Genomic DNA, 72,089 nt, shown 5'->3' with positions numbered 1-72,089 from the left:
AAGCAAGAGAAAGAAGCTAAAGACATATCGGCTAAGGAGATGCATATGTTATAGTGTAGGCAGATGACAAGCACCTTATCATTGAAAGGGGTATGTAGAGAAAATGTACAGCAATATTATGAAATGTTGATCACCAAAGCCGAATCCTATTATTGCTGGCTGTACTACTTAGCTAGGATCAGGTTTTAAAATCTCTCAAGATGATATCCAAGTATGATTTAGCACAGCAGCATCTGGAGATTCTACATAAATAAGGAGGAAGAACATTTTCATGGCAGTTGCAAGCCTAACTGGTAAGCAATTTCTCTACTGCAGCTTCCGGTGGCTCATTCAAACTCTATTGATAATTCCAATAGGGATCAGCAAAGACTAAATAGCATTAAAACCCTGGGCGGTTGTTGATGTTTGACAGACCTAGGAAGTGTGGGATGATGGAGAAATGTATTCCAGATTGCTTCCAAATAATGGGTATTTATTCAAACTTTATCATATCTCTCTCCATGGTCACTTCTGCAGTCTTTTGTGAAAGTCACTTCCTGCTGCACACTTCACAATCAATAATAGAAAGCAATGTGTATAAACTGACATACACAATCGATCTGCAGGTATAGAACAATCTCAGTCTTATATTTATATATTCATTAATTTTATTTATCTTTCCTTCTCCTTCCTCCCTCCCTCCCTTCCTTCTTTCCTTCCTTCCTTGCTCCCTCCCTCCCTTCCCTTCCTCTCTCTCTTCCATCCCTCTTTCCTTCCCTCTCTTTTCTTCGAATTGCAGATATCCAGAGTGTATTCCTTATTCTTACAGCTCACACTTTGCTTTGTGTAACTGTTCAAGAAAATATATGCCACCTCTTGCAGAGAATGTCTTTTAAATCCTGAACCTCTTTGTTGTTAATTAGGAAATACAAAAGTACGTTACAACAAATAAATGTACTTATTTCCTGATTCATCTTTCCTCAGCAGCTTGTTCCAAGGAAGTTCCTTCCAGAATGTTTGTCCGTAACTGGAATTTTGGAAAAAAAAGTTAGTAAGAGATAGGATTACTTCCTCAAAACATATTAGACCCTTAAAGCTGGGTGGCCAAGATCGAAGATCAATCAGGTTCTAGGGAAATCTAGACGAGTCATAACCAGGCAAGTAGACTAGAAAACCTAAGACATGCTAAAGTTCACCTGGAGCTGACAGCCAAAACAAAGGATCCACTTTGTTGGAGGCAGGAAGTCATCTTGCCAAGCACGGTTGAGGTTCCTTACTAAGACGGCATTGCAATATCATTCTGACCTAAGCTTCACCAAATCACGAAACAGACTCCTTGTCCCCCCAAAAAACCCTTTTTTATTTGGCTAATGTGAATTCCTCTCATTCACACCCAGCAAAGTCCCGGTGAACAGTCTTTCAAGGGTGAATTGCAAACACAGACCTTATCAGTCCTTGGATAGTTGCCAGGCCGATAGCTTCCAGACACAATGCTGTACAAGGAAATATGTGGCAAGGGGTCTCTCAGACAAGCTAATCTTCACACTAATAAATGAACTAATTGCCTCTTGCAAACACCACTCTCCTTTTGCTCCTATTTATTCCCTACGGGAGGGGCCATTCAGCGTCCCCATGTGCCTTTACTCCTGAGTCAACCCCTGTTCCTTAATTGTTCCCTTCTCCTGGCAGCTCTGCACATACGCACATCAGGAACAGGCTCCAGCTGTTCTTCAGCCTCACTTATCTCTGACTCCAAAGGCAGCTTATAACTGTTGGATGGCCCTGGCCCCATCTCTGCCTCCGATGCAGAGCCCTCATCAGAGCCTTCCCCAGACTCCAGGACTGGCCCAGGTTCCTCCCCAACCTCCTCACTGTCTTACTCTGCCACCAGCTCCACTGGCCGCTGGCCGCTGGCAGGTCACAACAGAAGTGTACATTGACATAGGATGAAGATCAACACTCCATTACATAAATTATTCCTCACTTTAAAATTAGGATGAGTCAGTAAAAGGAAGCCACTCTCTCTTCAGATAATAGTCCACTTCAATGACAGAATCAATAACAGGTAGAATTTACACATTTCATCAGCAAGATGCCTAGTTGCTTGAAAATTAAGAAAGGTGTTTTGAAGTTCCCAGTATGTCTCCTCCTAATGTAACAAGCGGACATATTTTAAAATGCTCCAGAAGAAAATGAACATTAAGACCCAACATTACCAGAGTAAATCCAATTTTCTAAATCCCATTTAGTCAACTAGGCGCAGCTTTCTGCCAACTTCAGCTGCTTGGCTTTCAGTCCATAATGAGATTACCAAATCAGATAAAAGTGGTGACTAGTTCTATTAAGATGCATGGAGCATTAGAATGGCTGCGGATATCTTGCATAACTAAAATGGGACCTTGTTAGATTGAGATTTTAATCCTCGAGCAGAAAAAAAAGGATTGAGATAGGCAATATTGGGGGGAGTTTGGAATAACTGAAGTATGTCTTTGTTTCTTCTTAAAAGTTAACAGAATAGCAGAGTTGGAGGGGACTTTGGAGGTCTTCTAGTCCAACCCCCTTCTCAGGCAGGAAGCCCTATACCGTTTCACACAAAGGGTTGTGCATTTTCTTCTTAAAATATTCCAGTGTTGGAGCATCCACAACAGCTAGAGGGAAGTCATTCCACTGATAAATTGTTCTAACGGTAAGGGGATTTCTCCTTAGTTCTAGGGCAGGGGTGTTAAACCCAAGGCCTGGAGGCTGGATCTGGACCATGGGGCTGCCCTGGAAACAGCGGTGCCTCTGCCCATGTAAATGGAGCTTGCGAAGGCCATGCACAGTCCTCCTGAGCTCTGTTTTCACGGGCAGAGGATTGCAGGAGGCCATCCCAGCCATAAATGGAGCTCGGGAGCCCGTTTCCCCTGGCAGAGCACTTGGGCCACCCCAGGCACCCCTCCCCCCAGCATCATGCTGACCACACCCACCCCAGCCATGCCCACCTCAGCACCTTGAGGTCAAACTGATGCAGCCCTCAATGAAATCGAGTTTGACACCCCTGTTCTAGGGATAAATTTCATCTATCATTGATCTGTATCATTGTCCCACAGAGCATAAAACAGTTTAGGAAGGAGGTTGTCGGACATTAGGGGGAGACCTTTTCCTGGCAACATCTGGAAATTACTTTTTCCATCAGAGTAAACAACTTGGACTACATTGATCACAGGGGGAAAAAAGTTGAGCCGACTTTTGAACGAAATCAAATGCGCTTTACATCTTCTCACAGAGTAAGTATGGTGAACAATTCCTCCATGGAAAGCTGTTCTGGTGGTCACAGATTCTCTTTTGGAATCATAGAATCACAGAGTTGGAAGGGACCTCGGAGGTCATCTAGTCCAACACCCTGCTGAAGGTAGAGACCATTACAGAATCACAGAAGGACAGAGTTGGAGGGACCTCGGAGGTGATCTACTCCAACCCCCTGCTCAAGGAAGAGACTGTTACAGAATCATGGAAACACAGAGTTGGAGGGGACTTTGGAGGTCCAGTGATGAAACTACCACGGCATCTGGTAGCAAGCAGTTCCACCGGCTAACCGTTCTCACTGTCAGGAAGTTTCTCCTTAATCCCAAATTGTTTCTCCCCTTGATGAATTTCCATCCATTCTTGGAAACCAACCAAGAAGAGAAGCAACCTAGAACCAAGGGGAACTGTAAGTTCTCCTCTCTCCAAACAGACAAGGAAACAGAACTTGGATTCACAGTTAGTCTTTCATAAGCACAAATCAAGCCTGCAGTGACATTGGCAGTATTAGGTGCTTTTCACTTATATCAATAATTCCAAATGCGATTGTCCAAATAATTTCTGTGCAAAACAAACACCCTAACGTGATGGAACAGCCACAAGATAGTAATATATTGCATCTGGAAGGAAAGATGGAAATTGAGGGGCTTGAATATATCATATTTATGCATTTGAAAGTTGACATGGAGCATGATGGATTTGATGTTCTGGAAATGATAACAGATGTAAAAGGCAGCATAGTGTTCAAACTGTAAATATCACCCAATAGAGTCAATACTCATTTTCTGCCATTATTTAAACAGACCTTAGAACGTGACAAGACAGGGAAGATATAATTAATCCCCCTCCCCCCCATCACGCAAAGAGGTAAGTTTTGAGTTATATCAGAAATGCATTTGAAAATGTAACTGTGAAGATCGTTGCCATTTTCCGAGCAAGACGCAATGCTGTCTCGTTGCTCTGAGATGCCCTGTTTTACACACAACAAGAGTTTTAGTAGTTTATAAATTAAGATATACATCTTATTCACTCTGTGTAGAATGATGTAAATAGCAGTCATTTGAATGCATTGTTTGAAAGCTTTTAGCATGCCATTTTGTTGTTGTTAGTTGCAAAGTTGTGTCTGCGACCCCATGGACAATGTTCCTCCAGGCCTTCCTGTCCTTTACCATCCCCCGAAATCCATTTAAGCTTATGCCAACTGCTCCGGTGACTCCATCCAGCCACCTCATTCTCTGTCGTCCCCTTCATCTCTTGCCTTCAATCTTTCCCAGCATTAGGCTCTTCTCCAGTGAATCCTTCCTTCTCATTAGGTGACCAAAGTATTTGAGTTTCATCTTCAGGGTCCAGCCTTCTAAAGAGCAGTCAGGGTTGATCTCCTCTAGGACTGACCATTTGGATCACCTTGCAATCCAAGGGACTTGCAGGAGTCTTCTCCAGCACCAGAGTTCAAAGGCCTCGATTCTTCGATGCTCAGCCTTCCTTATGGTCCAACTTTCACAGCCACACATTGCAACTGGGAAAACCATAGCCTTGACCATATGCACTTTTGTTGGCAGGTTGATGTATGACATTGCAAGGATGCAAACAGACAATCCAACTGGACTACATGTCCCTTTTCTAAAGCCAGTTGAGAAAATGAGCAACTCTCCCCCCCCCAAACCCCAAAAGAATAGAAGACCCCAACAGCTACACATTTCTGAATGTGCAATGGTTTGCAACCAATTTCTCCAACAAGCTGACAAGAGAAGTCAATTTTTTTCCAGCTAACCAAACAGAAACAGATGAAGAGAAAGCCAAACTCATCCCTAATCAAAACCACGAGTATTTTCTATCAAGTTCTCCCCTGCAGAAGCTGATATTTGCATATTGTCTATATGCACAATTGGGTTTTCGGAGAGTTGAAAGGGAATTTTTAATACTTGATATTGGCTGTTAATGACCATTTCTAAGTGTGTCGGGCACTCAGTGCATCCAAATTAAGAAAATCCTTCACGCTTCACTTTTTAAATGTGTACTGCAAGCCAGCAGTTATTCTCTGTAGATTTCCTGCAATGACTTCTTAATGAAGGGAGAACCTACATGTATCCTCAAGTAGAATATTGATAGAGAGCTGAAGAATATACTCTAAGAACTACTTCTGGTGCCTCTGGGCCTTAAGAACTACCTCTGGGCCTCGCTGGTGGTCTGTAGATTACTATGGATCCCTGTATACTCTAAGAACTACTTCTGGTGCCTCTGGGCCTTAAGAACTACCTCTGGGCCTCACTGGTGGTCTGTAGATTACTATGGATCCCTGTATACTCTAAGAACTACCTCTGGTGCCTCTGGGCCTTAAGAACTACCTCTGGGCCTCGCTGGTGGTCTGTAGATTACTATGGATCCCTGTATACTCTAAGAACTACTTCTGGTGCCTCTGGGCCTTAAGAACTACCTCTAGGCCTCGCTGGTGGTCTGTAGATTACTATGGATCCCTGTATACTCTAAGAACTACTTCTGGTGCCTCTGGGCCTTAAGAACTACCTCTGGGCCTCGCTGGTGGTCTGTAGATTACTATGGATCCCTGTATACTCTAAGAACTACTTCTGGTGCCTCTGGGCCTTAAGAACTACCTCTGGGCCTCACTGGTGGTCTGTAGATTACTATGGATTGCGAGGTCTGCTTCCTCTTCCATCTTATCTGCCTGTCAAATACTCATTGCTCTATTTTACATCTAGTTACATCTTGGACCTGCTGCAAAGAAAAACCCTGCCACAGCCATAGTCATGGATTGATTAACATTTTTATCTATTCAAGGTCTGACATTCTTCGACTGCGAGGGTCCCCCCTCTCGCAGGCATGCCCCCTTGCCTTGAAGAGGGCCCACCTCGATGAGGGGTTTATTAACCCAGAGAGGTGGAGGAAGCGGGGGATTAGGGGTTTTTTAATAAAATGTTTTTTAAAGGTTTTAAGGGGTTCCAGGGAGGGGGGGAGGGCTACTTTGCCTTGGGATATGGACATTGCCAGGTCAACAGGTGGGGTCAGGACGGAAGGGAGCGGAGTGAGGGGGGTGGGAGGAAACACCATTCCTACAAGGGGAATTCCAATTGCGACGGTCGTAGGGAGGGGTGGCCACGAGGACACTAGAAGAACATATAATCGGTTGGGAGACCGGGGCCGCTGGATACGCCCGGTCGCTTGTACCAACCCCCGCAGGCTAGGTGGACAGGATCGGCAGAACCTGGGCCTTAGGCTGATGTTATGTAATGCGAGGTCCGTGATTAATAAGGCCCCCCTCATCAGTGACTTGATCACAGAGGGGGAGCCGGACCTCGCAGGAATAACGGAAACCTGGCTGGGCCCAGAGGGGGGGTTGCCCCTCAGGGAAATGTGCCCTCCAGGTTACCGTGTATTCCACCAGCCACGGGCCCAAGGTAGGGGTGGTGGGGTAGCGATAATCATCCGGGAAGATTTGGCACCGAGGGAATTCACTGTGTCGCAGATTTCTGGTTGTGAGTCTCTGGGTGTGAAATGGGGCCCAGGGAGTCAGCTGGGCCTGTTGATAGTATACCTGGCTCCCCGCCATACATCAGCGGCCCTGCCCGGGCTCCTCGAGCGGATCACGGAGATGGCGGTTGAAACCCCCAAGCTATTAGTGATGGGGGACTTTAACCTGCCATCGACGGGAGAGGCATCCGGGGCAGCCCGGGAATTCATGGCCTCCATGACAGCCATGGATCTGACTCAAGTAGTTCAGGACCCCACACACGAGAGAGGCCATATACTTGATCTTGTGTTTGTCTCCGACCAGTGGACGAGTGATCTGGGAAGAGGGAATTTAGTCATCACGCCCCTGTCATGGTCAGATCACTCACTTCTCCAGCTGGACTTCCCTGGCGCTGCTCCCCACCGCGGGGAGGCGGAACCAGACTATCCCAGATGGTTCCGCCCCAGGCGTCTGATGGAGCCAGATAGGTTCCAGGCAGAGCTTGGGCCACCTCCTGCAGACCTGCCCCACCCCCGGGCAGAGGACCTGGTAGCCGCTTGGAATAATGCGGCCGCCGGTGCCTTAGACCGGGTGGCGCCTTTGCGGCCTCTTCGACGGCCACGATCTACCCGGGCCCCCTGGTTTAACGGGGAGCTAAGGGCAATGAAACGCCTTAGGAGACGCCTAGAGAGCAAGTGGAGGTCCTCCCGCTCCGAATCCGACCGAGCACAAGTAAGAGCCTACGTAAGGACTTACCTTGTGGCAATAAGAGTGGCCAAACGTCAGTATTGTGCCACCCTTATAGCGTCCGCGGAGAACCGCCCTGCCGCCCTGTTTCGGGTGACCCGCTCCCTTTTGTCACGGGGGCAGCGGGACCCCCCATTACTGGGCCGGGCAGAGGAATTTGGAGAGTTCCTGCAGGATAAAATCGATCGGATCCGAAGGGGATGGACCCACCTCAGTGCTCCAGTGGGGACGTCTGAAGCTAGTCTTGAGAGACCATGCTGGGAGGAGTTTGACCCTGTTGTCACCGAAGATTTAGACAGGTTGCGCGGGCGACTGCGAGCCACTACATGTTTATTGGACCCGTGTCCCTCCTGGTTGGTACTGGCCTCCTGGGAGGGCTCACGAGGCTGGCTACTGGAGCTGGTGAACGCTTCGCTGGGTGAGGGCCTTTTACCAGCCGCCTTGAAAGAGGCGGTGGTGAGGCCCCTGCTCAAGAAGCCTTCTCTGGACTCAACGGAGCTAGCAAATTACCGTCCTGTCTCCAACCTTCCTTTCTTAGCGAAGGTTGTTGAGAGTGTGGTGGCTCAGCAGTTTCCGCGTCACCTAGAAGAAGCTGATTATCTAGACCCGCGCCAGTCCGGCTTCCGGCCCGGTCACAGCACGGAGACAGCCTTGGTCGCGTTGGTGGATGATCTCTGGAGGGCAAAGGATGGGGGTTGTTCCTCCATCCTTGTCCTATTAGACCTCTCGGCGGCCTTCGATACCATCGACCATGGTATCCTATTGCGCCGTCTGGAGGGGTTGGGGGTCGGGGGCACCGTATTACGATGGTTCCGCTCCTACCTCTCTGGCCGGACGCAATGTGTGTTGGCAGGAGAGGAGAGGTCGACCGCGAGGCCCCTTATCTGTGGGGTCCCACAGGGCTCGATCCTCTCGCCTCTCCTGTTCAACATATATATGAAGCCGCTGGGTGAGATCATCCGTGGTTTTTGGGGTGGGATACCATCTGTATGCTGATGACACTCAGCTGTACATTTCCACCCCAAACCACCCCAACGAGGCTGTTGAAGTGATGTCCCGATGTCTGGAAGCCGTACGGGTCTGGATGGATGACAACAGGCTCAGGCTCAACCCCTCCAAGACAGAGTGGCTGTGGCTTCCGGCTTCCCGGTTCAACCAGCATATGCCATCGCTGACCATCGGAGATGATCAATTAGCCCCGGTGGAAGGGGCACGCAATTTGGGCGTCCTCCTTGATGCCCGGCTGTCTATGGAAGATCATGTGACAGCCGTGGCGAGAGGGGCGTTCCACCAGGTTCGCCTGGTGCGCCAGTTGCGGCCCCTTTTGGACCGGGAGGCCTTGCGTACAGTCACTCACGCGCTGGTGACGTCTCGCCTGGACTACTGTAATGCTCTCTACATGGGGCTCCCCTTGAGGTGCACCCGGAGACTGCAGTTGGTCCAGAATGCAGCCGCGCGGGTAATTATGGGGAGATCGAGGTTCTCCCATATAACACCTATCCTGCGCGAGCTGCACTGGCTTCCTGTGGTCTACCGGGTGCGCTTCAAGGTACTGGTTACCACCTTCAAAGCGCTCCATGGCACAGGGCCTAGTTACCTGCGGGATCGCGTTCTGCCCCATACATCCCTGCGACCCGTCCACTCACACAGAGAGGGACTACTCCGGGTGCCGTCCTCCAGAGAGTGCCAGAGGGCAGCGCCCAGAAGTAGGGCCTTCTCTGTAGTGGGCCCCACCCTTTGGAATGACCTCCCCCCAGACATCAGAACTACAACCGACCTTCGCTCCTTCCGTATGAAGCTGAAAACCTACCTGTTTCGACTAGCTGACCTGGCATAACTCTACAACCTCCCCAGCCCAGGGCATTTTTAATTGTAATTTTAGTTTTTAAGGGTTAATTTCACTGGGGTTTTAACTTTTTAAGTATTGTAACTTATTTATTTATTCTTACCTTCTCTATACGCTATATAATACCTTTGTACGTCGCCCCGAGTCCCTGTGGGGAGAGGGGGCGACTAATAAGTTCAAGTAATAAATAAATAAATAAATAAAAAGGGAAAGGAGGCTTCCTATAAGCCCAAATAAGGCAACATTTCTTTTTTATTATTATTATTCATCCGTTTACCACTTTTCAGGATCTGGGGGGGTGGGGGCTGGAAACAAGTAGGATCATCTTAGTTCTCCCTTCAATGCCCATGTGGTTGCTTTTTGAATACACAAAGTGGCTCATCTGATATCATATCAAATGATCTCTCTCAGTGATTCCCAATCTTTTCAGCACCGAGTGGCCAAACCAGAATTTGTGTGCATGTGTGCACACCGGAGTGCTGGAAATCCAAAGACCAGCTGGCTGGTGCGCAAGTGTGCATTGTCCAGCTGGTATTTGGGTTTCCGGCATGTGCACATGGGCCATCCAGGTGATCTTCACACACGCTGGAGCACCAAAACCCCAAAAACCAGCTGGCCAGTGCAAGCATGCCTGTTTTTTTGGCTGTTTCTGGGCCATTCTCAGGCCTCTTTTTGGGGGCTGTTTTCAGGCTAAAAAACAGCCCGGAAAATGGCCCCAAAATTGCCTGGTTTGGGGGAGTTTTCCAGCACCGGTGATGAGCAGATGGTGCTGGCGTGTGTGCCACCTGTGCCACCTGTGCCATAGATTCTCCCTCACAAATCTATCTTCTTGGAAAGTAGTTGAGGATTGTGAGAATGAGAGAATTACAGATCCTGGAAAAAGCCGCATCTAATCGCCACCTTTTGTCCTTGCGGGAATCTGAAATGAATGGAGCAATTAGGAAAGACAGACCCTCCTATGCATTTGCAGAAAAAGGTATAATTTGACTAAAGTCACGTGGTTGCAGCATAAGCAAAGCCAGATCTGAATATTGCTGTGTAAAGCCAGTGATTTTTCCTTCTTCCAGGTCTTGCTCATCTTGTTAATGACCATTTGTATTCAAAGTAGTTGTTTGGGTAACAGTTCTAAAATTTGGCCACCTCTTTGGTGGGTGTTTGCATTCCTTTCCCATACCTGTGCCCTTGGATCTCCCAACCGTGGTCTCTGATTGGCATTTCTGGTTCCTGTTTAATGAAAAGAAGGACTAGGGGAGACATGATAGCAGTGTCCCAATATCTTAGGGGCTGCCACAAAGAAGAAGGAGTCAAACTATTCTCCAAAGCACCTGCGGGTAGGACAAGAAACAACGGGTGGAAACTAATCAAGGAGAGAAGCAACTTAGAACCGAGGACAAATTTCCTTACAGTTAGAACAATTCATCAGTGGAACAGCTTGCTTCCAGAAGTTGTGAATGCCCCAACACTGGAAGTATTTAAGAAGAGATTGGATAACCATTTGTCTGAAGTGGTTTAGGGTTTCCTACTAAGCAGGGGGTTGTACTAGAAGACCTCCAAGGTCCCTTCCAACACTGTTATTCTATTCTATTCTATTGTGTCATCCCCCCTTCCTAAATTCCCCCCATCCCACCCTTTTTTAATGGCAGGATACCTTCAAAGCAAAGCAAGGATGAAGTGATGTGATGACAGATTTGACAGATGGCTATCTATCCTCCATTTCAATACTTCCAGCAATGGGGAGCCCAGCAAGACTCTGAAAACTGGTTCCATTGCTCTAAAGGTCTTTCATTTAAAAAATACATCTTTTGGAACTGATATTCCATAACTGAGTTCACATTTCATATTGGGTCAAGATTGGCTTAACCATAGTTTATTAACTGAATTATAATATTTAAAAGGAAGGACATCTATGGAAAGTTTGTTCCTCCCTTTTGAGTCTTCCATTTCTAGGAAATGCCTGTTATGAAAGCTAACGCAGCAACTAGAAAATGACACTGAATCCTTAGATTATCTTCTTTTTCCCCCCGTACGACAGATGGATATCCATTTGGAAGGGTTACTAAGGGGCAGGAAAGAACGGATGATACAAATGTAGTCTGGCCTCTTGTTCTATTGTTCCACTTATATAAAATGTGCTGTCTAGATAAAAGTTTCAGGCACTTGCTACTAGAAATGCTTATTTCTTATTATCGTATTATATGAACCTAATGTGTTCATTTGAACACAGCCAAATGGGTTTGATGTTTGTGCTCCTCAGAATCCATTCTGACTTGGTACACGTTCCCATTTCCAGCTTCCGCCTGTTCCTGATTTCGATAGCGGTGCTGGTGAGATACATTAGGATAATCAAAAACAGCTCTCACCCAAGGCTGCCTCTTATTTTCAAGTTATCCGGATGCTAATCTATTAAGAACATATTTGGCAGCTCTCCAACATCTATCTAACAAAGTTAAAATTAGATGGTATCTTCAAAACCAAGAACGCTAACCTAATCTGCGGCGAATAAGACAACCTTGTAAAAATGGAGGCATATTTAGACAAACTGTAAATAATGTTTGCATCCTTTGCTCCTTGATCGTTCTAATTATTTTTCCCCTCCTGATTTGTTTCCCTTCCTTAACACTTTTTGTGTATTGTGGTAGTGGGCTGATCGGAACCAGATGGAATCTGTTCAAACGTTCATGACTCGCCTTCATGGTGAACATATGTTCTATGAATAAATGGGCTAGATTCTTGGTAAACAGCAACTTAAAAACAAACAAAACTGGAATGACGAGAAGTCTTTGATCACAAGAGAGATAAGAGCTCTTTATCATACGAGCGAGATCAGCCCGTAAGAAGAAGAGCTGAATGTGGAGAATTTGTATACCTGGGCCCACAGTAGGATATGATAAATAAGTAGCACTCTACATATCACCCAACTGGAGAAGAAGAAGAAAATCAGCAAAAATGGGTTATGATTCATCCCAGCGGGTTTGGAAAACGTGCCCCATAGCAATTAATTTCCCACAAATCCTACTTAACAATACCTTATGATAGTTTCTTTGCCATGTTCAGAGAGAGAGAGAGAGAGAGAGAGAGAGAGAGAGAGAGAGAGAGAGAGAGAGAGAGAGAGAGAGAGAGAGAGAGAGAGAGAGAGAGAGAGAGAGAGGTAAAGCAATAAACCTGTTTCATACAAGAACTTTCAGCACTCATTATTTTTGCACTGACATAAGGTGTAAGAAATGTTCAGAGAATGAGAAGTTCATATTGCATAGAATGTTCTGCTAAGTTCAGTGCACTCTATTGTGTAGCCCTAATAATAGCATTATAGCTGTCAAGAAGACAATGACTTGCAATGCCCCGGGAAATCTCCACACAAGCTTTTAACATAGCCTCAACAAAATGAAAAGCGTTAGAAAATGTCATCTGTGCTTAAGGTTGTTTGTTTCCACGTGCTTTTGACGACATGGCTATTTTTATCATCGCAAAACAGGTGGGTGTGTATTACCCCCATATGCTGCGTTCTAATTCAAGCAGCGCATCATTAGTTTTTTTCCCCACATTTTATTTCGTTCCATCATTATTGTTGACATTTATGCTCATCTGCAACTTTGGCTTATGTAAACCGTGACATCTTCTGATGCAGCGTTCTTGAGTTCCAAATATACCCCCCCCCCCTTTAAAAAATGCATCTTTCCAAAGCTTGACTTTTGGGGGCATTTTAGGAGGATGGTTGATCATCTTTGAATGAGAAGGAAAAAGAAGGGATGCTGACTATACCAGATTTCACTCTGTTCTCTGCATTGTACAGATTGCTAGTACCACCTCTCTATTTTATGTTCAAGTAGCATTGGTCTCACTTTCTGGAGGAAATCCAAATACAATCGGCCCCTCCAAATATAGAATAGATAGAATTCTTTATTGGCCAAGTGTGTTTGGACACCCAAGGAATTTGTCTTTGGTTCATATGCTCTCAGTGTACACAAAGAAAAATAAAATAGGACACATTCATCAAGAATCATAAGGTACAATACTTAGTGATAGTCATAGGTTACTAATAAGCAATCAAATTATACTAGGAAACAAATAAACAATATAAATTGTAAAGATACAAGCAACATGGTTATAGTCATAAGTGGAAAGTGGGATGAGAAAAATAATAGTAATACAGTCTTAGTAAATATTGGAATGAATTTATCAACTCTGGCTGATACATCATGGAAGTGGTTGAGGAAGAAAAATAGTGAATGATGATGTAGGCAGAATGAAAAATAACAGAACAACGCAGTTGGAAGGGACCTTGGAGGTCTTCTAGTCCAACCATCTGCTCAAGTAGGAAACCCTAAACCATTTTAGACAGATGGCTTGGTGTCGAATCTCTTCTTAGAAACCATTAGTGATGGAGCATCCACAACTTCTGAAGCTGGCAAATGGAATTTGTTATTGTTAGTTGCGAAGTCATGTCCGGCCCATTATGAACCCATGGACAATGTTCCTTCAGGCTCTTCCTGTCCTCTACCATCCTCTGGAGTTCATTTAAGCTCACACCTACACAATTCCATTCTGGAGTTTTGACTGCTTGCTCTTGACAACAATAAGGAAGTAAGGTATGTTTGCATTGTTTTGATTTTGCAAGATAATTTGGAACAGAAAAGTGAAGATAATGCATATGCTACTACATGCACTATGATGCTTTCCATTCCCCAAATCTATGGAAATAATATGCTCGAAAGGCTGCCAATATGTTCTACCTGATTGTGAGACACAGACTGGGTAAAGGACATTTCACAGATTCTAGCATAGCAGCTATTTCCTGTTTGGTGTTTGTCTGCTTGCAAATAATCAAAGATCAACTATATAATGAAACAGCTCACTACCACAATTGGAATAGAAATTTTGGATAAGGCACTTACAGCTCCTCCATGAAAGGATTCGTTTCCAGGTAAACATTGGCTGATCGTTTTTAACCAGATTGATTATCAGGTTAAAAAGGTCTAGCAGGATAATTCTGCTTAACACAGCCTAAAGGTCTTGCTTTTTCTTATGTACATTTTATGAAAGCCTGGAGGAGATAAATGAACAGAATAGCTTGGAAAATGTAGCCTTTTAAACGGTTTGTTGTTATTGTTTAACCATTTAGTTGTGTCTGACTCTTGGTGACTTTACAGGCAAAACTTCCCCTGTCCAGCACACCTTCTTTCAGCTGTTGGGTGTTCAGATTTGTATCAGCTTTGATAGCATCAAGCCAGCGCGTCCCTTGCTTTCCCTTCCTTCTTGTTCCACTAACCATTCCTAGCATCATTGACTTCTCCAATGCAATTTGCCCACATAACATGGCCAAAGTAAATCAGACATAGTGTTATGATTTTGGCTTCCAGTGATGTGTTTGGTTTTAGGCAATTTAACACCTCAATGTTAGCTATTCTGGCTGTCCGTGGAACACACAATAATTTATGACAGCACCACAGTTCAAAGGCACCAATTTTTCCTTGAGCAGCCATTCTTAGTGTCCAACTTTCACGCCCATGCATCATTATTTAATGCATAATGTTGTGTGTATAGTATTTAGTGAAGAGTAGTAATATATTTAAATGCTTTAGGTTGATTCGTAGTAGGTTTCCAAAATGCTGTTACCATATTAATGGTCTGGCTTCTCTAATACGTTACTATCACTGAGAAGCTGTGTTTCTTCTCCAACTTAGATTTCAGTTCAACCCATTTTATGAGAATAGTAGAGAATTGAAATCAATAAAGGAAGAGCAAAGAAATAGGTCTGGATAAAACATGGAGATTCCAAGGCTATTGCAGCTGTTAGTCATTTGTAGATTTATTTATTACACTTCTATAGCCAATATAATGAACCCTGTGTCATTCTATCATGCATAGGTATATGACATCATGACACACATTTTTATTGTCCTTTGTCTCATTCCTAGTTGTCTTGTCAATATTTCAAAGCAAGTTCAAAGCAATTTGATTTTTCAGTAATCAGAGTTTGTCATCCTTTGTTACTTTAGAACAGTGGTGTCAAACTCAATTTTATTGAGGGCCACATCAGGGTTGTGGTTTGATCTGGGAGGGCCAGGATGGGAATAGCAGCTCAACGTCACTCATGTCGGGGGTGCAGATGGCAGCTCGAGTGCTCTGCTAACAAAAATGGACTCCCAAGCTCCATTTTCGGCTGTGATGGCTTCCTGCAATCCTCTGCCAGCATAAACGGAGCTCGAGAGGGCTGCCCACAGCCCCCGTGAGCTCCGTTTTCAGCTTCAAAGGCATCTTGCAACCCTCTGCCAGTGAAAATGGAGCTTGGGAGAGTTGCATGCAGCCCTTGCAAGTTCCGTTTTCACCAGCAGAGGCACTGTGGGCCTTGAGTTTGACACTCCTGCTTTTGAAGTCATTAAAAAATGCCTGATTTTCTTTCCCCTACTATTCTATCTTATGTCACTGTTGGCTTTTAATTTCTAGAACCAGTGACTCTTTTATCTTCTCTTTCCCACCCTTCACTTCATCCTGCCAGATGGGGAAAAATTAGTAACTGGCATCAAGGACTCCTCTATAATTTATAATGACAACAGCAACAACAAGCTTAGATGGCTGGAGTGAGCTTGCCATGCTAAATATTTGCACCTTATGCTGATTTGGTGTTTATTTCTTCAACATCTATTGGAAGGAAAAACACAAAGGTTCCATAAGGCAGAGCATGTTAGAAGATCCAAATTAGAAAGGTTAAAAACTCTTTTTCAACAGCCCCAGAAGAAGAAGAAAATAGATGTCATCTACAACATACAGCATAAGGACTATAATAACCAATATGTAGAAGAAACAGGGAAAAGACTAGTAGCTCACATCCATGAACACCAACTAGAGGTCCGAAGACATGATGACAATTCCTTAACTTTACAAAACATGGGCAAATATAGTTTCAACTGGGAAACAGTGACCATCCTAGATCAAGCCAAGTCCCAAAATGCCAGAGAATTCCTGGAGGCCTGGCATTCAGACAAATTGGCCATCAGCAGGCACATAGAGATAAACAAGGCTACATATCAAGACTCAATCAAAGACTCCATGTCAATATTCAGGGACTTGAAGGAGGCTTTCAATGTATCTTTGTATCACTATTCCACCATCAGATATAATACCTCCTGGAAGAGCTTATGTGGCTATAACAACTTCGTGCCACTCAACCACTGATGTTGTATTTGTCACCACAACACCATTTTGAAGAAGAAACTTTCAAGGTGCTGAGATTTCTTTTAACAGGGAGAAAGAACGCTGAAGTCATTTGATGAGCTGGACAGTAGCTTCAAATATATATGGTCATGGATAGGACCTATATCTCCTATATGTCTATGAAGACTCTCAGTCATCCAGGTCATGCTTGTCCCAAAGGTGCTTTTCCGAGGGGCAACTGGACTTTCTGGTTTTACTTTGAAGACGTTTCGTTTCTCACCCAAGAAGAATGAAGAAGTTTTCGGATGAGAAGTGGAACGTCTTCAGAGAAAAAGAAAAAAGTGCATTAACCATTTGGCGACTACAGACTGATGAAGATATTTGTCCTTGATACAGCTAGAACTGCTGTCTTTGAGTAAGGCTATAGAATGATACTCAATATACAGAGATGCAAGTCAGAGCTTGTAGGTAAGTCTGGGTTTTTATGTCATTGATTTATTTTCTCTTAATGTTGTGGATGCTAATGAAGAAAGAAAATGAGCTATTTAATTATATTATTTATTTCCCAGAATAAAATAAGGATTGATTTTTAATATTTGGTTCCATTACATTTCACAGCCAATGAGTTTAAAGAGATATATGTCACTTAATTTCAGGTGTCCAACTGAATGATTTAGTTTCTTGTAACTCTAATGATCAATTTAATAAATCAATAATGCTGTAAAGTATAAAGATAAATTATTACAAATGAGGGCAATAAAGAAGAGATTCCTCTTTAATAGAAACAAAAATAAGAGTGAAGATGAATTGGTCAATTCGCCGCTTCCAGGAGAAAGAGCAGAGAAGTCAGGTAACATTTAGAAAGCAATTTTTTTTTCACTTTTCACAACTCCTTTTGTTTTCCACTTTTTAGATCTTCTTGATTAAGTTGGAAAGTTAAGATCTTGGTGGAAATATAAATGCAAACGAGATTTGGTAACAGGAAGTCCAGATTTAAGCATGTAAGCATAATAATGTGCTTCATTAATCCTACAATCGTACTCATGTTTATTTAATTTATCTAGAACATTTATATGGCTGCCCATCTTACATAGTGATCTTAGCAGCTCATGATAAAATAGAGCAATTTCTGTTTCTTCCCAGAAGTCACCAAACCAACCATACTATTGACCAGTTGTAGAAAAAAATCACATTGAATGAGACATATTCCTAGGTAAATATCTAAGTGAGGACAACCTAACTATAGCAAATTGGTAACCAGTATTTCTTTGAGAGTGGGAGCTAGTTAATATTAAAGACAATATAGGAAGGAAAGCTATGAAAAGCCATCAAAATAATATGCTCATTGACAACAGATATTTCAAACCCAGCTGGAAAGAACAATAGAATAGAATAGAATAGAATAGAATAGAATAGAATAGAATAGAATAGAATAGAATAGAATAGAATAGAATAGAATAGAATAGAATAGAATAGAATAGAATAGAATAGAATAGAATAGTCAGAAGGAACTTTGGAGGTCTTCTAGTCCAACCACCTGCTTAGGCAGGAAACCCTATACCACTACAGACAAATGGTTATCCAACATTTTCTTTTAAAAAAATCCAGTTTTGGAGCATTCACAACTTCTGGAGTCAAGTTGTTCCAAGTTGTTCACAACCTTGAGCCTTGTGAGATTCAAACTGCCAAATTGCAGGCAGCCGGCAGTCAGCAGAAGCAGCCTGCAGTACTGCACTCTAACCACTGCGCCACCGTGGCTCATGCTTATATGAACGACCAACAAGCATTCTCAATGCATGTTACATTTTACAATGTTTAAGTTTATTTTCATAGGCACTGTATTTTATTTTTAATGCTTTAGACTTTAATACTAGATCATAATTATTCTTGTTAGGTGGGGGAGCCTGGTTTATAATCCAAGTTATAATCCTGCAATATGTTTTCACTAGCTGACATATATTCCTGTCTTTAAATATGTGAAAAAAGGTTGTTTTATGCAATCTCAAGACTAGAAGACACCCTACTGGCCTCCCATTTTACTAAAAATCAGAATTATTCTTAAGATTGGTATGGTATGTTAAGAATTTGCAAATGCTACAAAGTTACTAAGGACAAAAGTTTTATTTCTAGGATTAATAAAAAATATATCAGAAAGAGCTGTTTGATTTTGCTTGTAAAATCTAGTCATAATGATAGAAGAAATTCACAAAGCTATCTAGCATTTCTCACTCCATTAATTTATAATAATTTCCAACAAAGCATTAATTAAAAATCAAAATTCTATTTTACATAAAAGTCAGGAGCAACTAAAAGCTTCAGTAAAGGTCAAAAATTACTCCTTCTGAAACTTTACTAAAACATTTTCTTTCTAGGCAAAATAATATATAGTTAGAAACCTGAATTATTTAGCTTTCTATAATTCAAATATTTTTTAAAGAAGCATATTTGCTTTGAGTGTATAGGTATACACCCAAAATTATAGAGGTATAATTTTTAACAAATCCAGAGGTAAGATAATAACATTGTACCTTATAATATTCTAGAAGGAAGAGTGTTATTAAGGATGACAAACAGGTCAATGATAAATGTAAGGAGGGAGAGTGAAATAATTTAGTTAGGATATCATTTATCCTTCATTTGTTTTGTCATTACTTTATTACGGCAGCTCTGACAGCTGAACTAATTACAGAAAAGGTCATTTCGGTGGGAAACATTGAGTCCTCTTTGAAAATATGGCTTCTGCATATAAACAGGATAGAGTCGTGGTTTAAAAGCTCTGCCTTTCAAATCGGACCATGAAAATATATTTTCCTGCCTAAATGGAAGACTAATGCATTTTGAAGAAGCCAATGAAAGCAATATCTGCAAGTCAAGATTGAACTGTGGAGCCCTTGATGCTTTCCTTGTTTGCTTGTTATCAATTAGGGTTGTGTACTAATTTATAGATCTTTTAATTTTGATATCCCCCAATACATGAAGAAGAGACACGGTGGCTCAGAGGCTAACATGTGGAGCTTGTCAATCAGAAAGTTGGCAGTTCAGAAGTGCAAATCCCTAGCGCCGTGTAATGGGGTGAGCTCTCGTTACTTGTCCCAGCTTCTGCCAACCTAGCAGTTCGAAAGCACATAAAAAATGCAAGTAGAAAAATAGGGATCACTTTGGTGGGAAGGTAACAGTGCTCTTAGTCATGCTGGCCACATGACCACGGAGACGTCTCCGGACAACGCTGGCTCTTCGGCTTTGAAATGAAGATGAGCACTGACCCTAGAGTTGGAAATGACTAGCAAACATGTGCAGGGGAACCTTTCCCTTTCCCTTTAATATATGAAAATCACACAAAACAAGAAGTTAAAAAAATCAGATGAAGACTCTAAGAGCATTTGTAAATTTACAAGTAGCCCTCAACTTACAACAGTTCTGTTTAGTGACCATTCAAAGTTACGAAGGCACTGAGAAAAGTGACTTCTTATCACTTTTCACAGTTACAGTACAACCTTTGCAGCATTCCCATGATCACGTGAACAAAATTCAGGCGCTTGGCAACTGGTTCCTATTTATGACGATTGCTGTATCCCAAGGTCATGTGATCATCTTTTGCGACCTTCCGACAAGCAAAGTGGATGGGGAAGACCAATTCATTTAACAACCGGGTTACTGAGCTCGTCAACTGCAGTGATCCACTTAACAACTGAGGCAAGAAAGATCATAAAATGAAGCAAAACTCACTTAACAAATGTCTCACTTAATGAAAGAAATGTGGAACTCTATTGTGGTCAGAACTCAAGGACTAGTTATATTTATATGAAGGACGGTTGCAGGAACTGGGTATGTCTAGTTTACTAAGAAGAAGGACTAGGGGAGACATGATAACAGTATTCCAATATCTCAGGGGTTGCCACAAGGAAGAGGGAGTCAAACTATTCTCCACGGCACCTGAAGGCAGGGAGAAGAAGCAATGGGTGGAAACTCCTCAAGGAGAGAAGCAACTTGGAACTGAGGACAAATTTCCTTACACTTAGAACAATTAATCAGTGGAACACCTTGCTTCCAGAAGATGTGAATTTTCCAACACTGGAAGTTTTTAAGATGATGCTGGGTAACCAATTGTCTGAAGTGGTGTAGGGTTTCCTGTCTAGGCAGGGCGTTGGACTAGAAGACCTCCAAGGTCCCTTCCAACTCTGTTATTCTCTTCTCTTCTATTTTAATTTTTTTGTATCCCACCTTTATTATTTTTACAAATAACTCAGAATGGGGTTGCAACGATACCGAAGGTCAGTGAAAGATACGGAAAGCTCTAATCATGATTTAAAAGTCCTTGAGGAAAGTATTGATCAATTAACTATCTTTTTTTTTTACAAAAAGGTATTATTCCCTTTGAATTATTACCGATTCTATTCTTGGGCATCTTCAGGCATAATTCTCTGATTAAACAGGATAATGTTGCCTGATTTATAACACTTTCCATTATGATGTCACAGTTAATGCTCCTTATTCCATACTTAGCCCAATCTTCTCTTCATTATCTCCTTAAAAAAAACAAGACATATTCATCAGATGCCAAGAGAGAGAGAGAGAGAGGGAGGGAGGGAGGGAGGGAGGGAGGGAGGGAGGGAGGGAGGGAGAGAGAGAGAGAGAGAGAGAGAGAGAGAGAGAGAGAGAGAGAGAGAGAGAGAGAGAGAGAGAGAGAGAGAGAGAGAGAGAGACGTTTTCTTGAATTGTTAAAACACCAGACTCTTTTTTTTTCAGGTATACTTGGGTGCTTGGGAAATTGTTCCTGGCTGTCTCCATATGTAGGTGTATAGACAATCACCTTGTTTAAGCAGTAATGATTCCCCAAACACCTACGTGCTATTTATTCACATGCCGCAAATCCTGCAAAAGCAAACTGTTTTCTCTGCAGTAGGAATGTCAGAGATGCTGCACATATAAGAATATAAGTATGCGCGCACATGTGTACATGCCTAAGTGTCTACACATGTGCAGTGGTGGGATTAAAAAATGTTAGCAACGGTTGTCTGCCCAGTTGTTGGGTGGGCGTGGCCTAGTCAGCCTCCTGCACCAGGTGTGTGTGTGTGTGTGTATGTGTTTGTGTGTGTTTGCCCTCCCCAGGCTCTGGAGTCTTTCCTTGAGCCTCTAAGACGGCAAAAACGGCGTCCCCCAAAGCCAGAAAAGGGCCCTTTTCTGGACTTCTGGATCTTCCCCATTTGTTGCTCTCCAAGATCCTCTGCACGGGCCCTGTACTTATCCAGCATGAGAAACGGGCTGCGTGCAGATTCCTGGGAGGGGAGGGGCCGGGTTGGCGGAGCCAGACAGTCCTTGTAGCAACTGGTTTGGTGAACCAGATGCAAAATTAGTAACCAGTTCGCCTGAACTGGTCCGAGCCGGCTGAATCCCACCTGTGTACCCGTGCAGCATACAGTTCAGAAAATGCAAGAAAAAATCCATTTACTGAGATGGTGGGTCTGTTCACGACACAGCAGAATCAACATTGATCATCATCCAGGGGTTCGGGGTTCTTCTCCAAGTTTTGAAAACGTTTTTTAAAGAGAGCCTTTTCCCTTGAACCAACCTTGAATTCTGTCAAAGTCAATTTGAAGAATTTTGTCCCTGCCTTGCATTTCTACTAGCACATTATGTACCATTTGCATGCGGAAAGAAGTCATCTCTGTATATCATTAGCATACAATGTCTACAAAAAGGCTGCCGTACACAGAGGGGACCTAGAAGGAAATTTCATTTGACTCTACCAAGGCCAAACCTGCCACAAGAAGAAATTTGCCCTCTGGAAATTTCCATAGAAGTTCAAGATCAATGGGTTGCTTTAGATAACATCTCAGACATTAATATCTGAAAACTCAGAGAAGGTTTTATTTTGCTTGGTTTTTGGGTTTTCCTTCCTTCCACCTCCGTTTTGACCTAAGAGATCTTTGACTGCCATTCTAGGCCACCATGTTTATTTGGGGATAAGTATGCTCAACTTAACAGCCTGAGAAGAATAAAAAAGTGGTTTGAAATATTACAAATACTTTTTTTTTTTAATGGGAGAAAGCTGATTCTTATTTTCCTGCAAGTGAATATGGAGTTCCTTCTGAATTAAACATTTTAAATGTTGTTGATTCTTGTTTAAATCTATACGGTGATCAGCTTCAGAAAAGGTAAAATGCCAATAGCACTTAGACTTATGTACCTTTTCGCAGTGCTTTTACAGACCTCTCTAAGCAGTTTACAGAGTCAGCCTATTGCCCCCAACAATCTGGCTCCTCATTTTACCCACCTCGGAAAGATGGAAGCCTGAGTCAACCTTGAGCTGGTCAGGATCAAACTCCTCGCAGTGGGCAGAGTTAGCAATAGCACTTAGACTTATATACTGCTGTACAGTGCTTTTACAGACCTCTCTAAGCAGTTTACAGAATCAGCCTCTTGCCCCCAACAATCTGGGTCCTCATTTTACCCACCTCGGAAGGATGGAAAGCTGAGTCAAACTTGAGCCAGTGAGAATCAAACAGCTGGCAGAACTAGCCTGCAGTACTGCAGTCTAATCACTGCGCCACCACAGCTCTAGCTATCTTACGGTGTGTGAACTGACGGGTAGAGTCAAAACCAGGAGAAGAAATGCCACTCCACTCTCCCTGGAACAGACCCCATTTAAGTCTCAGATGTGATCAGAGGTGGGTGTCACATAATGTAACAATCAGTTTGCCCAGCACTGGAAATGTGAGCAGGCACACACGTGCACAGCCTTCCATGCATGTGCACGGCTCTAAAAACATGGTGATGTAGGATGAAATAGCGGGCCCACCCACCAGTCGGACCAGTTCGTCTGAACCGGTCCAAACCGACAGCAGCTCACACTGGATATGATCCTCTCTAGATCAGTGGTGGGATTCACTTACTTTCCTGTAATGTTCACACATTACACATTACATTGGGGCGGGGGGGAGAGCCTCCTGCAGCCGCTGCATCCAGTTTGCCCAAATTGGAGAGAACCAACTGAATGCCACCTCTGCTCTAGATCTCCAGAAGGTAAGGAGAGACAGACGAGAGGTGATTTCAGACAAGCAAGATTGATGTCCGCTCTTCAAGAAAATGGGGGAAAAATAATCTTATTATATTTTTAAATAACATCCCTTGTAAACAGTACCTGATTGAACATGCATTAGATGTATGCCTTAATGCATTAGATGTACCATGACATCTAATGCATAAAGCACAGGAGAGATTTTCTCAAGACTGCAGCCAACAGAGAAGAGTTAGATTCATTTTCCAGGCCTGTTTCACTTCCAGTAATTATCAGAATGTCCAGCTGGTGTTATTTGCATTTTAAAATAATAATAATAAAAAACCTTGCATGCTTAAGTGCAAAAGACACATTTAATCTCACATCTATATTGCCCCTTTGTTGCTTTCCCCACCATTCTCTGTATGCATATTTTATGTGTCTAGGTAAGTTATTTTGGGGCACCATGAAGTAACCTCCTTGGGTGGTTATTGCTGCGTGGCCAAGCTTTGCTATCAGCCAAATCGACAAAGTAATTTTATACGGATAATGTATTTTTGTTGGTGATTTTGTTTCTTTGCTATCTGCTTAGCAAATTGCATGAGTATCATTGAAATGACCTGGCTCAGAGTTAGCTGTTTAGCACTAAAAGCTGTGCACTGGCAAACTCCATTCTCGTTGATAATCCAACCACCAGTGCCATCCTTCCAGGATGTTGCTTGTGGCATAAATGCCATCGCTGTCAGATCAGTTACGAAGCCACGAAGAAGCATCCTTCTTCCAAGCCGTATATAGAAAGTGTCACAGACGAAAGCTCACAGGCAGGGCAATACCAGGGAAGAAATGAGAAGAAAGCCAAGTCTTGAGATATTCCGTGGTTTGCCCTGATGAATGCACACAAAGAAATGTTCTCCCCCAAAGGGATTTGGGAACACTGGCATTCAAACAACCACCACTAAACTTTGTAGTGCGAGAATAATAAATGTTACCAGATCCTCCTTTCTCCCAAGCTTTCAGTTGCCTTTCAGTTGGGAAGGTAAGAAGGAAGGAAGGAAGGAAGGAAGGAAGGAAGGAAGGAAGGAAGGAAGGAAGGAAGGAAGGAAGGAAGGAAGGAAGGAAGGAAGTTCTTAATAAGTAAACACTACTCTGAGATAAATTTGTACAGCCCAGGCATGAAATGAACTGCATTCAGTTCTGGTCGCCACGATGTAGAAAAGATGTGGAGACTCTAGAAAGAGTGCAGAGAAGAGCAACAAAGATGATTAGGGGACTGGAGACTAAAACATATGAAGAACGGTTGCAGGAACTGGGTATGTTTAGCTTAAGAGAAAGAAGGACTAGGGGAGACATGATAGCAATGTTCCAGTATCTCAGGGGTTGCCACAAAGAAGAGGGAGTCAAACTGTTCTCCAAGGCACCTGAGGGTAGAACAAGAATCAATGGGTGGAAACTAATCAAGGAAAGAAGCAACTTAGAACTGAGGAGAAATTTCCTGACAGTTAGAACAATTAATCAGTGGAACAGCTTGCCTCCAGAAGTTGTGAATGCCCCAACACTCAAAGTCTTTAAGAAGATGTTGGATAGCCATTTGCCTGAAACGGTATAGGGTTTCCTGTCTAGGCAGGGGGTTGGACTAGAAGGCCTCCAAGGTCCCTTCCAACTCTACTATTGTATTATAAATCCTCTTACCTTTGCTACCAGTTCAGAACTGGGAGTGTGAACTCACGTGCTTCTCTCCTGCACAGTGCTTCTGGATATGCGCAGAGCATCCGGGATGATGTCTGGGCAGGTGGGTGGAGCCTCCCATTGCTTCCAGTACCAGTTCGCTCGAACCGGGGCAAACCAGCAGAATACAGAATACCACCTCTGGGACAGCCAGATCAGTGGTGGAATTCAAGAGTTTTCACTATCGGTTCTGTGGGCGTGGTGTGGCTTGGTGGGCATTGGCAGGGAAAGGATACTGTAAAATCTACGTTTCCTCCCCACTCCAGGCGAAGGTTACTGCAAAATCCCCATTCCTTCCCGATCAGCTGGGACTCGGGAGACAGAGAATAGATGGGAGCAGAGCCAATCAGAGGTGGTATTTGCCAGTTTTCTGAACGACTCAAAATTTCTGCTACCTGTTCTCCAGAACAGGTAAGAACCTGCTGAATGCCACCTCTGAGGCAGATGTTATAACGTAGGGCTTTAATTAACCCTGAGTTGACTATTTTATTGTTATAAAGCCTTTCCTTTCCTCTCCTGTCCTCCCTTTCCTTTCCTCTTTCCTTTCCTCTTTCCCCATTCCTTTTTCCTTTCCTCTCTCTCCTTTTCTCTGTCCTTTCCTTTTTCTTCTCCTCTCCCCTCCTTTCCTCTTTCCTTCCCTTCCCTTTCCCCTTCCCTTTCTCTCTACCCTTTCCCTCATAAATTAAGATTCTCAGTTCATTTCATGCATGCCACCATATACAACAATAAAACAAACAGATGTCATAGATCCTGTCTAAAAAGGAAAGAACTTCATGTAATAAGATTGTCCTTACAATATACCAGTTCCTGTTGCCAACAGACGACGGTGTCTCTGCCAAAAGGAATGGCAGCCCCTACCCTCTTAACAATCTGCTTCTCTTCATGCTAGAAGCACTTATTCAATATGAAGGAATGTCTAGGTACTCAATGTAGCCAACACATCAAGGCTTTCTCTTAGATTACTCCTACTGCAGCCAAGACCCCCAAGGACTACAGAAGACTAAGCAGCTTATTCTTCTTTCTGGTTGTAGTCCTAATCATCCCCTGAATTTCAGGGAATTTTTGATTGTTCTTGTGTATCAGAAGGAATTGCAAGTCAAAAGAGGAAAAAAGAGAATACACACTTCTACAATAAGTGGAAGAGGGGAATAAATTGGTTCGCATTAAATATGAAATCACATAGCTTCATACATTTAGAGTCTAATGCAGGAATTGTAACCAGGTTCATCTCTGAAAGCTAGAGTTTTGCAAATGTTACAATTAAATATCACCGTTTCCAAGCTTTTTTTTTTAAAGTAGCAAATGTGTACGTTTGGGGAAATAGCGCATATACTGTATTTCAAAAAATAAGGCAACCTCATTTAATACAAGGGACAATTGCTTGGGGAAAATGTGAATCATAAGCAAAATCGGTCATTAGTTCTGCATATATTTTCCAGTTAAGGTTTTTTCTTTCTTTCTTTCAATCATATCCAACCTTGCAAGTTTTTTTGGTATGGTTTTCCAGAAGTGTTTTGCTTCTTAGGGCTGAGAGAAAGTTGCTGGTTTTGTGCCTAAGGCCAGGCTAGAACTCACTGGTCTCCTGGTTTCTAGCCTTAACCACTACTCCAAACTGGCTCTTCATTCTCCAGCTAACTTTATTTTAAAAAAGAAAAAAAATTACCGGTAAATGTGGACAGTAGGACAGGGACGGTAGGCACGCTGGTGCCCTTATGCATGCCCCCTTTACGGACCTCTTAGGAATGGGGTGAGGTCCACGGTAGACAGTTTAAGGTTGAAGTTGTGGGGATTTGAGGATGTAACAACTGAGTCGGGTAAAGCATTCCAGGCATTGACCACTCTGTTGCTAAAGTCGTATTTTCTGCAATTGAGTTTGGAGCGGTTTACCTTGAGTTTGTATTGATTGTTTGCCTGTGTATTATTGTGGTTGAAGCTGAAGAAGTCATTGACAGGTAGGACATTGTAGCAGACAATTTTCTGTACTATGTTGAGGTCAGACCGCAGGCAGCGCAGTTCCAGATTGTTTAAAATCTATATATTTAACTATGATTTGTAGGCATATAGTTTTCACCTAAAAGAAGCAAGTCAGTAAAATTCAGTTTGGAAACAACAGGCAATCCCGTGTTTAAAGAACATAGCTGGGAGCAGCAACTTGGTGGTTAAATAAAGGGGTTATTCAATGAAATGCTGACTTTTTGTGCCTCGTCTCACATACAGGTGAAAAAAAAATGCAAGAAGCATTTCATGGTGATATAAATTGAATATATTATAACACACAACATCTGCTTGATGTTCAGTAACAGTCAGATTGCCTAATAATAATAAATTTTAAACGTTTACCTACTGTTCCTGTTTCCATTCCAAGTCTCTCCTCTCCTGATATGTCCCAGCTAAAGAGGAGTGCTTCCTCGAGGGGAGCATGGATTAAAAACCAAAATAAAGCTTTGCTGCTCTCTATATTCTACACCTTTTGCAGGATGCCTCTGAATTTGGATGAGCTTCTTCTGCTGGGCCTAATAAGTTTGTCAAGTTGCCGGTTTTATTTTCTGCAAACGATTATTTTAGTTGGCTTCCCTTTCTGAATCCTTTCTCTGGCCAGTTGGAAAAGCCGAAGCTTCCTGGATGGGGTTGATGAGTCTCTTGACTGAGAAAGGGAGAAGCCGATTGTGTAATTTTCAGAATGTGTCCAGGGCTGCCCAAACACAAGCCTCTATTAGAACTAAGCACGAACATGTGTCCAAAGCACAAGGGAGACCAACCAGCTAAAGGGAGCAGGTGTGAGTATCGGGATCCAGCAGAAGCTCAATTAGGACAGCTGAAATGAGGTTTGCTTCCAACTCTCCAAAAACTCTCATCTCCATCAACAGAATTGACGAGACGGTTTTAATATAAAACTCACAGATTACCAATCATCCCTTCTTTGTTATGTCTGTTCCCCAAAAGAAGTGTTCTGACCTAGGCTTCCTGAGACAGTAAAATACACACACGCTTGGTCCCCAAAACCCTTCTTTTATTTTGCAAGCTTTGCAAGGCCACATGGAGCACAGAGTCAAAACAGAGCTTCAGAATTTTAACCGACTAGAACAAACAAAGTTGCTTCCTGCAAAGGCTCACATTTTATGTCTTATGGGAGGGGTCAATCATCTCCAAGCCTTAGTCCCAAGTTGTCCCTTTTGTCTTAACTGTTCCTGCCTTCTGGCAGCTCTTTGCATGCGCACACAGGGAATAGGCCCCTCCTGCCTCGCTCATGTCCAATTCTGGAGGCTCAAGGGGCAGCACATAACTCCCAGATGGCCCTGGCCCCCTCTCTGCCCTAGTCTGAGTCTTCTCCAGACTCCAGGACTGGCCCATGTTCCCCTCCAACCTCCTCACTGTCTGAATCTGCAGCCAGCTCTGCAGGCCACCAGCAGACCACAACAAGAAGAGACCAACAGGACCAACCAAACATTTTAAATAACAACTTCTTCATTCAATGAATGCTGTCAGCTATCGTTCCACTGGTTGATTGTTCTATCAGGAAATGTCTCCTTAGTTCTAGGTTGGTTCTCTCCTTGATGAGTTTCCATCTATTGTTTCTTGTTCCGTTCTTGTCAGTCATCTTGGGAATTTTTTTTTTAATAGTTTAAGTGGCCTATAGCCCAGAGCTCCAGAGGTGGCATTCAGCTGGTTGAGATCGCTTCGCCCCAACCGGTAGCGGAAATCATAGGTGGGCCTGCCCATCTGCCCCGGCTCTTATGCTGTCCTATTTAGGCACATTTTTGAGGCCAGGAGCATGCGTGGAATTCGCGTGCATGAGGAAAGCTCACAGAAGGGCAAGTGCATGTGTGGAAGGGGGGGGGGTGATCCTGTGAAGCCAGCATGCACATGTAAAGTGAGCGGGCATGGGCTGGGCAAGCCAGAGCTCATGGACTAACTTTCAAATACTATAGGAAAAAAACCCCATAATAAACATGTTTACAGGTTTACTTATAGAACTTAAGAGTTTTATAAATGGTAGGCACCAGCCCAGAAAAACCTTAAGTGAGTTAAGGCTAAAATGAATTCTACAATGGGAATGCATTTCGACTGGGTGGCTAGCAGAATACACCTGCTGCAAAGCAGATGCTTGATGGAGGGCAGGCCTCATTGTATTCCAATCCATAAATTCCAGGTTGGAAGCAACATTTCACAGCTGGCGACTGAAGAGAGCAAAAAGCCTGTTTGGTTGGGCTGGCATATCACCCTGTGTTATATTTGTCAACAAATGTGTTTCATGATCCGTCATTAACATTCTGATTGATTGGCCTGCTACCCTGGCACACGCTGCTCTTTTTTCTTCTCTTCATCTCTCCAATCTACAGGGCTGCTCTCTGAAATGTGTTTCAAGAATGACTGGCACTAGGAGGTGACTGGCAAAAGGAGGTGATTGGCAAAAATAAATAAATAACAAATCAGTAATGTTCATTTGAGGGAAACATGAGTCTCTTGTTCTATATACCTGGCTTAGATAACCAAAGGTGTTTTTTTTTCGAAAGGCAACTGTGGACACTCTTTGTTTTCTTGAAGGTGGTTTGCTTGTCCTCCAAGAAGCTTCTTCAGTTCACTTCAGTTCCAGAACGGTTATTATTAAGGTTAGGGAGATGCTAGGATGATAACTAAGTTATTATGAAGGTGAAAATATTAAGGTTCAACAGAATAACAGAGTTGGCAGGGTCTTCTAGTCCAACCCCCTGCTCAAAAAGAAGACCCTATGAACAAATGGCTATCTAGTTTCTTCTTGAAAGCCTCCAGTAATGGGGCACCTCTGAAGGCAAGCTGTTCCACTGATTAATTAATTTCTCCTTTAGTTCTAGGTTGTCAATCCAGGACAAAGGGGGAGGAACCAAACCTTTAAAAAGGAAAGAGACAGACCGTTTTGTATAAAGGTAAAGGTTCCCCTTGCACATATGTGCTAGCTGTTCCTGACTCTAGGGGGCAGTGCTCATCTCCATTTCAAAGCTGAAGAGCCAGCGCTGTCTGAAGATGCCTCCTTGGTCATGTGGCCGGCATGACTAAATGCCATAGGTACATGGAACGCTGTTCCCTTCCCACCAAAGGTGGTTCTTATTTTTCTACTTGCATTTGTACCTGCTTTCGAACTGCTAGGTTGGCAGAAGCTGGGACAAGTCACGGGAGCTCCCTCCATTATGCAGCAAACCACCAAACTGCTGACCTTTCTGATCGACAAGCTCAGCGTCTTAGCCACTGAGCCACCTCAGTGTCCTTTCCTTCCTCTTATTTGCTCCTATTTTAAAGACTTATCTGAGATTAGTTTTCTTCTAGCAGGGATCGGTTAGATGACCCCTGCCAGGATCCCTGGTGGGTGGGTTATCAGGGGCAGTGATGTTGAAAAGCATCTGAGATGGGCAGAGCAGGGAGCTCCAGGCCAACTGAATTTCCACTACATTTATCAGTGGCAACCAATTGAGCATTCCATCCACATGTACATCTCTGATGTGACAGTACAAATTAACTCCCTTCTAAATATTATATTGGTACTTAGTCAGCAAATTACAGTAATGACAAGTGTCTAATCATTCCCAAGAGTAGGTCTACAAGAGGTCATATACATCATTATTGTTTATCACTGGTACAGAGACACTTAGCTGTCTCATTTCCCCTATTTTGGATTAGAATACTAATTTGAGGTGACCAAGCTAACAATGGGGGCAGAGATGCTACTTATAAGAAAAATGCAACATTCCTCCTCCTCCTTCCTCCTCCTCCTTTCTCCTCTTTCTTGTCACTTCCTGCTTTTCTTCTCCTCTTTCTCCCTTCCCTTCCTCCTCCTACTTTTTCCTTCTTCTTCTCTCTTTCCCTTCCTCCTCCTCCCTACCCTTCCTCCTCCTCCTTTCTCCTTCTTCTCCTCTCTTCCCTCCTCCTCCTTTTTCCTCCTTTCCACCCTTCCCCTTCCTCCTCTCCTTCATCCCTCTTCACCTTCTTAATTGATCTTCTTCTCCACCCATCTCCTCTTCTTCCTCTTCTCCCTTCCGCCTCCTCCTTTTTCTCCCTTCCACCCTTCCTCCTCTTCTTCCTCCTCTTCCTCCATCTTCACCTTCTGAATTGATCATCTCCACTCATCTCCTTCTCCTCTTCCTCTTCCCCCTTCCTCCTCCTCTCTTTTCTCCCTTCCACCCTTCTTCCCCTTCCTCCTCCCCTTCCTCCATCTTCACCTTCTTAATTGATGTTCTTCTTTACCACCCATCTCCTCCTCCTCCTCCTCTTTCTCCCCCCCTGTTTAAGTGCAGTTCTATAGTAGAAGGCTGTAGAAATGGGCTGTGCCAGTTACAAAATGAATTGCAAACTCTCTTCCTCTCTGGAAGCCTGATAAGAAACTAACACCGCAACAGGAATCGTGACCGTAATTGGTCTTTAGTGTCAGTAAGCGCCAATTAACTTCATGCTGAAAAGCAAAATGTAATTTAGGAAGGCACAATGTGCCTAGCTGGAAAGGCTCACCCATCGCTGACACTTTGTGGGAAAAGAGAGATGTAAATTTTAAGGAGCTTAGCTTGGGACAGAAATCATTCCTGTGAATTGCAAGGAGAATCAGACACATCATTATTAAATACACCACAGAGAAGTTTACTCATGTAATCACTTCTAACAGACAGGCCTCGCTGTGTGGAAAAGGTAACAGTTCACATTTTGCAGACAAGAGGAAAAACAAGAAGAGGGAAACCCGCAGTGGAGGGAGATGAGAGAAGGGGAGGAAAGAAAAAGTCTACAAAAACATATACAACACACTTTAAGATACCACATTATGCAGCCCGTGCTGACATTTCTGTTCCATGATCTGTTACTATATTATTTTTTTTCTGATTATACATGACAAACTTGCTCATTATAGAAAGCCTCTCGGAGAACGAAGGGCAATCTGTCACCTCCACTTTCTGTTTTTTAAACATTTCAATCTCAAATTGATCCCCTTTCCAGATCGGTTCCAGACTTTTTTTAAAAATAAAAATAAAAAAGCATATGCAAATATGCAAGCATCCAGGCTTCCCCCCACCCCGCCTCCACTGATTCTTGTATGCGATTTTCATCACTATTTACCATTATTTAAATGAAGACTAGCATTTGAGGAAATAAAAATCCCAGGCATGACTGAATTGCGGTTCGTCTTTGGCTCAAAACAAAAACAAAACAACTAAAAAAAAAAAAAGAGGAGAAATATACACATTTAAATGCAAACCTTAAAAAGAAAAAACAACTCTTAGGAATGAACTGGGGGGGGGGGAACCTTCAAGAAACAGAAATTGGTTTTTAAAGATGCCTCCTAATTTTAACTATGTAAATGCGACTTACGAGGTATACAAACAGGAAGCCTACTAGAGGTTGTTAGCTGCCAGTTTGGCCTGGATCAGGCGAACCGGTAGTAGTGGCAACAGGAGGCTCCGCCCACCTATCCGGACGCTTCTGTGCATGCACAGAACTGGTAGTAGAAAAATTCGAAACCCACTTCTAGAGCATACCTCACACTCAGTCACACTGATGATACTATCCAGTGAGGTAATGAAATGTCGACAAGCCAAACAACCGGCTTGGAAAGCACCAAGGAGAAGATCCAATTATTCTGATTTATTGCTAAACAGCCTATGTACAGGAATCTTCTCAACTAACACTTAGCACCTTCTAGGAGTCAGATAAGGGTCCATAGAATTCAAGAGAGATTGGACTTAGTCCACTTATGACTACATACGGATTCTAAGCTGATTCCTCTTTTAATTCCACCTTAGATTCTACCACTCCTCCTCCTACAAACATATAACTCAGGGTTCCACATTAGAAGAACTCCTCTTTGAGCATCTGCAGAAGAGTTTGTTTCAATTTCAATCAACTTCCCAAACAATGATTTATGACACACCCTGGCCTGGGAGGAGGGGGAAAACAGAGCCGTGGTTGGGCTGTAAATCACGTGAGGCAGAGCTAACACCACTCAGGAACTGCTGACATGTTGCTTCTAATAAATCACTGGATATCCTTTGAAACTTGGCTCGGTGGATTAATTAAGGCGTCTGTCGGAACCCTGACACCAAGCATCACTTAGAAATGGACATTTATTCTACTTCCCAGAATTTTCTAATGTAAACAAAGTTTTAAGGAATTGTCAATAATAATAATATAATTAAATGATTGGTCAAAAACTGGAAGAACGGTGTGGGTGTGGGTGAAGATAAATAATTACAAGAAATGAACTGTCAACTAGGGACCCTAATAACAGAGCTGTTATAAAATCAATAAGTAGAGCAGATGTAACCTCAGCACATGCCAAAACATTTTGCCAGTCAAATTTGTTCACAGGTATCTGCAGTAATAACATGTGTTTGGCTGAGTATCTTCAGAGTTGGAATAGATCTTGCTCCCATTCAAAATTAATACATCACATTTGGGGAAAAAATACATCTAATAAATATATAAAAGGATTGGACGATCCATCAGCCACTAACTAGAAGCCAAAACATTAGTGATCTATTCCAAAATAGATTTGTGGAAATGGATATTGAAATCTGTAATCCAACTCTGATGCTTCCCTGTTTCCTTCATTTGCTTGCTTGCTGGAATTTGCCAGAATCCCAAAATGTTGTTTCTTTTTTTAAAAAAAAAATCCCAATTTTAAAGATTATCTTACTATGACTATAATGACTATATGGCCTTATAACACGGTTCACGAGTGGAACCGTGAACCGTGTTATAACACGAGTGGTGGGATTATTATTATTATTTTACTACTGGTTCTATGGTCATGGCAGAACTTGGTGGGCCTGGCAGGGAAAGGATACTGCAAAATCCCCATTCCCTCCCCACCCACTAACTTGCTTTCCAGTTCTGTTCTCCTGTGCAGGGCAACAGAAGAATACCCAGCTGATCAGCTGGGATTCGGGAGGCAGTGAATAGATGGGGGCGGAGCCAGTCAAAGGTGATATTTACCGGTTTTCAGAACTACTCAAAATTTCTGCTACTGGTTCTCCAGAACCGGTCAAAACTGACTGAGTACCATCCCTGGTTCACGAAGAACACAACTCTTCACTTTGTCTACCTAGTCAATCCTTACTTGAGAAATATGTTTCATTTTTGTAAACGATAATAATACTTGGATGCTTGGATGTCTCCTAAATGGGGGGGGGGAAGTGTCTTGAATTGATATTACATAGTGTTTCTAGAAGAAAACCCACTAATTCTGCAGTAATGCAGAATTCAAAGAAGGTCACTTGGCAACTTTCATAGGATTTAGATTCTAATCCCATTGGCTCCTAATACTGTGACTAACCGCAGAAAAAGCTTTATTTAATATCTTCTGGCAGTTCTTTTTTTTAAAAATGCAACTTCAGACATTAAAAAGACATAGATAGAAAGCCAAAAAAATGGAGTGGACAGCCCTGCACAAAAGAAGCCTTACCCAAACCTTCACATCTCAGTATCTACCATACTTGAAAGGAGTTGCTGGTGGCCTGCATTACAACAAACGGACCCAGCATTATAGCAGTCAGCACTTTCCTTAGTAACTACCTGAAAGTACAAATAAGGTAAAGGTAAAGGTAAAGGTTCCCCTCACACATATGTGCTAAACAACTCCAGCGGGTGGTGCTCATCTCCGTTTCAAAGCCGAAGAGCCAGCACTGTCCAAAGACATCTCCGTGGTCATGTGGCTGGCATGACTAAACACCGAAGGCGCACGGAATGCTGTTACCTTCCCACCAAAGTGGTTCCTATTTTTCTGCTTGCATTTTTACGTGCTTTCGAACTGCTAGGTTGGCAGAAGCTGGGACAAGTAACGGGATTTCACTCCGTTACACGGCGCTAGGGATTTGAACCACCGAATTGCCGACCTTTCTGATCGACAAGCTCAGTGTCTTAGCCACTGAGCCACCACATCTCTAATTTGAATTATTTGAAAGTACAAATAATGTCACTTAATATTTCACCCACCCCTGGTTTGCTCACAAGTTTCATGAGATTAGGAAGGAACTGGTCAGTTGATTTGAAAAATTTAAAGCAGATCCTGTCTCACATGTAATCCAATATCTACTGCTTCTGTAAAAGCAATATAAAGCATTTGCATCCATTCAAGAAGACTTTTGGGAAATAACAGAGTTGGAAAATACCTTGTAGGTCATCTAATCCAACCTACCGCTCAAGCAGAAGACCCTATCCCATTTCTGAAAGATGGCAGTCCAGTCTCTTCTTGAAAGCTTCCAGTGACGAAGCTCCCACAACCTCTGAAGGCAACTCCTGTTCCATTGGTTGATTGTTCTCACTGTCAGAAAGTTCCTTCTTATTTCCAGGCTGAATCTCTCCTTGATCAGTTTCCATCCATTAATCCTCATCTGGCCTTCAAGTGCCTTGGAAAATAGCTTGACCCCCTCCTCTCTGTGGCAACCCCTCAAATATTGGAATGACTGCTATCATGTCTTCCCTGGTCTTTCTCTTTACTAGACTAGCCATGCCCAGTTCCTGCAACCTTTCTTCATATGTTTTAGCTTCCAGTCCCCTAATCATCTTTCTTGCTCTTCTCTGCACTCTTTCTGACTAAAATCATGGTATCAATTACTGTTCACATCTCAATCCAAGAATTCAGTTTTATTTTGGCACCGGATAAAGTAGCAGTTCTCATTTTCCTTCTTCGTATCAGTATCAGTAGAGGAAAACCATTTTAGAATGCCAAACACGCAGGGGAAACTTACTGCTTCAACCTTTCTCTGTGGTTTTTCTTTTTGAATTAATCAATGAACGTAATAAAGTTGATTGATTGATTGATTGACCAAACCACAGGTTTATTGGAGTTGTAATCCAAAACATCTAGAGGGCACCAAGTGACTTTTCCTGCTCCAGATAATGTGAGAAACCAATCTGTGCTATATTCAGACGCTAAAATCCCAGCATAAAATCTGTCACAATTAATATATATGTCTCTATATTATACTAAAATCCTCTTCTTCTTTTTTTGTGCCCTAATACGTCTTCATTAGATATATAGTTGTCCCAGGAGACTGAGAACTTTTAGTGTTATGAAGAAGCCAGCTTTTTGAAGTCATTGATTAGCATGTCACGCAAGGAGAAAATTCACGGTTTTCCAGTAGAAGCTATCTCTTATAGCCACATCTGCCACTGAACATTTCGAAACTCATTTTTTTTTCACTCTTTATTTCCCTCTCTCTTCTCAAATTTTGCCAGGCCTCCTGCCAGGTCAATTAATATTTTAGAAGGAATGCAAATAACCTCTGCCTAACCAGCCCTATCGATGTTTTCATTATATTTTATTTAGCCCCAATGTTCTGCATCAATTAAAGCTTCAGTCCAGATTTATAACAGAGAAGACAACAAGAATTTATCAGATCAAAGGCACTGATTTGTTTGGTTGTTTTGCTCTGGTGGCACAAGTATCTTTTTTTAAATGTCACACAGATATTTAAAAAGAAAAAAAAAGATTAATTCATTATTTTAAATGGCAAAGTCTAAAATCAATAAGAAAATATTTTTGTGTGTGTGCTTAGGTAAAAATGTCTTTGATCGGATTGTTTCTGTAGGCAGTTTGTGAATTGAGAACTGTCTTTATTCTGAATTTAGGGAGTTCATACTGTGAAATGGCAAATCTAGACAGCATACTAAAAAGCAGAGACATCACCCTGCCAACAAAAGTGCGTAGAGTCAAGGCTATGGCTTTCCCAGTTGCAATGGATGGCTGTGAAAGTTGGACCATAAGAAAAACAGAGTGCCAAAGAATTGAGGCCTTTGAACTATGGTGCTGGGGAAGACTCCGGTGAGTCCTTTGGACTGCAAGGTCATCAAACTGGTCAGTCCTAGAGGAGATCAACCCTGACTGTTCTTTAGAAGGCCAGATCCTGAAGAGGAAACTCACAGACTTTGGCCACCAAGTGAGAAGGAATGACTCCCTGGAGAAGAGCCTGATGCTGGGAACGATTGAGGGCAAAAGAAGAAGGGAACGACAGAGAATGAAGTGGCTGGATTGAGTCACCAAAGCAGTCAGCATGAGACTCCAGAGGTTGGTAGAGAACAGGAAGGCCTGGAGGAACGTTATCCATGGGGTCTTCACAACTAACAACAACAAATACTGTGATAGCTGTAGCAATCTGCATATTGTGTTTAGAAAATGCATTATTTGGTTGCTTCATACTTAGAAATGTTAAAATTCTTCTCCTAACCAGTGACCTACCTGATGGTTTAGACATGCTTTTGGTTATTTCCAGGAAATCCAAGAATTCCAAAGTCATCGTAGTGATTCATGATTTTCCTGTATCTTACAAATAGAATTCTGAAGATGGGTATCTTCAGAAGGACCTCTCTTGCTGATCTGAAGATCCAGTTGACAAGTACTTCAGACACAGTCCCTAATCCAATCACAACCTCAAGACAAACATCTGGAATGGAGCTCTTAACACATTTCCTCTTGCTTGTACAATGTGATATGAAAAAATATATACTTTAATGTAGAATAACAGAGTTGGAAGGCACCTTGAAGGTCTTCTAGTCCAAACCCCTGCTTAGGCAGGAAACCCTACACCACTTCAGAAAAAAGCTTATCCAACATCTTTTTAAAAGCTTCCAGTGTTGGAGCATTCACAATTTCTGGAGGCAAGTTGTTCCATTGATTAATTGTTCTAACTGCCAGGAAATTTCTCCTTAGTTCTAAGTCGCTTCTCTCCTTGATTAGTTTCCACCCGTTGCTTCTTGTCCTGCCCTCAGGTGCTTTAGAGAATAGCTTGACTCCCTCTTCTTTATGGCAGCCCCTGAGATATTGGAACACTGCTATCATGTCTCGCGTAGTCCTTCTTTTCATTAAACTAGACATACCCAGTTCCTGTAACTGTTCTTCATATGTTTTAGCCTCCAGTCCCCTAATCCTCTTGGTTGCTCTTCTCTGCACTCTTTCTAGAACAATGGATCTCGACCTTCCTAATGCCGTGACCCTTTAATACAGTTCTTCACGTTGTGGTGACCCCAGCCATAAGATTATTTTATGTTTTACGTATTTTTTCAAAAATACTTGTTTTCCAATGGTCTTAGGCGACCCCTGTGAAAGGGTCGTTCGACCCCCAAAGGGGTCCCAACCCACAGGTTGAGAACCACAGTTCTAGAATATCAACATTTGGTACAGCACATTCTACCTCCTCCGTTTATACGTTTATATGTTTATATGTTTATATATTTATGCACATTTATATTTTGTATCTATATGGTTTTTAATATGTCTGTACACCGCCCCGAGTCCTGTTTAGGAAAGGGCGCGGTTTATAAATAAAAGTTTACTTATTTACTTACTTACTTAATTTACTTAACATCTTTTTTACATTGTGGCGACCAAAACTGGATTCAGAATTCCAAGTGTGGCCTTCCCAAGGCCTTATAAAGTGGTATTAACACTTCACGTGATCTTGATTCTATTCCTCTGTTTATGCAGCCTAGAACTGTGTTGGCTTTTTTGGCAGCTGCTGCACACGGCTGGCTCATATTTAAATGGTTGTCCACTAGATCTTTTGTCAATTGGCAGGTAAAAGAGCTTTCCAGTGGTGGCTCTCAAATATTGAAAATTCTCCCTAGACCTACATGCCTACTATCTTTTTTATGAGTCCTTATGCTCTAGGCAACGACAATCCCTGTTCTCCAATGCATTTATGGTTTTTAGTGGTGCCGAAGACTCTTTAAATTACCTTTTGTGATTTAACGATGCCTTCACTGTTTTTTACCAGCTGGTCTCATTGTATGTTGGCTTGCTTGTTTGTTTTTCTCTGCGATTTTCAAGGTGGGTATGGTTGCTATGGAGGTCTATATTTTGTTTTGATTTTGTTATCGCAGTGTTGCCTTGAGGCCATCAGCAATAAAGCAGGATGGCAATCTGATAAATAAACAAGCACAATAAAACCAAAGGCAAAGCAATAGCCCCCCCCCCAAAAAAAAAGAAAAACAAATTGATAGTTATTTTGAAATCTAAGGGGTTGTCACGCAGAAGATTAAAAAAAAAAAACTTATTCTTAACTGCTCCAGGGGACAGTGCTGGAATCAATGGATGCCAACTTTAGAAAAGCAGATTAAGGGGAAAACAGATTTAGAGGCAAGAAGAGACTTCCTAAGACTGAGGGCCGTTCAGTAGTATCACAGGATGCTTTGAGACACCAGGAATTCTTCTCCGTAATATTATTTAAGCAAGAGCTTTATGTCGTGGTCCGCCAGTGGCCTGGGCAGCTGGCAGCAGAGTCAGAGAAGGAGGAGGTTGGGGGGGGGGCATGGGCCCGTCCTGGAATCTGGGGAAGGCTTAGACAAGGGCTTTGTGTCGTAGGCAGAGAGGTGGGCAGGGTCATCTGGGAGTTTTATGTGCTGTCTCCTGAGCCTCCAGAATCAGACATCAGCGAGGCAGAGAAACAGGGGAGACTGTTCCCAGTGTGTGCATGCGCAGAGCTGCCAGAAGAGAACAGTTAAGACAAATGGGACGACCCCGGGAGGAAGGATTGGAGGAGTGGCCCCTCCCATAAGACATGGAGCAAAGGGACGTGAGCCTTTGCAGCAAGCAGAGGAAGAAGTGGAGGAGGAGGAGGAGCAGAAGAGGAAGAAGAAGAGGAAGAGGAAGAAGCAGTTGAATGGACAAATCTAATTAGACAAAAGAAAATGACAAAACCATGAGAATGGGTCATTTATAATTCTATGCATATGCTTTATTCTTCCTTCCGTATTACAAAAAAATACGTAATATCCTAAGTAATATCCAAGGTAGACAATCAGAAGATATCCATATACTATCATCCCTGCAAATTAGCCTCTTTAATCACAAAAAGAACATTCTTCTATTAGTGTCCAATTCCATTTTATTAGTAACACAATATTTCATATGTCTTTGCAGATTGATTTTCCCCTTAGTAACGAACACACAGAGAGATTTTTAAAAGCATTACCAAGGTGTCTGAGAATGTTCTCTGTGTTTCTCAAGATAGGGAGCATTGATAGAGCATTTTGTGTGTAACTGATTCCTGCTGTGATATCTCCAGTACAAACAAATGAACTTAGTGGGACAGAAAAGGAAAAAAAAAAAGAAAATCCTCTAAAATGTTGGAGAGCCTCAGGTGATCAGTGGAAACTACAAACCATATTGGATTAGGTAGAAGGCATCTAGCTGGACTTCAGAAATTCAATTGATGTGTTCACACAGCACCCTCTTAGGTTAAACCCATTTTCTAAGTTTGAATGTACATGATCTAAACATATAGGTAAGGTCTGAGACGATCCTTGGTGGTCTCTGAGCCTGGTTGTTTCATGATCCAATCTGGGTAACATCAGCAGTGCTAGGAGTGAGGTTTATGAAGAGGAGGAGGAGGAGGAGGAAGAAGAAGAAGAGGAGGAGGAGAAGGAGGAAGACTATGGGTTACTTGGTGCTCTCTGAGCTTGCTTGTTTTCTTGCAGACATTTCATGACCCAAACTAGGTTGAGGTTGAGGAGGAGGAGGAGGAGGAGGAAGAGGAGGAGGAGGAGGAGGAGGTGGAGGAGGAGGAGGAGGAGGAGGAGGAGGAGGAGGAGGAGGAGGAGGAGGAGGAGGAGGAGGAGGAGACAACTTGGTCCTTGATGCTCTCTGAGCTTGGCTGTTTTCTGGCAGACATTTCATGACTCAAACTAGGTAAGATCATCAGTGACCATGGGATGATGTTACCTAGTTTGGGTTATGAAACATCTCAGAGAGCATCCAACGACCCCCTCATGTCAACGCTGAGCTAAAGATATTCTCCTTTGTTGGTAAGTAGGGTCTCAATAAACAGGAGGATTCAAATGTGACCACCTGTGATGGTGACCATCTTTGTTTCCAACCCAGAGAGGAAAATTAGTTGGCCCTCAGCAGAGCCAACCACAACAACTTTCTCTTGAATCTCTCTGCTTAGTAAGTTTAAGGAAAGTAAGAGCAAAGGACAGATAAAATGGCAAGACAGAGTGTAACGGCAGTCATTTGTCCATATAGACACTAAGAATCTGATGAAACCAAACGGCCCTAAACAATCTAAGGATCTCTCTCCAGCAAAACAGGTGTAGAGTAATATTACAGTGTCACAGTACATAAACTAAAAACACATTTAACCAGACTTCCCATGGAGACTTTGGGAAAAAATATACATGTTGATGGCAGCAAGACTACACACAAAAATGGAAGGTCATCCCAATCTCCACAATGGATGAATGCAAGGGTGAAATCAACTTATCTTCGCTACTGGTTCGCAAATGTGAACCAGTTCACAAATGTGAACCTGGTATAAAACCAGGAATTTCCGCGCATGCGCAGAGCATCAAAAATGGGATGTGATGATGTCCGGGCGGGTGGGCGGAACCTCCCGCCACCACCGCTATGAACTGGATAGAACCAGCTGAATAGCACCACTGGATGAATGGCTGAAAAAAACTGATGTAGTTAGCAGAGATGGCTAAACTCACTGTTTTGGGTAAAGAAAAAAAACCCCAACAAATACATTTATTTTTACTTGGAAACCACTTCTGGACTTTATGCTTGAGGTGGGAAAAAAATGAAGCTTTGATTGTGTGTTTAGATTTGTTGTTATAGAAATGGCTAGTTTATATTGTTATAAACATTGAGGGTAGATCTTATTTATTGTACCAAAGGAGTCAGAAATCAATGCCTTTCCTTTCTTTTTCCTCCTCTTCTTTCTCTCACTTTTCTCTTCCCCTTTTTCCTTTCCTAATATCCCTAATATTTACTTGTGTATTCTCTTTGTATGTCATATTGTAAATAAATAAAAACTATATTATTTTAAAAAAACGAAAACCTGACTTCCCATGGAACTTCATTTATTTCTGCCCCAGTAAAAGAAAACTAAGGAGAGAGAATTTAGGAAAATAAAATATAATACAAACTATCTGTCTAAATCTAATAAACTTACTCTTCCTCCCTGGGACATAGGAGAAAAAAAGCATATATATGTAATTTGAATTAGGAGATGAAATCAATTTACTGCACAAGAAAGTTGAGCTGAATTTCTAAGTTCAATTACTAAGAAAATCAAAACTAACATTCAAGTTGAATTATATTAATTTAAATAGATAATCAGTAGCAGATCAAGGCTGACTTGCAAATACATATTCCAAATCATCCAAAATTGCTTTGAAAGACATTTAAATGTTGAATGCATGCTGATTTAGTTGCAGAAAAAAATGGGCATGAAGGTGGATGAGAAAGAGAAGATTCCCAAGATGTATTTTGGGAATCACCATTTTTGCAGGATTTTGCAACAATTCCCATTTATGGATACATTTTGCTGCATCAATCTCTATTTATTGATGATTGGATAAACTTATGATGCATAAATATACATACATCTATTTGTCAATGGACAATGCCTTTATTATGCTGGATTTGATCCAGTATGGAGCAACTTTCATGAAGAGCAACCACAGAACTATGCTCTGACAGACACTCGTTTAAGAAGTTATTCACTCACTTTCAACAAGATTGGAGTATAAGAGAATTCATAAGGAGGTTTCCCTCCCTCCAATTTCATTCTCACGATGTTCACTGATCAACTGCTTTTGTGCTGGAAATCTCTGAACTTCTCATTTTTTTCTGAAGAACCTTATTTTTCCTGCTGCATCAAATGACTGAAGCAAGAAAGTACAAATTGAATCCTTGAAAAAAAAAAAGAGCTGCGGCAGGAGAACTAGTTGTTCAACAAAAGGGATATTGCTGATAAGTCAACGACCGCCATTCTGGGATTTAAAGCACCACCACGGGTAGGTGAAAGAAAGCAGCAAAGACAATGGAACTACGTAGAAGAAAAGAGGTAGTAAAGTCGCACTCATTAGCGAGATCCGGTGGGAAGGATCAGTTCTGATTTTGGGATACCGCTTTAAGTCTCAAGAGATCGAGGACAAAGGGAAGTCCTTCATTACTTAGCAGAGAACTAGCTTAGGGGACTGAGGAAAAAAAATTGGATAGGGGTTACTTGTTTTAGAGAGCATTAAGAAACTCATAGAGGATTTAACTGGATCAATAGTTCACTGGTCAGGATGGCTACTTACAATAGCTTTATATATCAAGCTAAGGGAGACTTTTAAAACCACAATTGATGGGCTTCACGTGTTATACTAAGTCAGAAATCAAGGTTTCTAAGACGTAATAGTGTCAATCCTGAAGCTGACCTGACAGAAGCCATTTTGACCACTTCAGTGTTGCCACACAGGACCTGAAGGACAGGGAGGGGGCAATTGAGACAGGGGGAAAGTTATAGCCAAAACAAAATATTTTCTCTTGGGAACCAAGGACAATCTCACACCTGGTTGGAAGAAGGCAGAGCGATGCCACCCGACTGCCAGAGCATTCTGGGATTGGATTATGTGACTGATTGTTTTGAGGAAGTGGAAAAAACATGTACTTTTAATTAGGTGAAAACCGTGGGAGACTTCAGAGTCGGTGTTCACCAGATATGGGTCAATATGATAATTCCAAATAAAAGTATTCTTTGAGAAATCAACAGGCCTCGGAGAATTGCTTGCTATGGATCTATTATTTGGAATCCTGACAAGTAGCTTGGTTAAACTATAATGGGCGAAATGTAGGGACTGTGGGTATATATATATGAAGGCGTATATACAGTATGAAAGCAAAATATAGGGACCATGGATGATTGTCTTGAAAATTGTTGCATAAAAAAGTTTGTAAAATGGGCCACGTGATGCTTCCCTTAATAACTTCATTGTTCAACCACAATTTCCCCCCTATTGTGGTCATAAGGCAAGGACGTCCTCTTTTAATGCCGTGTAATGTATTTCAAAGTATATTTTTAATTTGTGTCAGCCAACATGTGGTCGCTGCCTCTATTTACTTTATCAGAATTGCCAAACTTTCTCAGCATTATTGCATTATTTATTTATTTAAGAAGATGTATCCATGACTCTGGATGGCTTGATTCGTTCCTCTTTATTTATTATTCCTTTCTAGACTCGCCTGCTATTTTGTGATGGGAACCGGAAAACGCTCTGGAGCTGCTGAAGGAGAAGGTAGTTCCAGACAAGCTGAAATGGAGCGATGACCCCTTACATAGTCCTAAGTACCCTAAATGTATGATTTATGGATTTCTCAGAACAAGACCTGTCACTTATTTATGGAAGAGGAGAAAGGAAAATGCTCAAGCAATTGAATGCATGGGGATTTCGTGGGGGCAGAAGTCATCCATTTTGCTTCATGGTGATGGTCATTTATATACGGTTATTTTGTGTCTCTCAAAGAATTTGATAAATGGATAATAACCAGGGCAATAATTTCCAGGTTGAGATGCAGCAGCAAACCACTAATGCACCTTAGTAGTTACTGGTGTTCTTTGAGCTGTTATTTAAGTTAAGGTATTATTGCAAAAAAATATTCCATGTTGAAGCTGTTTGTTTGATGATTCAGAGATGCAATAAAATTCAAGGTAGATAATTTGCATAATCTATGATGAATCCATGATAAAAATTACTGTCTGGGGCAGGGGAGAATAAGATAATTGACAAGATTTTGGCTGACGACACTTTGAAAGCTGCTGAATTAAATATTTCTTTACATGTTTCTTTCTTCCACCAAGTATCTATAACTATCTCAGATATTTTCGGGTTTTTCCATCAAACCATTTGCATTTCCACTTTTCAAAATTGCCAGATATGAGAGCGATGTGGTGGCCTAGGGGTGGAGCTCTCACCTCACAATCCAGAGGCTGTGAGTTCAATCCTAGGTAGAGGCAGATGTTTCTCTCTCTGGGCACACTGAGAATATATCTGCTGAACAAAACTCCGCGTTGGCGATAAGAAGGGCATCCGGCCAGTAACCACTCAGCTTCATTCAATTGCCCAGACTCCACCCTGCAAGGGATTATGGGGTCATTAAAAGAAGAGGATGAAAGTTGCCAGATATGGGGCATAATCATATAAAAGAAATAAGTCTTTAAAAAAAATATTATGGAGCTTTTGAGCAAGCTTGCATTGCTGATTATGGATGGTCTCCTCCTCCATTTTAACCTCCCAAGGCATTCAAAACATAATGTTTGGATGTCTATAGAGATTCTGTCATGCAGGCCATGGTTGTCCCAGAGGTGCTTTTTCAAAGGGCAACAGGACTTTTTAAGTTTTTCCTTGAAGACATTTCATTTCTCATCCAAGAAGCTTCTTCAGTTCTTTCTGAACTGAACAGACACCATGATAGAACTAAAGAAGCTTCATGGATGAGAAGCACAAAATCTCAAGGGAAAAACAAGTCCAGTTGCCTTTTGAAAAAACACCTCTGGGAAATACTGTTTGGATATAGAAAGAAAATAGAGCTGGAGTCATCTTAATTGTTCACTTCTGTTTTCTACTATTGTTCTAAATTTTGATCCACAATTGGAAAGTGAAGTTGTGTTCCGCCTTATGACATTTTTAGACAGTTAGGGGAAAAAAAGCCTATAGAATGCATTTTAATTTCTCAGTTGTTTTATTGCCTTCCCATAATTAATTCTAAAATAGGACTACAACACAAGGGAAAAACAGAGTGGAGACAGCTTGGTTCCCCCCCCCCCCCTCATATTAAACACTCAATTATTTTCATTTTTTTCTCTCAAAAGAATAGATTTTAATACATTGGATATTCATTAATAATTCTCCACTTATACACAACTTGCATATTTATTCAAAGTTTCATTACTGGAAAAACAGTGTATTGCTTGCTTAAATACTTTCTGTAGACACCTTTTGTTGAAAACAAAATCATACTCTTTGAGATGTAATTACCCTATTGAGCAAATATTTACTGGAAGGGAAAAAATGGGTGTTAAATAATTTCTGTTCTCAGCACATGCCACAAGGTTTGAAACTGTGCATAGCATTTGCATTTTTCTCCCTGTTTATAATTAAGTTGGCTTCCCACTGCCGGGCTTCCATTGGTGCAAAATGGTAATAAAAGTTCAACAAAGCCAAACAAAAATCAGCATGAAACCCTCGGAGCTACAGCAAAGCAGATACGATTGTGGCTGGCTATCTTCCCTGCCTGAAGCAGCATCCAAAGTATTTGTTTAAAAGATTCCTTGTAGATGAAAGAATATATCTCAATTACGTTTATGTGAAAAATCAATAGCTTGGGGCACTTTTGGTCTCTCCCCTAGAAGTCATGTCACTTTTTCTTAGAAGTCAGAGATGTGTACAAGCGATGGCTCAGTGGCAAAGATCTTTAGCTTGTCAATCAGAAAGGTGGGCCGTTCGGCGGTTCAAATCCCTAGTGCAACGTAACAGAGTGAGCTCCCGTTGCTTGTCTCAGCTTCTACCAAGCCAGCAGTTCGAAACATGAAAAAAGGCAAGTAGAAAAATAGGAACCACCTTTGCTGGGAAGGTAACAGCATTCCGTGCGCCTTCGGAATTGAGTCATGCCGGCCACATGACCACGGAGTTATCTTCTGACAGCACTGGCTCTTTGGTTTTGAAACAGAGATGGGCACTGCCCCCTAGAGTCAGGAACAGCTAGTACATATGTGCAATGGAACATTTACCTGTATGATAAGCTCTTTCCATTGCAAAAATGACATTTAAAAAAAAAAGATTTTGCGTGCAATCTTATGAGCTGGTCTTTTTGGCAAATTTCAGTGCTTGCTTTGAGAGCTCTGGCAGGGAGTTGAGATGTTCTAAGGTACAAATGATGAAAATATCAATACCTAACTGCTACTTAGTGCAAAGTGTGGCAGTGTAGTGCTGGGTTTCTCTTAAGCTATAGAAAGGTCAAGAGGGGGAAAAAAAACTCCATCAGGATTAAATTCGAGAGGATACTGGATATGGTCAATAATCTTCACTATTCGGAAGAAATCAACTGATTGAAAGGGCTTTGGTCCTAGTGTACAATAACGATTCTTTAACAGTTGGGCCATGCTGCGTGGAAGGAAATTTCCACCAGCTTGAAGCGGAGTAAGGGAAATTGGATGTTTACGCCTGTTTGCTCCCACATCTCAGTCAAAATACTTGACACAAGGTAATTTTCTATCATTTTCACAGGGTCAAATCCTAATTGGTGTTAATTGTGCAGCCAGTCCTATCATTACGGGAAGGAATGGGCAGCTGTTTCGGGTGAGCAGTTGTCAGGCTTGGAGGAGAAAAGTTGCCTGCTCTGCTGCCTCTGGCCCCAGAGGGACATAAAATGCACAATATTTCTTTAAAAAAATAAAACACATAGCAGCTAGATGTCTTTCAACCAGTTATCTACACAGCCAGGAGATAGAATGTATGTCATGCCCAGATCCACAGGCTCAGGTGCAAACCCAGAAATGTTTGCAGGAAAGGAACAAACTTGTCAGAATTTGTTGCAGCAATCAAATCCAGAAAGCACACACAGGTAACTGATTCAGCAGACTTCTCTTTATACGTAATAATAACACATGAGACATATATAGAATATCAAAGGTGGTTCTTCCAACATGGTTGAGAGGCGAGTTTGGTTTCAGTTCAGAGACAGTCTAGACTTAGCTTTAGCACAGACCCAGAGCTACAGAACTAAGCCACGCCCAGACTGCAAAATGTTTCAGCTCCCATTGGCTGACCTTGTTACTAAGCCCTATTCCAGTTCATGAATATACTCTGACAAAAATGCCTTCTTATCTAAGTCCAGACTCAACAAAAGCATGAAGTTCATTTACACTGATGGCATCAGCCACACTTCTTTGTGTAGAGAGTGATGAAGATGACCTTGAGGATGCTGAAGCATTGTCGGAGCAACGAAAACATTTGGAAGTGACTCAGGCAGATAACCTCCCTGGTTCACTGAAGAGAAGAGAGAGAAGGTAGAGCACAACCAGATTTGCCAGATTCTCTTATTATAGCCAATCTCAATAAAGATAGTTTCTTTCTTTCTGCAGATTTGATTCCCTGCTACGTCTAACTGACATTAATCTTGATTCATCTCATACTCTGTTTCAAGAAGGGCTACAGGTCTCACTTTTGTTGGTCTACCAACTGTCCACCAAGCATTCTTGCACTACCAACACCAGACGGGTTTACAAATAACATAATGGCAAAAGGCCATTGTGAAATGAAGACAATAGTTAGAGACCGTTGGCACAAAATTCATCTCAGCTAGCCGCAGCTATGCAACCTACAACACAGCTGATAACTTTGGAATTTACCAGAGATATCTGGAGGAGAACAAGCCCACTTCCTGACTGTCACATCTCATGTGAAGTTGCTCATGGTGAGTATGTTCATGGTATTATTTAAATCCTTATATTTTGGGTCTGAAAATTCATGCTGATTTCTTTTCCTTTTCAGCTTTCTCTAATTTCATTTATACACATTTATTTGTATTTGATTGTTAGCATTGCGGCTCTAATAGATTTATTAGGTCAGCTCCACTACCGAAATAACAAGCCAACTTCCCACAAGAGAAGCTGTGTACGAACACTATTTTGATGAGCACAAGCATAAATGCAGGAAGCACGAACACAGCCTCTATACAATGTTTTCTAACAACATGGATACCAGCACAACTGTGAGCATCGTACGATAGATCAAGCTCCTTCCAAAAATGTTAGGGAAATCCTGAGGTCTGGGATTCAGACAATTTAGCCATCAACAGACACATAGAGATAAACAACGTCCACATACCATTCTCAACCAACAATTTAAAAAGCCCCAAAGGAAGCTAAAAGCCCAAAAAAACATTTCCTCACCAGCAATCAACATCCAGGTGAGCAAAGGTTGACCCCCAAGATTAACACTAGACCAGAGAGCAAGAGAAGAAAACCCAAATCAAGGGATTAACAACTCAGAACAACAAGCTAACAAGCTTATTTACTAACAGCCTGTTCAAGGAACCACCAAGAACAACCCCACCAACACTGACGGGGCAAACCACGAGTACAGTGATGGCTAAATTTTTGGTCGCCGCATACTGAAAGCGTGTGTGAGTGAGTGAGCACGCACCTATAATGCAATGCGTGTATGACCCTCCCCCATGCTCCCCGTCCCCTGCACATGCATACATGACCCCCGTGCTCCCCCTGCCCTTGTGCATGCATGTGCGACCCCCATGTTCCCCCACCCATGCACATGCACACGTGACCCCTTCATGCGACCCAGCATCCATGCATGCATGCATGAATCCCACACATGCACATGCGACCCCCATGCGCATGTGCGGCAGAGACTCAAAAACCAACTGGCCAGCGCATGCCACGCACACATGTGTGGTGAAGCTGAGCATGGGGCTTGCATGCCACCAGAGAGGGCTCTGCCTGCCACCTGTGGCATATGTGCCATAGGTTTGCCATCCCAGCGCTAGTAGATAAAAATAAGAGCAAACCCCATTCCCTTCTAGCACTGAGGATGGAACCTAGTTTGGTAACAAAACGTCTGCCAGAAAACCTCAAGCTGAGAAAGAACCAAGGACCTCTCAGGTCAGTTTTAATTTGACTTGATGGACAAGGTAGACGTAGGTCCTTAAATTAGTTTTCTTAGATCGTCACAAACATGTCTTCTTAAAGTAGATAAATAATCTACTCCACATGGTAGTACTTACCACAAAAATGGAGATGTGTCTCTCAGGAGGTGCTACCAGATTCCATTTCTTATGCTACTTCTTTCTTAAGGCAATTTTGGGCATGCCTGAATTAGCTCAGCAGTTTCACCAACCAAATCGACGAGCTATATAAGTGAGGGGAAAGTAGAGGGAAGCGATTTTTTTTTTAAAAAAAAAACCCTTTAAAACAAATCCACTCTTAGCCACCTCATAATTAATTTAGATATCTGAGCGAAGATGTCTTGTTTTTAAGTTTAATTAATATCTGTGTTCAAAGTTAAAACATCACATTAGAAAGCTGAGCTTCAAAAACTGGCAGGAATTCCATGGAACAGCGCCAGTAGTGATTAATGAAGAATGAAGAATCAACCTGCTGAGTCACCTGGGATAAATTTAATGGTTTTTTTTTTTAACCGTATTAATATGCCGCTTGAACAAAGTAATAGATTAGAATTTAGGGGAAAATAACATATGGGCTTATATATAAAAGTTCCTAATGATCACTTTGAACCAATCTTGAAAATGTTCTGGCTAGGCGCTGATACAAATTACAACTGCTTTAAAAGAATGAAATGATTTAAAACACAGCCTGACCTTATTTTAAGCACAGTATTAGAGAAAAGTTAGTTGATATGAATTTCAGAGTGGATTTCTTATGGGTTTAAATCCATATTTTGGTAAGTAGAACATTTTGTCTAATGTGTTCAGAGAGAAGAGTTACCCATTATGAGTTGGGGAGAAGAACTGAGTTAGTCTGTGCAATACAAACAGCATTTCACTGGTTTTGTGGTTCAAGCATGTAGATAACATATGAAGGTTATATCTGTAATCAAAAGAAGTTATAAAGATTATCCCATAAAGCAGGGATGGGATTCAAATAATATAATAACCGGTTCTCTGCCCTAATGACGAGTTGGGTAGGCGGGGCTCAGGGGGTCATGTGACTGGGTGGGCGTGGCTCACTCAATGTCACTCACATTGATGGGTGCTTCGCCTTAGCTGTTGCAATGTCATAAGGGTTAACCGGAGAGGCAGTTTCTGTAAGCAGGGCAATAAAGATAAGGCTAGAAACAACACCAGAAGGTTTCCTTCCTGCCTTCCTTACAGGATTAGCCCTGGAAAGTGAAAAAAAAAATCAAAATGAGATTTCTTCCAACAACTGGTTCTCTCGAATTGGTGTGAACTGACTGAATCCCACCACTGCCATAAAGTCCAAATAAAATAATGGCAATGTCTTCAGAAGAAATTGTCATCACCATTGTTTAAAACTTTTTAGAGAATGTCTTGGACGTTTTTTTGGAACAGGGTATGTTTGATTTCATACTTCTGATCCTTTCTAAAAAGAAGTATTTTTTTTAAAATAAACAGGGGAAGGAAGGAAGGAAGAAAAGAAGGAAAGTAATGGGCATATTTACCTGTTTACTAAGCCTAAGACTTTACTTCTTTGGCTTCAACTTTACAACATTGTATCTCCAAAGCCCCAGGACAAGAAACAATGGTTGAAAACTAAACAAAGAAAGAAGCACCCTGAAATTAAGGAGAAACTTCCTAACAGTGAGGACAATTAACTAGGGGAACAGCTTGCCTCCAGAAACCGTGGGCGCTCTGTTACTGAAGGTTTTTAAGAAGAGACTAGACAGTCACTTATCTGAAATGGTATAGGTTCTCCTTCTTGAGCCAGGGGCTGGACTAGAAGACCTCCAAGGTCCCTTCCAGCTCATTCTATTCTAAGTCACAATGACCACATACAACAATTCAAAAGGAATATATGAATTTTACACCAAACCTTTGATCTATTTGGTGTTGCACCACTGGTTGTGGAAAAACAAGCTATATGTATATTTTGCAGACTATGCTTTATGGTGTGTTTTTATGTATGGGTCAGGTCACTAGTGTGTGTTCAACAAAAGATGGTGAAAATAAATCATGCCATAGAGCAATACGCGAATCCAACAAAGGATGGGAGAAAATCTGGATCAATGATGGATAAACAATACCATTGTTGTTACACTTCTGTTTATTTCTACATGTTTTCTACAATGAAGAGCTGCATTGGTGGAATCTAAGACTCAAAAGGAGAACAAACTCAAGGTCTCTTGTAGCCTGACACTTATGGTCCAAGAATGGCTATGTTTCTGGCTTGAGACCTAAAATCCTTAGAATTGTTTAATCCATTCTTTAAGGCAAGAACTGAAATTATGTAAACATTTGTGGTCGTTCCTTGCTTTACAATTCATGGTGAGCTAAATTAGTTCCAGGATTTTCTCTCTTACATGCCCCTCACAGAGTCAAAGGGAGGGAAGGGAGACATTAAATGTGAAATTATATTACTTCTAGGCTGGTTTTATTCTCTCCTATGCAGGGTCCTTTCCACCGATACCACTCCATTTTATCATTATAACAGCCAATCAGCGATCTTCTAACATACCCAAAAATACATTTAGCTGCACGGAGAATGCCTGACTGCCAGAAAGTGGGGGGGGGGGGGACAGAAAATAACCAATTAATGTCAAATAGATTACTTTTTTCCTCTGCAAGAAAACATTTGTATAATTTTAGCAATGTAATTTAAAAACAGAAAGAGAGCGGGTGGGGAGGGGAAAGCGCTTCAATATCTTGCTAAAGCTTTTTATCACCAACAAATAGGCAAAATGTTTTCTTTCCAGAGTTTATAATAAATTGAGAAAAAGATACAGAATATTTTATACGGCCAGGTTATAAATGTGTAATCCTGCATCTTAGATTCCCAAACTGTCTGCATAGGGACACAATTAAAATATGCTTTCTATGATACTTCAATCACTTTGCTGTGCATTTTACTTTCACATTAGGAATGCTAATCAATCACAGCTGGCACTACAAAATGATTGAGATCACACTGAACTTTGACTGAGAAAACATGTGATGCCTAAATATAAACAACCGATAATTTTGGTGACCCCGAGTCACAAGGCATGTTAAAAATAATAGTCTGAGGTATCCCAACATGCTGACTCTAAATTCATTTTGGCTTATTTTTAGTATGCAAACTCAACCAACGGTTATAGCTCAGATAGCAATAGCGCTTCAGACTTAGATAGCGCTTCACAGTGCTTTACAACCCTTTCTAAGCGGTATACAGAGTCCGCATATTTCCCCCAACAATCTGGGTCCTCTGTTTACCCACTTTGGAAAGATGGAAGGCTGAGTCAACCTTGAGCCAGTCAGGATTGAACTGCTGGCAGTGGGCAGAATTATCCTGAAATGCTGTATTGTAAGCACTGGGAAGGGAGGGAGGGAAGGAGGGAGGGAGGGAGGATAATAGCATTAGCAACAGACTAATATACTGCTTCACCGTGTTTTACAGCCCTCTCTAAGCGGTTTACAGAGTCAGCATATTGCCTCCAACAAGCTGGGTCCTCATTTTATCAACCTCAGAAGGATGGAAGGCTGAGTCAACCTTGAGCTGGTGAGAATCGAACTGCTGGTATTGGGCAGAGTCCAGTGGTGGGTTTCAAAAATTTTTAGAGCCTCTTATGTAGGTGTGGCCTGCTTTGTGGGAGTGGCTTGCTGGCCATGTGACTGAGTGGGAGTGGCTTGGCAGTCATGTGACTCACTTAACAACGCTCTTGCTTAGCAAACAAAATGTTGCCTCAGAAACTCTGGCATTGAAGCGCGCAAGTCTTAAAGCTTTCAAGTTACAAGACCCTTGCACCCCTAACCCTTTAGACAAACCCCCCCCCCCAAAAAAAAACCAGGGGTGCTCAAACTTGACAGCTTTAAGACTTGTGGACTTCAACTCCCAGAATTCCTCCTCCAGTCATGTTGGGTCAGGAACTCTGGCATTGAAGTGTGCAAGTCTTAAAGCTGTTAAGTTACAAGACCTTTGCACCCCTAACCCTTTAGAAAAAAAAAAACCCAGGGGTGTTCAAACTTGACAGCTTTAAGACTTTAAGGTTTAGATAGGACTCTTAGAGCCAGGCGGGGAGATTGGTGAGCCAGCCAATCAGTGAGCGGCAGGCGGGGCAAGCGTGGTACGGATGGGCGGGGGGAGGGAGCTGGAACCTGTTCTAAATGGCACGGTAGATTTGTGGAACCTCTTCTATAGAAGAGGTTAGAACTGGCAGGAACCACTCTTGGCAGTCAGCCTGCTATACTGCATTCTAACCATGGCTCATGCATTTATTTATTTCCTGCCTCTCTTCTCCGATGGTTTCTAAGGCAGCATCTCTTCCCCTCATCGCTCAAGGTTATCCACACAATCCATTACACAAGTTAAGGAGACACGTATGCATCAATGCAAACCCCCTCCCCCCCATTGTACTGGCACCCTGAAAGAATAAACCATTAAACTTGATTTAATGCAGGGAATCGTTTTTCTAAATACAGGTATGGTCATTAAATTACACAAAGGTGTCTTTGAAAAACACGACGTGGTATTGATTGTCAGGTTCCCCCAACTCAAACTCTTACTCTGCGCACAAGAATTTGAATGCCGTTTGCTTTCTGCAGTCAAATAATATAATACCCACAAATCAGAAGAACTGTTAAAGAGCTGGTTGGATTACAAAAGGCAGCTGTTCTTGGCAAATTCCATCATTTGAATAATAAAATCACTCTGCAATTAAATGCGCCGGGCATTTCTGTTTTCCTACTGATAAACATTTAACAAAAGCTCTCCTCGCCATGATCAGTTCCCTTTGCTTTTAGATAGTCACAGGAACATTGTCACATAGGAAGTGGTCTGATGCTCGTTAAAGACAAATGGATATGCATGCCTTACAGAATAGTTGGATCATTTTGTAAAAGTGAAACAACCCAAATGAAAAACACAAATTGTTGGACTACAGCGCCTGATGGAATAAGATACCTGTATGCTTTATCAGGTAATCCAGACAGAAAACACAAACCAGATAAAACGGTTTCTACTTTAGGGTAAAGCTTCCTTAACATAATGTTGCAAATCTGAAAATATAATTCTCCTTACTGTCTTCTATGCAGCCGTGTATAGAAGCCAGGTATATCCTGGATGACTGAGAATCTCCATAATCCATGGAATTATGGCCGAGGTACAGGCTAGAGAGTATAAAGAAAAACAGGTACTGAATTTACAGAATCCTCTACTGGACACACACATTTATATCCCTCGCTATTCAAAAGAATTCAAGAGCCAGCTTCAGTGCATATGCCAGGCCAGAGAAGGTTTCATTGTGCCAGTTCTAACAACATAATGAGTCATTCACACAAGGCACTTGCTTTCTGAACAAAAAGTTATTTCCCTTTTTAAAGGATTATATAAAATCAGTTCAAATATTTTTTTTATTACTTTTCCTGCTTTCTTTACCTCCCTTTTAAAATACCTGATCTGATGAAGAGGCTCTAAAAAGTTGGAAACTTGCACATTGCTTTGTGATTCTTGGTTGGCCCTAATAAAGAAATGGGATCGACATGGGTTTTGAAATACCATTCCATATCATAAAGATGAAATACCAAGAAAGAAAACCCCTCAAATGTCATCAATTTGAATTTATTTATTCCTGGTAAGTTCTCTTCTCTCTCCAAGAGTGCTTCACATCTCAAGGTTGTTGTTTTGCTTTCAAGTCCTTATCTAGCTCTTCATTTTCATTTTATTGGACATTTTTTGTTCTTTCAGAATGAAGTTTTCTCTTCATTGTGCTCCATGCCTCAACCACTATGTCTAACATTAGTTTAAAGTCTGAAAAGGCATTGTTCCATGCAGATATTTTGCCTCGCTTTTATTTTGTTCAATGACACTTATCAAATGGTTATCCCAAGATCTCTCGTGAATCGGTAGCATCTACGATGGCATCCCATTCTTTTCTTTTTAATTTTTTAGCTTTATTTATTTAACAAGAAACACAAAAGCCCTAAAGGGAAGAGAGGGGGGGGAAACAAAGACATGGTAAACATTGTAAAATAATATAGCTATGGACAGCATAGTTAAAGAATATTAAAAAAAAATACAGATTTCTCCCAACATGTCCCCTATGACACGACAGAAGCCAAAGCTGGAGTTTGAAGGAGGATAGAAAGAGAATCAGTGCTTCTGAATTTTGGTGAAGAAGCTGGAGAGCAGTATGGATAGCCACAAAGACAAACAAATGGATCGTATTAGATGTCTTATTTAATGCACAAATGGCCAGGTTGTGAATCATCACATGTTGGATGCATTAAGTAAAGACCCCTGAGAAGTTCATAATGCTGGGAAAGATGGAAGGAAAGAGAAGGAAAGAACAAGTAGAAAGTACGACAACATGAAGTTAGGACACTGGTCTTATAATCAGCAGGCTCACGTTTGAGACCCGGTTGTTGCTAAGGGATGGGGTGAGGTTTCATCACATGCTCCAGCAGGACCCAGCAGTTCAAAAGTTGGTGACTGCGAGTAGATAAATGGGTACTATTTCAGTGGATGACTTAATGGGGACATGAAAGGAGTGGCCAACTATGTGTTCCCTGGGCAACAGTGAGGTCACCATTCAATCATTTCAACCAGAAAGAACTTTGGCACTCCTGACACGGCAGAAGTAGTAATAGTAGTAGTGGTGGTGGACGAGGAGGAGGAGGAGGAAGAAAAAGAAAGAGAAGAAGAAGAAGAAGAAGAAGAAGAAGAAGAAGAAGAAGAAGAAGAAGAAGAAGAAGAAGAAGAAGAAAAAGTAGTAGTAGTAGTAGTAGTAGTAGTAGTAGTAGTAATAGTAGTAGTAGTACCAAAACATAGCACAATATTTGCACAAGGTACTTAACCAAGTCAAATAAAGAGATGCATTTCCACAACACGTTACATTCTGCCTGTAGCACTTTTTCCTTGCGCAGGATTCATACTACACTGGGGAGTGCCATAATTGTACATCTTAGGATGTTTGCTGCTGCTGCCTTCCAAAGATTAGCTCTGGGTGTTGAAGCATGCAAAAGTAGTTTCTTTCCTTGACATGAAGTTTGAACACAACTTTTCACGCAGGCGACTATGTATTCAAGCCACCTACCAAACAACATACATTATGTGGTCAGAGACATTCACAAATTTAATTCCATCAGGAACACTAAGGAGAAATTTCCTGAAAGTTAGAACAATTAATCAGTGGAACAACTTGCCTCCAGAAGTTGTGAATGCTCCAACACTGGAAGTTTTAAAGAAGATGTTGGATAGCCATTTGTCTGAAGTGGTGTAGGGTTTCCTGCCTAGGCAAGGGGTTGGACTAGATGACCTCCAAGGTCCCTTTCAACTCTGTTATTCTATTCTATTCTATTCTACTTCCAGACATATTCATGACACCTTATATAACTATTTCTACATAGCTATAATTAAAATGATAGTTCAAATCATTGTAATATTTATAACTAAGAAAGACTCTTACCTTTATCAAAACATGAAAAGGAAAGGGGGGGGAAAGAGTTTTTTCCTCCCAGTTATTATTACTGGGGTTTCTCCCCCCCCCCCCGCCGCAAGCCCAATCTGTCTTTATTTTTACTCCACATTACTGGATTTTCTTTAACCATTCTTTTAGTAAGGGGCCTAGGATGTACTTTTCGGTTAAGATTCTTGCAGCAGCTAATAAATTCCAAATTAACTCTCTTTGATCTGAAGCAAACTGTTCTTAATAACCTAAGGGGATTATCAAGGAACGTAAGGGCATAGTCAAATGTACCATCAGCAAAATCAGGATGCACACGTTGCTTCATAAAGCTTTAAACTGGGGATAGCTCCAACCAAATATGCTCAAAATGAACTATAGCTCTATAAGGTTGGGCAGCGCTTTTGATTCTGTGCCAGGCACACCAATTGAAGTACATAAGGAAAGAAAAAAAAGAAAATCATTAAGGCAGTCCTGTCTTTTCAGCCATGTCCTGTGGACAACTGCAGGATCGCACTGCTGTCCTTCACTGACGGCACCTGAAATGTTTCTGCTCGCTTTAGCAGCACATATACTAAAATTGGAATGATACTGAAGTGTGAGGCGTGAACAAAGCCATTTTACTGAAGGTCCTGCTTGAAAGACTGAAGCTGCAGTTGGACATTCAGTGTGGGTAATTCCCAGGGACGTGCGGTCAGGGGAGGCAGAGGAGGCAGAGCCTCACCGCTCTCATCATGAAAAAAAAAAGGGGGAAAGGCGCGGAGGAGCCTCGGGGAATGTGACTGCACGAGCCGCGGCTCCCTTCATGTTGACTCAGGAAGGCGGGGAATGGGACCGCATGTGCAGGACAGAGGGAGGTGCAGGAGGCTCCTCTAGCTTCAGCCTCCCTCCTGCACATGTGGTCCCATTCCCCGCCTTCTGTTGGGTTCTGATGCCGGAGCTCATGGTTCCAGGGCGAATGCGCATGCGCGAGCGGCTCCCTTCCTTGCACTGAGCAACGGCAGGTTTACGGGAAGTTGCTCGCAAAAGCGAAAAGTGCGACGGACTTTTTGGACAGTCGGCTACCATTTCCCTGCCAGCTCGCTCGCGAAAGGACCCTGGAAACCGAGCCGTGGCCGGCGCCTTGCTAAGAATTCCCCGCCTTCCTGATGATGTCACCAACCTCACTAGCCATAAACCTCACCGCACGTCACTGGTAATTCCATATTCAATTCAGTCATGGACATTACTTAGTCCAGTTAACGTCTGATAACTTCATTGCCTTGTGTAGAAATTAGCATAAAGGGAGGTGAAATGAATTCCACAAGAAGCCAAAAATTCTGCCAAGAGCTTGTAAGCCCTGGAAGCCATCTTTATCCTTTGGGACTTCAAGTCTGCCACATTTTCTACTGTGAGAAAATGGGAGAGGGAATTATACAAAGCGTGGGTGATATGTAGCCATAATATTGGAACTCTGACACACTGAGGCACTTCCTCTCCTGAACAAAGCCAACTAAATCAAGGACAAACAAACAAAATATCTAATTCCTTGAAGACAAGTTGGGAAGAATAATATTAGATTATAAAAAGAATGAAATAAAGAAAGAAAAGTTGCTAAACTTGCTACATTGAGAAAGGTGTTTCCTTTAAATATCGTTCTTTAAGGTTAACTCTTTAAAGACAATATAACATGACAATCTTTCATCGGAAGGAGCTTGTAAATTGAATGAATATATATTTTCTTGCACTCAGTTCTAGCTCAGTGGCTCATATTCAAAGATTTAGGAAGCAGTTCATACTCACTGCTTTATTTCCATTGCGTTGGATTGTGTTTTAATTGGGTTGTGGCTTTTCATTAATGAAGTATTTGAGAGAAGGTAGACAATGAATCTACCCTGCACTATTGTCGTACCTTTAGCAGCATCTTTACCTGCACAAAAACGAGGTGAGAAACATTTCTGGTGGTAGCAAAGACCGTTCAATCCTATGAAAAAAGGATGTCACAGAAAGTGGTGAGGGGTGGTTGACCTTTACTTCACTCAGGTCAGCAAGGCTCAAATGCCCTTTCTGCGCTCCTTCCTGTCTTCTACTCTGAACAGGCATTCAGGCGAGACCTTTAGTCAACTCTTGACAATATCCTGATGCAGATCAGGGCACAAAGTCACCTTCAAAGTCATCACTTATAAAAGTTTAACCAAGGCACAAAAGGAAAAGGAAAAATAGCTTCGGGCTTCTCCACTTCTAGTCCTTGGTCTCTAATTAAAGAAATCATATGTCAAAATTCCCTAGTGGTGATAAACACATCAACAGATTTCAGAATAATATGGTGTTCATTGGTTATGTTTCTGGCTGTAGGATACAACTGACATTCACTGTAACAGTTTGCTTCCCCGCTTCCCCCCTCCCCCCAATTGCTAAAAATGTACATTGTGAAAGTATTTTCCTGAAGTTCTTAATTGTTTAACTCCTTTGGAAGTGAGCTTCAGGTGAAGCTTTATCTATCCCACATCAATTCATTCTGAGCATTATTCTAGCTAGAAGGAAATGTCAAGGCAACACTAATGGATACCATAAGATGGTGAAGTGCCTCTTTATGATTTGACAGAGACAACAATGAGGATGCTTCTAAAGTTATTTCTTGAAATTCTCTTCATGATTCAAAGGGTCAATTGTTCTGGGTTTTCCTTTCTTTCTTTCTCCTTTTCTTTTCTTTTCTTTTTTCTTTTCTTTTTGGAGGGGGGAGGCATTTCGTGGTAAGGAAAACAGTTGAGTACTTCAGGTGAAACAAAGCACAAACATTCAAATATTCTAATACAATGTTCCAAATAAGCTCACTTAAAATATATATTTTTTTTAAAAAAATGGGAGGTTATAATGCTTACATACTCATGGGTAATGTAGAAGAGAAAAGAAAGTTATGAAATTAATAAGATTGAAAATGTGTGGCCATTCTTTCTCTGACATTATACTGCCCGTGTTTCCCCAAAAATAAGACAGTCCTATTTTCTTTTGACCCCCAAAATAAGCACTTGGTCTTATTTTCGGGGAGGTCTTAATATTTTTGAGGTGCAGAAGGCGTCAAGCGTTGTCACCTTATGGTAGATGCTGTGTTGCAACATTTTGGGGCGGGCTTATTTTCAGGGGAGGGCTTATTTTAGTGCATGTGCTCAAAAGCCCAATTGGGCTCATTATCCTGGGAGGTCCAGGGAAACAGGGTATACTAGACATAGTTAGTCCTTTATAAACACATTTCAGGTTAACCAGTTTATATAATGAAATGTAGCTTCCCAAAGCCCCTCTAATCCTATTCTTGTCAGTATATTCTGCTTGAATTGAAATTTCCAAGGTTGGAGAGATAGGAGGGGGAAAGAGAGAGAGAATAAGAAAGTGTCAACTCGTGAAGCTTCCTTGACCTGCTCCCGAGTTGCCCTAGGTGGGGGGATGGGAAATCGTGCCTCACAGCTGCACCAAGGAATTTACTCCTCAGTCATAACAAAGGGGTATTCGGACTGACCAAGTCAAGGCCATCTCCGTGGATACCAGCAATACTTGGAAGGGAGTGACTTCTGCAACCTGCAAAATTACCTTGTTGGGGAATGTGACCGGGTGACACACTTGGAGGGGGGAACTGAGTCAGAGGCAAGGCGTGAAGGGGGGGGGGGGTAAAGACAGAGTTGGCTTCACCTAGATAATGCTGACATGGTGCTCCTAATGATAGACTGAGTTTTTACTGCCAGATGGCTTGAGACTCTGGATTTCATTAGGGAACTGGCCGGAACCCTGACACAAAGTGCATTACAACAATTCAGCACGGTTGTGATTTAGTCATGCTAGAAAATGACCACCTTCTTCGAAGTCCAAACTAAACAAACCTGGGTATCCTCAAGATTATGGATTGCAGAATGATTCTTTGAGCTAAGTGTTATCCCATGGATGATGCGCCAACGTTAGAGGTTTTAAAGGAGAGATTGGAGAACCATTTGTCTAAAGTGGTATAATGTTTCCTATTTGAGCAGGGTAGTTGGACGAGAAGTCCCCCAAGGTCCCTTCCAACTCTGTTATGGAGGAAGGAGGAAGAAGAAGAAGAGATGTTTTCATCCCACATTTATATAAAAAGGTGCTGAACATACCGAAATACTCGTGTTTACTATTCTCCCCATAACTACAATGGTTTGTAGTTTGCTGGGCTGACGGAGAGAACAGCCCCAAAGTCATCCAGCCCATTTTCTCTGCAGATATTCCTCTCCAATGCCAACTACGTAGTTGTGCCATTCAGGGCTGTTCTTCCTTGCCTCTTACACGTTGCTACTTTATGTTAGAGTGTCTCGGGCTTCTCTGCATAGTTTGCAACTTGAATCTCTGTCTCTCTGTCTCTGTCTTTCTCTCTGTCCATGTCTCTCTCTTTCCTCTCTCTGTCTCCTCCTCCCTCCCTCCCTTCCTCTCTCTCTCTCTCTCTTTTCATCCTAAAGTGGTTCATAACTTTCAAAAACATTGTCCTTTCAAGACTCATTTCATACCGCAGGAATGAGAGCAACATGTTGATGGGGCTACCTACTGCTGTTTGATGCATAATTACTCCATCAAACAAGGTTTCTCTTTTCGACTTTAATCTTCTGCTGCCATCTTTTGGTAAAAGGAGAGCATTAAAAAAAAGCTACTCATGTTTTATTTTTAATAAATAAAACGGAGAAAAAGTATAATCAGACCACGCAATAGCACAACACTTTTTTAAGGTAATTGTAGTTAAGATCTTCCCTAGACTTCAGCCTCTTTTCCTATGCCACCTCCGTTTTCCAGGGTTAAAAGAGAATTATATGATTCATCAAAAACTGCAGGATAAAACTCCTTGCTTCTGTCAAGGAAGAAAAAAAAGAAAAGAAAAGAAACTTGAGGGAAAGGAGGGATGTTGCAAAAGTAATGATTATATATTTTAAAAGCTTAGTCATAAAAACACATCTTCAAAAGCCAGCTAGAAAGCAGTTGTAAAAAAGTGGGAGAGAAGGAAAAGGTCACAAAACAAAAACTCACAACTAACATTTCTGGGAAATAAGAAGGGTGTCCCCACTGCCTACTCTTACCAAAAGATGTAAGAAGGTTTGTAAAAATATAGATGTAAACTATACACCTAGAGTAAACAATATGCATATATTTTACACATAGATGTAAAAAAAAGGGGGGGGGGGTTTGCACACTTCCCCTCTTGTAGAGTTTATATTTTAGAGCGACTCGGCGTGGAGACCTTGAGAATTTTAGCTGCCGGATATCCAAAGACATTCCTGAACTCCTTTAGGATAACACTTCCCTTTGTGTTATTATTTGTGTATTCAATACAATACAATACAATAGTAGAGTTGGAAGGGACCTTGGAGGTCTTCTAGTCCAACCCCCTGCCTAGGCAGGAAAGCCTATACCGTTTCAGACAAATGGCTATCCAACATCTTCTTAAAGACTTCCAGTGTTGAGTATTCACAACTTCTGGAGGCAACTTCTGTTCCACTGATTAATTGTTCTAACTGTCAGGAAGTTTCTCCTCAGTTCTAAGTTGCTTCTCTCCTTGATTAGTTTCCACCCATTGCTTCTTGTTCTACCCTCAGGTGCCTTGGAAAATAGCTTGACTCCCTTTTCTTCTTTGGGGCAGCCCCTGAGATATTGGAACACTGCTATCATGTCTCCCCTAATCCTCCTTTTCATTAAACTAGACATACCCAGTTCCTGCAACCGTTCTTCATATGTTTTAGTCTCCAGTCCACTAATCCTCTTTGTTGCTCTTCTCTGCACTCTTTCTAGAATCTCCACATCTTTTTTATATTGTGGTGACCAAAACTGAATGCCGTATACCAAGTGTGGCCTTAGCAAGGCATTATAAAGTGGCATTAAGACTTCACATGATCTTGATTCTATCCCTCTGTTTATGCAGCCTAGAACTGTGTTGGCTTTTTTGGCAGCTGCAGCACATGGCCGGCTCATATTTCAATGGTTGTCCACTAGGATCCCTCTCACCAATGGTGGGATTCAAATGTTTTTTTACTACCGGTTCTGTGATCAGGGCTTGGTGGGCATGTCTTGGTGGATGTGGCAGAGGAAGGATTTAGTCTCCAGTCCACTAATCCTCTTTGTTGCTCTTCTCTGCACTCTTTCTAGAGTCTCCACATCTTTTCTACATCGTGGCGACCAAAACTGAATGCAGTATTCCAAGTGTGGCCTTACCAAGGCATTACAAAATGGTATTATCACTTCATGTAATCTTGATTCTATCCCTCTGTTTATGCAGCCTAGAACTGTGTTGGCTTTTTTGGCAGCTGCTGCACACGGCTGGCTCATATTTAAATGGTTGGATTCCAAGTTCTCATATTGAGTCCAATATTAGAATAAATCAAGTGTTTGTTTGATTGTTTCCTCAAACTTGGCACCTTTTAGATGTGTGGATTCTTGCTGGCTGGGGAGTTTTGGGAGTTGAAGTCCTCACCTCTTAAAGTTGCCAAGTTGGGGGAAAAAATACTGGAATAAATTTGTATGAGCTTCCTGCAAGCTTCAGTAGAGAGGCGAGATATGCATTACGATAGTGGTGGCTAACCTTTTCTAGACCGACTGCCCAAAGTGTGTGTCCATGCCCAAACCCTTGATTGGGTTGCCTACCAACGCTATTACTTTTACAGTAGGCTGGCTGTGTGTGTTATCATTGTATTTTGTGGTGATCCTTTTTTTCTTCTTCTTCTTACCATTCAGATTTTACTGGATTCAAATGTTGCTTTCCTAGGCTGCCTGGGGGTAGATTGTTTAACAAGGGGTGCAGCTATTTTAAATACCGACATGTTTTTTTTCAAGATAACAAAAGGCTCTTTAAAAGAGGAGGCAACGTTTATAGTCTGGTGCACTGCTGTGAACAAAGCCAGTTGGGAACTGAGCCAGCAACTCAAAATTTAATCTCCTAGAACATAGAGAATCTAAGCTTCAAGGAAAACTCACAAACTATTGGCACAAACGCATGCAAAGATCTGCACACAAATAGGCTGGGCCTGCAAAGCATGTAGCTGCTCTGCTCATAGCAATAGCACTTAGACTTATATACTGCTTATATAGTGCTTTACTTTTACTTTACACAGTGCTTTCTAAGCGGTTTACAGAGTCATCATACTGCCCCCCAAACCATCTGGGTCCTCATTTTACCCACCTCGAGAGGATGGAAGGCTGAGTCAACCTTGAGCTGGTCAGGATCAAACTGCTGGTAGTGGGCAGAGTCATCCTGCAATATTGCATTCAAACCACTGCGCCACCAGGGCTCCTAATAGCAATAGCACTTAGACTTATATACCACTTTACAGTGCTTTACGGTCCTCTTTAAGTGGTTTACAGAGACAGCATCTTGCCCCCAATAATCTGGGTCCTCATTTTACTCACCTGGGAAGGATGGAAGGCTGAGTCAACCTTGAGCCTGGTGAGATTCGAACTGCCAAATTGCAGGCAGCTGGCAGGCAGCAGAAGTAGCCTGCAGTACTGCATTCTAACCACTGCACCACCAAGGCTCGTTGTGAAACTTAGAACTAAGCCACTGATCCTAAAGGAACTTTTGTGATGCCTACTACTGTCTAGCTACTACTGTAAAGAGGAGGTATGCCTCCCAGTGAGTGTTGACTCCTGGTTATTGCCTGGACAGATTGCTGCAGTTTTCTTGGCAAGCTTTTGAAAGTGGTTTCCCCCTTTTTTTAGGGTTCAGAAAGCTGATTGCAGACCTAAAGCAGAACTAGAACTCACAAGTTTCCTAGTTTTTAGCCTGACAACCACTTATACTGATCCAGAGTTGGAAGGGACCTTGTAAGTCATCTAGTCCAACCCCCACCCAAGCAGGAAACCCTACACTATTTCTGACAAATGGCAGCCCAGTCACTTCTTGAAAGCTTTCAGTGGTGAACCTCCCACAACTTCTGAAGGCAACTCCTGTTCCATTGGTTGATTGGTCTCATTGTCATGAAATAAGGAGAGCAATAAGGACTGCTCTCCTTATTTCCGTGTTGAATCTGTCCTTGTTCAGTTTCCATCCATTATTCCTTGTCTGGCCTTCGGGTGCTTTGGAAAATAGCTTGACCCCCTCCTCTCTGTGGCAGCCCCTCAAATATTGGAACACTGCTATCATGTCTCCTTTCGTGCTTCTTCTCTTCTCTAAACTAGCCATGCCTAGTTCCTGCAACCGTTCATCATATGTTTTAGTTTCCAGTCCCCTCATCATCCTGGTTGCTCTTCTGCACACTTTTTCTAGAGTCTCAACATCTTATTTATAGTGTGGTGACCAAAACTGGATTCAGGATTCTAGGTGTGGTCTTACCAAGGCATTATAGAATGGTATTAGTACCTCACTTGATCTTGATTGTATCCCTCTGTTAATGCAATTTAGGATTGCATTGGCTTTTTTGGCTCTTGCTGTACACTGTTGACTTGCTCTTTACAATTGGAGAACACACTTTAAAAAAAACAACAAAATTTTCTTGGAAGGTTGATTTCAGGGGAAAAAAACCCCTGAGATTAATGACAATTTGTCTTCCCCCCCCCCAATTATTTGAGTTTTTGGCCTTGTTAACTCCTCCCCCCTGCAATTTCCAATCAGATGTGTTTTGATGCAATTACATTTCGAAACACAGGAGCCTATTACTATAACCAATCTATCTTAAAGTTAGGGTTGGCTTCTGAATCCGTGAATCGAAACAAGCAAATGGCAAAAAAAAATCCTTCCATTTTTCTCATTCAAAAGGTTCTATAATTGATTTTGGTGATGCTTTTGAACTGACTTCATTGATGCAAGATAGTGGAAATGCCATGCTCTTTATTGTTAGAAATCTCTCCATCTTTCTGTAACATCCCTTGATGGCTTCAATATATTATCAGGGAAAAAGACAGACAAAAACTAAAAAAAAAAAAAAATCTTCAGAGGTTTTTTTTTTTTTTTTTTGGTCCCCATGGGATTGAACTACAAAGAAACTGCGGGCCGCTGGGGGAAAAAATGACTCTTCAAGGAAAAATGTTCACACATATCCTTTGCTAAGGATAAGAGAACTGAGATAAATTCATAACCACTGAAATGTATCTTTTGAGAGGAATAAATCCTTACAGGTGTTCTGTCTATGAATGTCTATTCTGTCCAAATATATACCCGTCATGGCAAACGGAGCCCTCTCTGTAGGTACACAAGCCGTCACATGGCTCAGCTCCACCGTGCATGGGCCTCCCACCGGCCAGCTGACTTTTGGGTCTGCCGCAAATTCCGCAGCCCACTTTTGGTCCCAGGAGGCTTCAGGGAGGCCTGCTAGGCCCAAAACAGGGTGCGGAGGGATGGGGCAGCCTCCCACGCGGCCCATTTTTGGTCCCAGGAGGCTTCAGGGAGGCCTGCTAGGCCCAAAACAGGGTGCGGAGGGGTAAAGCACCCACTATGGCCTGTTTCTGGTCCCAGGGGGCTTCAGGGAGGCTCGCTAGGCCCAAAATAGGGCGCGGTGGGATGGGGCAGCCTCCCACACGGCCCATTTTTGGTCCCAGGAGGCTTCAGGGAGGCCTGCTAGGCCCAAAATGGGGTGCAGGGTACAGGGGGGGTCACGCACATGGGGGGTCATGTGTATGCACAGAGGAGGGAGGGGAGCACGGGGATCTTGTGCGTATGCACAAGGGCTGGATACATTGCATTATGGGAGTGGGCACCCACGCTTACATTGTTGCGCACATGCGATTTTGGCACACAAGGACAAAAAGGTTAGCCATCAGTGATATATACTAACCAACAAAATGTATGGGCACAGGTACGACATGACGGGAGCAAACGTTTGAAGTTTGAACCAGAAATTTCAGGAAAACTGTCTTACAGCCATGTTATAAAAGCCAGCATGTAAGCAAATGATTCTCGATCTGGAGCAGGGCGTTCAAACGTGTGGGCTGGATGCGTCATGCGCTGGCCACGCCCACGCCTGGTTTAGCGAAGGGGGGAAATGTCACGATACGTCACACGATGACACCATGACGACACGAGTTTGACACCCCTGATTTAGAAGCAGGGATAGAAGAGAAGTTCAAACAGACATTTAAAAATTCCATCTTTTGTTTCAGGAATCAAATCCTGACAGATAAGCAGGGTAGTGACTGCAACCGTTACATAACGGAAAGGTGTGTGAAGAAAATCATTAATGATAATCAATCTACCTGCATATGTTTATCAGAATGACTAAGTAAAACATTTTGTCCGAAGCCATATATCTGTCTTTATATAAAATATAAAGGACGGGCGGAATTTTGGGGCCCCAGGAGCTATAAATTTCTGGAACCATGCAAAAGGTTCCTATTAGAAATGAATCACATGTCACTTTGGTCTGATTTAGAGTGACAGCTCTGATGCATCGAAAATGTAGACATCACTTCTTCCAGCCCAGGTGACAGTTACTTACAACACCCATTTCAGACCCAGGCAGATTCGTGTTTGCGCAGAGATAAAGCTGCAAGAAAAGGTAGCAAAAAAATAAATAGGCAAATTTGTGAAGGCACAAATCACTCGGCTCAAAGAAAGCACACAGAACCTGGATCCCTCTTTATCCAAAATGTTGTTTGTACAGCTGTTTTCATTACAATAAATGCTATTACCTTGCCTTGCTTATTCCAAGCCTTGTAGACAAGACCGATGAGGCCACTTTAAATCAATGCAAATATACACAATTTGAAATATCCCTGACCATTTATTTCTGACTTCCTTCAACGGAAAAGCAAACATGGACCCTGAATACTTTCCAGATATGAGAACTGCTACCTGTAGATACTCAACAACATATTCGGGTGGGACAGATAACGTAATTCTTGGGCATTGCTCACCGTAGACTAAGCATAAAGCCTTCTTTACATCAGAAAATAAAGAACACTATGAGTTCAAAGTAAGAAAATTATCCTATGACTACAGTTAAACATTCCCTTGGTTTTGCTAGCTTGAATCTGTTCCTCACCAATCCTCAACTTTTTGTGTGTGTTGTTAATAAGCGAGGTTTCATAATGCATCAAAATATTAGTTTTGGCTCAATTATGTATTTTATTTGCTTCAAATAATAAAAATATAACACATAATGTACACATACACACACACACACACACACACATGGGGAAAAAATCTCTGTATCTGCTTAATAAAGCATAGTGTAGCCAAGTGAAACATTTCATACCCTTTGCTAAATTTTTCAAGCAACAATAGCCTTCTTGCCTCATTAAAACATTGCCATGCGTGCTGTGTAGGCAGCTCACAGTTTCAACTCTGATTTTAGATCTTTTTTCCTCTTATTTAAGGGGGGTGGGTGAGAATCTGAATATTCAGTCCTATGATACATCCTAGAAGAACAAGTATTATGGTGCCTTATTTGTATGCTGTTCTTTGAGAAACTTTACTTGGTCTAATTTAATATTGGAGAGCATCACTTGTATATTCTTTGCCATTTTGTTATGGAGGTAATAACTGTTTTATTTATATGGTGCTGCTAATGCAATTGATGCTGGAGGCAATTTACATTAACACACCACATTAAATTTTCAAGCTGATCTTAACAAGGGAGAAACAAAAGGGAAAAAAGGAAAAAGCAGGTGGGGGAACATATCGTCAAGACAACAACACAACACATTTTAAAAAGTTTCCCAAAAAATTGTTATACTTTAATAAGTGTGCAAAATAAACAAGATAGTTACGCCATCTATTATCTTGTCAACTTCAAAGGAAGAGCCATTAATGGCCGGTGTTGACTCTGAGTAAATACATATCTATGGAGATTATAAGTGGAGATCTATGGAGATCATGCTTCTTCAGTTCGAAGAAGCTTCTTGTTTGAGAAGCAAAATGTTTTCGAGGAAAAAACCCAAGAAAGTCCAGTTGTCTTTTGGAAAAGCACCTTTGGGAGTAGCTCCATATATAGACTTCCTCCACAATGAGCTATCTCCAGCCAGGAGAACCATCAATGATAGTCTTTCCCCAAGCATCAGGTCTACCAACAGTGTAGACATCATGGGATTGAGTCTATCCACTTTGCTACTGGCAATTCTCTTCTTATTTCTTCTACATTTTTTGCCAATATTACAGCCTTTTCTAGAGAGCTGGGCCATCACATGACATTTCTGAGATATCCTAAGATGAGCCTAGTCATTTGTTCCTCAACTGAGAACTCTAGATTAAGGGTGAGAAGTATCTTTGGAGCCAAACGATACATCTTACGTTGGGTGAATGTATGCCCTGTCCAAGGGCATAAGATTGTAGGCTACCTCTCACACATGTAATTAGAAATACAGAAGCCAGTTTGGCCACCACATGACAAAAAAAAAGTTGTTGAGACTTTGGAAAAAGAAAGTGGAAAGAAGAACAACTAAGATGATTAAAGGCCTGGTGGCAAGAATATACCAAGAATAGTTGCAGGAATTTGGGTACGGGTATAGTCTAGAGAAAAGAAGGACTAAGGGCGACATGAGAGCAGTATTTCAATATTTGAGGGACTTTCACAAAGAAGAGGCGACCAATTTATTTTCCAAAGAACCAGATGGCAGGACAAGAAGCAACGGATGGAAACTAATCAAGGAGAGAAGCAACCTGGAATTAAGGAGAAACTTCCTAACGTTGAGGACAGTTGACCAGTGTAACTGCTTGCCTCCAGAAGTTGTGGGTGCTCCACCACTGGAGATTTTTAAGAAGAAATTGGACCAACATTTGTCTGAAGTGATATAGGTTCTCCTGCTTGAGCAGGGGGCTGGACTAGAAGACCTCCAAAGTCCCTTCCAGCTCTATTCTGATTGACTGACTGATTGATTGAGTGTTTTTCCCACGAAACCTCACCCCACTAACCCATTTTTTTTGCCTTTTCCTTACAGCTGTGATCTGCCTATTTCAAAGTACACATTTTGTCTGTTTCCCATTTTCAAAAACCAAGGCATCATGTTTATTGATTTTCAGCATTTATTATTCATGTTTATAGGCCATCTGACTCCATCGTGATTCTGGACAATGTTCAATATAAAGCCATTTTAAACCGTACAATAGAAACACAAATGATACAGGAAGGAAACATCTGGAAAACATTAACCAACAGATTCTGACAAAGCAACCAATCACGGCTCTGCAGGGAGAGCAGGATGAAGTTCCGATGTCTGTGAAACCGTGACTCATGGGCAGATGCCACTTGGAGTTATTGCTTACTCTTCTCCTAGAAATCACTAACTGAGATCAGATCTGGAGATTGGGGGAGTGGGGAAGGGCTTTGACTTAATATGAGTCTGCCTCTCTCCATTTTTCTTTATCTCATTGTTGTCGCCATGTGCTTTTTAGAAGATTGAATCACAGGGAGATCAATAGGTTACCAGGAGGAAAGAGAACCAAGCAATTAGTTCTAAGAGAAGGGGCGCGGTAGCTAGGATTTGCGGGAGCGGCCTCCGCGAGGCCATTCCACATGGATGGCAGGTACATGTGGGGCATTTCCCCCTTCCTTTACTCCCCAGGAAATGGTGGGGACCAGCTGCACGTGCATTTAAATATTTTTTGGGAGGGCTTATTTTCAGGGGAAGGTAAACAGGGTAGCGATAGACATTTTGGACTCCACATGGTCATAAGTGGAAGGCACCCTGTATGCATTTTCTTGAAAGATCCTTTCTTCAGGACATTTTGCTCCCCTTAAAAATGTCCTCCTGGAAAACAAACAGGTAGGTCCTACGGTGTAATAATAAAGAAAAAAAAAGCAGATAGAGGGTGGCACCCCTAAGCTCTATGGAGGGGAAAACGGGGAGAGATAGCAATTATGTATATTTCTGTAAGCTGCCGTTTGTATTGCACACAGAGAGAAAATTGGAGAGCCTGCTTCAACTCCCTTAAAATATGCAAGCAAAGGAAAGCAAATAGAGAGGGCAGGCAGCTATTGATTGCCAACCAGCACTGTGCAGGATTTGGAGATTAACAGGATGTGCCTGCACTGCCTGATAGGAGGCCGTGAGCAGAGAGCAGGCTAAAAAATTGATGATCTACAAACAAGAGGAGCGAAGAGACCTCAAACAGGGACAGGGGAGAAAAGTTTGAAGACCAAGAAAGAGGAGAGAGACTTTGGAGGAAGTTTTTTTGAATGTCTAGTCCAGGGGGCGGCAACCTTAAACACTCAAAGAGCCACGAAGGTCCTAACCGGAAGTCCCCTGTTCAATTCTGGAGCCGGCCGGAAGTCTGGTTCTCCCACCATAGAGTCTCCTCCTAGCACGGCGTCCTTTTTCCTCTACCTGTCCTAACCAAAAGCCCTATCAATTCGGGAGCTGACCGGAAAACCCACCCCTTGCCATCCTCCTGGCACGCCCTGCTTCCCCCCTCCCCAAGCAGAAGCTCCTCTCAAAATTGTGCCAAATGGAGACAGGGTAGGATGAAAGAGCCACATGCAGCTCAAGAGCTGTGGGTTTCTGGCCCCTGGTCTATCCACAGGGCCACGCCTCTCCTAATATGTAACTGCTGGTTTTTTCATGGCACACATCTTCGCTTACTGCATGAAAACATTTCTCCAAGTTTCCACAAACAGATAAATTATACATGAACCAAACACACTGGATTCTCACAAAAGACGCCTAGGTTATAATTGAACCCAGCATGTGTGAAGACAGGTGCTAGGTCTTTCGCTGACCTGCTTAAACATCTTGCATGTGAGACAATCTAAATTGTAATCAGCATTTTACAAAGCTCAGACAGCAAGGCACGGTCTCCTCTGCTTTAAGGCAGCGTCTTGCTCCTGGTTTCAAAGATACCGGCAATCCTTTTGGAAAATGAAAATCGGGATTATCTTTTGAAGTTTAAAAAGGTCTCTCTCTTTTTTGTTGTTAAAGTCATTTGGTTAGCTCCAGATACTTGGGGGTACAATACACTACAATACAAGCCAGAAGTGCATAGGACTCATGGAACTGAATTCAATATTTATTTGTTTGTTTATGTATTCATTTATTTCTATCCCAGTTTTTTTTTTACAAATAACACAAGGTGACAAGCATACCCAAACACCTACCCACTTCTATTTTCCCCGCAACAGCTCTGAGAG

The sequence above is a fragment of the Natrix helvetica genome (assembly GCF_964273705.1).
Source record: "Natrix helvetica genome assembly, chromosome: 11".
Lineage (NCBI taxonomy): Eukaryota > Metazoa > Chordata > Lepidosauria > Squamata > Natricidae > Natrix > Natrix helvetica.
This window is presented reverse-complemented; position numbering follows the sequence as displayed.